Genomic DNA, 72,089 nt, shown 5'->3' with positions numbered 1-72,089 from the left:
GTTGCAAAAATCCCAACGCACAGACACTCCTGAGACACAGAAGAAGGAATCTGACATAAGAGTTGACTTTGTTTCTATTGCAACCTTGTTTTTTAATGTCCCAGAACAAGATCATTCCTGAATGACCAGGCTTTGGCAGGCTCTTTGCTGTGGATGCACCTGGCTCCTGAGGCTCATGTGGTTCAGCAGGACAGACATGTAACTTGTGCCCATCCCAAAAGGCTTTATAGACTTCTTTAAAGCTATGTTTTTTACAGAATGTGAAGTTTGTAAAATAAAAAAAAAGTTTAAATTGGGGGGAGGAAGTGAAGCAACAATAATATCACAAAGGATTCTACACCAGTTTTCTAATAAAATGGTCATAACAATTTCTTTCTGTTTTTTAAAGAACCACAGTATTTATGGCTGTGCCTCTGAGACATACTGATCTGTTAGTGGAAGTTGTGTCATGTGTCATTTATAACATAAAAGTATGCAAAGGTTTGTATTTTTATTCAACCTGGAGCTTGAAATTCTACCTTTCCAGATAGAGGACACGTATTTCTCTTTCTCTCTGATGGTAACACAAAAAGACTATTTCCAGCACAGATTGCTGGTTCTGATGCTATCTACTGATTGCTTATCTACTCTAAAGCTGGCCATATACGCACCGATAATATCGTACGAAACCTCGTTTTGTACGATATTCGGTGCATGTATGGCAACTCGGTGAGGCGACCAATATCGCAGACTTGCCAACTCGCCAATCGGATGGGTTAAAAGATTTTGATCGGGCGCCATTGAAAGCGCCTGAATAAAATCTGCCTTCAGGGCTGAATCGACAGAAGGAATTGTTTCTACCTCCATTTTTGACGATTCAGCGCTGAATATCAGTGGAGAGTTGGAACGATCTTTTGTGCGAGCGACGGTTGCACGAAAGATCGAAAATCGCCACGTGTGTGGCCAGCTTAAGGAATGAACAGGAACAGCTTGGCAGGCCATTACTGAGTAGGTTGGGATGTTCATGTTGTACCTTCTGTTTATTCTTGGGCCACACCAGGACAAGCAGACATAACAATGCACCCAGCTATAAGTAGCTTAATTTTTATGGAAGGATAATTTAAATTAGTATCTAAGACACTTCAGCTTGCACTGTCAATTTAGACAGGTATTTACTTCTATTTTTATTGGCCTTTGACAGGTATTAGAATTCCTCAAAACACTCTTTGGTTATGGGACACAGATTTGTCTATATATAATGAAGCTGTTTCAATACAAAGGACTCGGCACCAAAAAAATGGAATAATAGTTATGTCTGTGAACAAATGACTTTGCTAGCTAAATGAGATTTTTTTTTTTGGCATGACAGACACAATCGTGTAGTTAAGGTGCCCATACACGTTAAGATCCGCTCACTTGGCGAGGTCGCAAAGCAAGCGGATCTTCTCCCAATATCCCCACCTATGGGTGGGCGATATTGGGCAAATTAAGGTTAATTCGGCCCCAGGGCCAAACGATCAAATTAAAACTACGCCAATGGGCGCAGTCGGTTCTGAGACCACATCGATCAGTCCCCGATCCAACTAAATTTTTTAACCTGCCTGATCGATATCTGGCCGATTTCAGATCAGATGTCAGTCAGGCCCGTCGTTGGTGCCCCTACACGGGCCGATAAGCAGCCGAATCGGTCCAAAGGACCAATATGGGCATCTAGAATCGGCCCGTGTATGGCCAACTTTACATATCATTTTGAGGGACAATATTCACCACTCTTCAACAGAAGTTCAGCAGGTAGGGCTGGTGTTGAACATACTTTTTGCCTATTGTTTTAAGAAATATCCATGATCTCTAAACTAGAACATGAATCAGTTTCACTTCCTCCTGGTTCTGGTGAGCATTGAAGAGCTGATAAAATGAATTACCTGTCCACTGAGAAACTGTCTGATAATGAGCTTCTTAGAGTATTTAACTAAAGGAAGGGAGGGGTTTGTTTGTTCAAAGGTAGATAAAGAACTAGAAAAGTAGTGTTTATATTAGGAGAAGGGGGTGGAAGTTTGATTTAAAAAAATGAAATAGGTGGTTAATAATGGCACTAATTTTACTGTACTCCTCTTTAGCAAAGGTGGTTTCAGGAATATACTGTCCCTCTAAGGCAGTGCTGTCCAACTGGCGGCCCGCGGGCAGCATGCGGCCCTCGACCCCCCTCTTTGTGGCCCCCCACCTGTCTGGCTGCTTTGATGTTTTACCCTTGTGTAAGCTTTAAATGGTATCAGTACTGAGATTAACTGCCCCCCCCCCGAATGGTTCTCACCTCAGATTCAGGCTGTAATCCCCCTATATTGTTTAAACATGTAATCCCCTATACTGTTCACACCTTTTAATCTATGCATTGTTCACCCCTGCAGTGTTCACACCTCAGGCTTGGGCTGTAATCACTCACATTGTTCGTCTGTTCACACCTCAGACATTGTATGTACTGCCTGGCCTATGCTGCCTGTGTGTAGACAGCATAGGGTAGGCAGAGTATGGCACATAGGCAGCATAGGGCAGGGAGGGTATGGCACACGCAGGCAGCATATGGCAGACACAGGCATCATAGGGCAGGCAGAGTATGGCACACACAGGTAGCGTAGGCCAGGCAGAGTGCTGCCTGTGTGTGCCATACTCTTTCTACCCTATGCTGCCTGTGGGAGGTGAACCTGGCAGGGGTTTGTTCTGGGAGTTTGTTAGCAGTTGGAAATAGCCATTAAATGGTCCCTAAGGTGTGTAATTATATGCTGGGGGTTGCTGTGCTATCCACAGGGGAGGAGAAGTCATATGGATTTTAGGGTGTGTCTTAATATGACATAATATAATTATTTCACATATGAATGATGGTTGATATCCCTGCAGTGAGGACCAAGCATTTGGGTTTTTTCTGCACTAACACCATTGTGATAAAATGGGTGTGGTTTGAAGTGGGTGTGGTTTAAAATGGGGAAGTGGTCAAAATTGGCTTCCATTAGCGGCCCTCCACCATGTATGCGCGAGAAATTCCGGCCCTCGGCACCGCAGAAGTTGGACAGCACTGCTCTAAGGCAACATGTATAGTATAGTACCATGAGAAATACTAGGCAGATGCAAAAGGTCTCCTGGGTAACATGAGCAGCTAGCCACGCCCACTGAACAGTTGTCTTTCTGTAATAGTCATTTCCTTAGCTTTGTTGAAGGAGTCCTGGGTGCTATGGTGTGCCTACAAAATCAGCATAATGAGCAGTGTTGGTTGTAGTGCAAATGTCTGGAACCAGAGTGTGGCGTTAACATATGCTCATTTACCTTGCAGTCTGGGCTCTCTGGGGGTCAGTTCTTTGTAGGCAGCTCATGAGTCAGTTCTCCTTGTATAACACACTCTGCGTGTGTGTGTGCACACACGTGTACCCAATATTTAACATGTACAAAGTGAGTAAACGGGCATCCTGGAGTTCTTGACTGGTCGGGAAGCCAGTGCTGCTATGAAAATCCATGCAGGACTATCTGTGATGTGTGTTACACTCTCATGCACAATGTGCCTTATTCCAGGGATCCCCAAACTTTTTGTGCTTGTGAGTTACACTTGGATGTAAAAAATGTTGGTGAGCCACACAAGCATGAAAAATGTTATTTGGGGATGCCAAATAAAGAACTGTGATTGGCTATTTGGCAGCCCCATGTGGACTGCTACCCTGCAGGAGGCTCTGCTTATAAAACTTGCCTCTAATGCTGGCCATACACGGGCAGATCCGCTCGCTTGGCGATGTCGCCAAGCGAGCGGATCTTCACCCAATATCCCCACCTACGGGTGCGCAATATTGGGGAGGCATGTAGGCGTATTGGATCATTTGGCCCTGGGGCCGAATTCTGCACGCGGCAATGGGGCAGTTGGTTAGAAAATCCAGTCGGATCGGGGACCGCATCGGCTCATTGATGCGGTCCCCGATCCAACTGGATTTTCTAACCTGGCCAATCAATATCTGGCCAATTTCAGGCCAGATATCGGTCGGCCAGGCCCCGCGGTTCTGCCCCTACACGGATAAGCTGCCCAAGGGACCGATATCGGAAGCTATAATCGGCCCATGTATGGGGACCTTAAGCCGGAAATGTAAAAATGGGCACATACTTTGAGGCCACTGGGAGCAACATCATAGAGGGTGGTTGGAGGGTGTTGCTTACGAGCCATGGTTGGGGATCACTGCCTTATACTGTCAGGTCGTTTAATAGTATCTCTGTGCATTTGCCCCAGGTGCAATTTTCCTAGAAATATTGGTGTTCATGAACCTGACAACCTTATTGTCCTATACTCTGAACTTTACAAGTCCTGCAAGTTCTATGAAGCTTTTTGCCTTCTTAAACAAGTTTTTGGGGTGGCATTAGGCCAAGTTCAGGCAGAAGTTTAGTGGCTGTACTGGAATTTATACTCACATTTCTGCCAATATTACACTGTGATCAGTGGGATTTGTTTGTGTGGCACAGTGGTGCTAATCGGGCACTGCTCACATTCCATGTGTAGTTGGCCATACACAACAATTATGATCTTTCCTGCAACCACTGGTCACAGGAAAGATCGTTTGTACCCTCCACTGATGTTCAGGGCTGAATTGCAAGCTTGCAATGTATTTTTATTGTTTTCCAAGATAGGTATTTATTTTTATTCATGTAAGAACAACAATGCAGACAGAAGGGATGGCTCAGTAGTTTAAAATTTCCTGCTCAATACTCCGCTGTCAGCTCCTTGAGGCCTTGGACTAGCCGCCTATATAGGTATTCACCTTTAAACCAATATGCTCTTGCAACATTTTCTATGTAGTGGGCTGATAATGTCATACTAGGGGGCTGATTTACTAACCCACGAATCCGAATTGGAAAAATTCCAATTGGAAAACGAACATTTTGCGACTTTTTCGTATTTTTTGCGTTTTTTTCGTTGCCGTTACGACTTTTCGTAAATTGTCGCGACTTTTTTGTAACCATTACGACTTGCGCGAAAAGTCACGACTTTTTTGTAGCCGTTACGATTTGCTCGTATCTTGTCGCAACTTTTTCGTATTGAGCGCTCGTAAGCGGCGGGCGAAACTTTCAGACTTAGCATGATTTTGGAAGCCTCCCATAGGACTCAATGGCACCCTGCAGCTCCAACCCGGCCCAAGGAAAGTCTCCCATAGGGCTCAATGGCACTCTGCAGCTCCAACCTGGCCCAAGGAAAGTCTCCCATAGGGCTCAATGGCACTCTGCAGCTCCAACCCGGCCCAAGGAAAGTCTCCCATAGGGCTCAATGGCACTCTGCAGCTCCAACCTGGCCCAAGGAAAGTCTCCCATAGGGCTCAATGGCACTCTGCAGCTCCAACCTGGCCCAAGGAAAGTCTCCCATAGGACTCAATGGCACTCTGCAGCTCCAACCTGGCCCAAGGAAAGTCTCCCATAGGACTCAATGGCACTCTGCAGCTCCAACCTGGCCCAAGGAAAGTCTCCCATAGGGCTCAATGGCACTCTGCAGCTCCAACCTGGCCCAAGGAAAGTCTCCCATAGGGCTCAATGGCACTCTGCAGCTCCAACCTGGCCCAAGGAAAGTCTCCCATAGGACTCAATGGCACTCTGCAGCTCCAACCTGGCCCAAGGAAAGTCTCCCATAGGGCTCAATGGCACTCTGCAGCTCCAACCTGGCCCAAGGAAAGTCTCCCATAGGGCTCAATGGCACTCTGCAGCTCCAACCTGGCCCAAGGAAAGTCTCCCATAGGGCTCAATGGCACTCTGCAGCTCCAACCTGGCCCAAGGAAAGTCTCCCATAGGGCTCAATGGCACTCTGCAGCTCCAACCTGGCCCAAGGAAAGTCTCCCATAGGGCTCAATGGCACTCTGCAGCTCCAACCTGGCCCAAGGAAAGTCTCCCATAGGGCTCAATGGCACTCTGCAGCTCCAACCTGGCCCAAGGAAAGTCTCCATACTGAAGCTTACAAAAGAAATTCTGGGAATGAATTCCAAACTCTTAAATAAATCCCATTTACATGGGTTTATCCTATAGGCTACAGCTCACCCACTGGGTTTGAAGCTGAAGCCAGGACAATAGCTGATCAAGAGTTTGGAATTCACTCCCAGAATTCCTTTTGTTTGTTTTTGTCTGAATGAGGCAGTCTCCTCAACCTAATTTATTTGTTCATACTGAAGCTTGAATGAATCCGAAACTTTCGTACTCGGCGCGAAAGCTGCGAAAAAGTCGCGACTTTTCGTGCAAGTCGTAGCGCTACGAAAAAGTCGCAACATTTTGCAAAACATTCGTAATAGCTACGAAAAAGTTGTGACAATTTCCGAAAAAATCGCAAAATACCGATCATTATGAAAAAAACGCATTCGGACGCCTTCAGACCGTTCCTGGATTAGTAAATGTGCCCCTCGAGGCCCAGATATATATTAAAATGCTGACTTCTTACAAAAAAAAGTCTGCAGAGCCCTTGAGCAGGCTTGGGGCCATACAAATTTAGACCAGGAGAGCTGTCAATATTTGCCGTGGTCCCAAACATCTTAGCAAGCAGTCTGAATAGCAGATACTGTACCATTGATACTAACAATAGTGAATTTTCTTTCTGGCTGGCAGGTGTAGCAGACCAGGCAAGCAGAAAGCATAATTCATTTCAGATTACAAAGAAGTAGAATAAAAAGGGCAAATACTTTAAAAGACAATGGGAGACCAGTTACAAATTATTTTAGAATACACAATAATTACAGTATATGGGCCCTGGGAGCATGCAATAAAAAGGGGCAGGTTTTATTTCATAAATGGTTACATGGCATCATGTTTTATATAGTGTGACATTTATTTAGGAAAAAAACATTTTTTTAAGCCCTACAGTGACTACCAAATTAGTGTACATTGGCTAATGAGTAGAAATCTGCACAACACTGGTTGCATATCAGCCAGCTTCTCCACACCCCTGGCAAGGTGATCTCCAAATAGGTGAAGTTTACCCCCAAAATAAAAAAGCTGGGGATTGGGACAAATCGGTGTCACACTGGGGTACAACAATTAGTGGCTGGAGAGTATTGGGGTGTTGCCTAAAACCTCCTAAGATTTTGTTTTAAGCTTTGGCAGTTGTGTATGCGCAGTGCGGTTAAACAGCCAGAAGACATCTGTTCCCACATTCATTTTTCTCTGAGACAGCACCGGACTGGAAATACTGGCAAAAGTCAGACTGCCCTAGACCAGTGTTTTATATGAAGCACTTGTGTGACATGTGGGGCCTCTATGTACTTGAAATAAAAAAGCCATTTTGAATCCCCATCCAGACCTGCCAATGTGTTGCTTATGCAATCCTAAAGTGTTTCTTTAGCAATCTCCATACTGGCCATATGCCACCAACCTATAATTAAAAAGGATTTTTAAGTGGTACAGTAATAACTGGGCACCCTCCTAATGCACTGAGCCTGGTCTGGACATCCCCTGAACTCGTAAGCCAGAATGCCCCCAACTACTACCTACATGCTGTACTGTTTGCTTGCTGTATGGCCGTGATCTTGTAAGAAACATGTTGCTCACCAACCCCCTTGATATTGTTCCCAGTGGCCTCAATGCATGTGCCCATTTTTACATTTCTGGCCTGGAAGCAAGTTTTACTCTAAAAAGAGCCTCCTGCAGGCCAGCAGTGCACATGGGGCTACCAAATAGCCAATCAGAGCAATTATTTGGCATCCGCAAAGAACTCTTTTCATGCTTGTGTTGCTCACCAACACTTTTTACCTCTGAGTGTGGTTTATGAGTAAAAAAGGTTGGGGATCCCTGCTGTATGGCTTGTTCAAACTAAGGGCTCTGGCACACGGGGAGATTAGTCGCCCGCGGCAAAACTCCCTGTTCGCAGGCGACTAATCTCCCCGAGTTGCCTACCCCTGCCATCCCACCGGCCACCCAACTCGGGGAGATTAGTCGCCCGTGAACAGGGAGTTTTGCCGCGGGCGACTAATCTCCCCGTGTGCCAGAGCCCTAATACAGGTATGAGATCCCTTATCCGAAAACCCATTATCCAGAAAGTTCCAAATTACGGAAAGGCCATCTCCCATAGACTCCATTATAAGCAAATAATTCTAAGTTTTAAAAATGATTTCCTTTATCTCTGTAATAATAAAACAGTACCTTGTACTTCATCCCAACTAAGATATAATTAATCCTTATTGGAGGCAAAACAAGCCTGTTGGGTTTAATTAATGTTTAAATGTTTTTTTAGCAGACTTAAGTTATGGAGATCCAAATTACAGAACGATCCCTTATCCAGAAAACCCAAGCATTTGGGATAACAGGTCCCATCCCTGTACTGGGTTCTAGGACAGTAGCACACTTTTTATTTTTGTATCTACTTCTTTTTCTTCTCAGTAGAAATTTGATACAGATAAATGTGAGCATTCTGGATAACAGGTCCCATGCCTGTATAGAGGCAGCTAGTTTAGCCAGCTCACTTGCCCATGAGGCAATAGATAGGCCATCATTTGGCTGAAACAATTGCTCTTCCTTAGCTGCGTTGTTATCCAAGATAATGAATAAGAATTTACCCTCAAACCTCAGATTAAACTGCTCCCAGAATACACATTGCTTTTATATGAAAGGGCATTGTGTGGCATTCTCATGTATATTGAGACATACACATGATTAGCACTTCCTGCTCAATCTAGACATAACACATACATAGGTCTTTCAATTAAAGGGTGGGCATTCTGAGGAAACCTGCTCCCCAATTACCTCCTGATGTTTCCCTGAATGAGCCACATGATCACAAATGCAGCCAGTGTGGCTCAGACCTATAGGTAATATTTCATTTTACTATCATGGCAGCTCCCACACAAATAAAGATTTTGAATAATGTGGCTTTTTAAGAGAAACATATACTCATGCATTTTACTACATGGACAGGAAAATGGTGTCCTACATGGTGGGTTTAAAAGCCAGGAGGTGGAATCTGTTTCAATTGTTTCAGGAAAGGCGGCTCCCTCCCATCATCACATTAGCAGGGGAACACCTGCAGCAGAGTTTTTATATGGAGCGCTCACCTGAAGGGGCCCATGTGATAGCCTATAGCTACAGTGCTGCAATGAGAAACTGCTGTCAGGAACACAGGCTCTCTGCTGGGCATCTGGAACCAGAGACTTCCTCGAGCTGTGCGTCAGGTAACACTCACCTGGGTAGGGAGAGAAGAGGCCAGTTTGTAAAGCATTGTTCTCTCTCTAATAGCTCGCTTATGGGCATATATGCCAAGAACCTGCTTGCGCTCAAAGGATTCTCTATGCCTGTGCTAAATCACTGCTGCTAGAGTCCAATTATTGTTTGTACAGACAAAAGTATAAAGTCCCCATTATTATCATTTATCCAGATAAAGTAGGAGGGCCACATTATTGTTTCTATTTCCTGGCAGTATTTTTGAACCCAAACTCTCTCTTCACAATGAGTCACAATATTAGGGTGAGAAACTTTAAGGCTTCCTAAGATCAATTCCACGGATTTCAGAAGGAAGGCCACACAAATCAGGTGATAATACTTCAGTTGTTGTTGTAGAACTACAGCTTCCACCATTGATACCTCCAAAAGCCATTTTTTTCAACAGCTGTAGGGCTAATTTATATACTAACTATACCCTGTGGAGTTGGGGGCCCAGGGCAGATGCCCTCTCTGCCCCACCCTGTGAACTAGACCTGTAGGTTCTGTGTAGGTGGGGTCTCCCATACACCCAGCCGAGAAGGTAAATAATATATGGTGATTAGCAGATGGGCAGTTTTATCTCAGGCAGCAAATGGCTAGGCCCATCATTCACTGAGGGTGAATGATGGGAAATTCCACAGCAGCTGGAGAGCTGAAGGGTGACCAAACCCTGTAGTACAAGGATGTTATTTACTTAACCATGGTAGGACCAATAAGGCCAAATAACCAAGGCTTACCATTAACTTATGCAAGCTTTCACTTGCATAAATCGTTTTATGTTGTTGGAGCATTACAGCATATATTATAAATAGGCTGCTGCCCAATGAGGCTTACAATCTTATGTGGCCAATCACAGTTGCCCATATTGGATGGGACAATCCTATTGCTTTAGAGGCACCTTATTGGCATCATCACATAACCATGAATATGCCTGCTGTTGATGATAAATGCTTCAACTGAGGCAAGCTGTGTGGCACCCTCAGTGTGTATATGCAGAGGTTCTACACAGATTTTCTATTGTATTGATGGGGAAATTAAACCTTGCATATGTTATGATTATGCTATGGAATGGTAGGTGGGCTATTGTGGAGCCATATATCTTTAGTGATCTTTAAATTTATTTCCCAGGATGAAATGCCATTACAGACAAGGCCAACAGTAAAAAAGATGCCCTTCAGAAATGTGCTCCCGCGTGTGAAAGCCATTAATAAAGCTAAACAGGCCTCTGCCCTGGCAAATCACACAGCTACTTAGTCTGATGTTTTGTCATATTACAATGTGGCTTTTCCCTGGCCCTCAGGAAACTGATTTCTTGGCAGCTTTATTCCACCCTAATCAATAGTCATTGTGTCCCACAAGGATGTTGAGAGAGGTGTTAAAGTAGTTGAGCTGTGCCTTAGCTTTTCTCCCAAGCTTCATGGCTCCCCCAGCTCCCATCACCTGCTTGTGGATTGATGGCTGCTAAATATCAGACAGAAGCTTCATTAACACATAAAACTCACATCAGACGTAGGCTAATCCTCTAAATCCTAAGTGCCACTGCTGTAAAGTGTTAACCCTTTACTCCATTAAATGCACACTAGGCTCATTTAATATTAGACAAGGATGGCGGGCAAGCTGGGACTGGCAACCTGTAAAGGTGGACATACACTATAATATCCGCTTGTTTGGCAAGGTTGCCAAATGAGCAGATGTTTCTATCAATATGCCCACCTAAGGTAGGTGATATCAGAGTAATCAGATTGTTTGGCCCCTGGGGTCAAATTAAAATGACAGGAATAGAATCCATTGGAGCAAGGACCACATCAAAAAGCCAAAGCGGCCCCCGTTCCAACAGAAAAATAAAAAATGCCCGATGGACACATGGACGATTTTTGCCCAACTGTCCGTCAGGCAGGTCTGTTGGGGGTCCCCGTACACTGCCAGATAAACTGCCAATTTGGTCTGAAGGACCCACATCGGCAGCTTACATTTGCCTATGTAGCCACCTTAACATGCCATAGACAGTCACTGTTTATTGGGCCTGTGGGGGGCTGTTTAGGTATTGAAAATGCCAGGACCTCTTTTGAATCTAGAATATACATAGTCATTGTTAGGTGATGGATGTAGCCCGGGACATAGCCTCAACGCTGCATGCTAGGACATGCCCTCTATACACAGATTTTACATAGTGCTCACTTTAGCTGGTCCTGATATGTTAGGAATATTATTGGTCATGTGAAATCTGTACCTTAGAATAGCCCTTTCCCATATCTATGTTAGATGCTAAGTGCAGCATCTTGGTGATGATATAGCAACGATTATATCTCACCTTAACTCCAGCCGCAGTTAGCCTCTATTGTGTTCCAAACAGTTGTGTATTAGAATAAGGGTAGTTTGGAATCTAACGCCACAAGCAACTAAATTGTGACCTTGCCTACGTGTGTTCACCCAAAAGATTTGCTGTCCTAATATTCATATTGTGAGTGATTTTAAACAGGCATCAGGGACTGCTCTTTTTTCTACACATCTATATTGGCCATTTAGTAAGTGTGCAACCGATGAGGGTTTAGGAAGGCTCCTATTTTGGATATCCGGGAGCGAAAGTCTAAATGTGTGCACATGGCCTGTGCTAACTTGATACAAGCTACAAGAGTGTGTGTGTGTGTGTGTTTGTGTGTGAAAAGAGGCCAATGATTTCTGTGCTTGCTATTGGTCTGCATGATACAGAAATCCCATAAATAGCTTTTTATATCTGTTATACAAGTTCTATACTCACTAATTTTAATTTAATCAGATGTCATATCCTGATAGGGTTTATACAGCAGGCAATAATAGTAGTAAGAAATAATAGAAGTAAGAAATTTACATTCACTTTACCCCAGCCCACTTTTGTAGATTATCTAATTTCAGAATGCTGTTTGATGCCTCTTATATGTCAGAAGGAATAAGAAATGAAAAAGCCTCCATTTTACTCTGCTTTTACCCCTTTTGTTTTCTTTTTATGGCACATCAGAATCTGCGTCTTTTTAAAAACCATTGGGAATTGCATTCAATATAAATATCTCCCCCGTGAGAGGCCTTACAAAAACGAGCATGCACTGAGCGGTATTCCAGTACTTTGTGCCATCGTAAAGCTGTCCCCTGCAATATTCTCATCAATTAATGTTGGACTGAGCCTTTCCACTGCTTCCATTACCAAGTGTTAAAAGCAAAGTGCCAATTGTCTTAAAGTCTTAATAATGTACCCAAGGGGAAAAGTACAATTAACTGCAAAACCTATAGTGTTGGCTGTACATTCAATCTTATTGCAGGCTTGCCATGGCTTTGCATAAAAAGATACATGTATGTGTGCACACATCATGTGTATTATATTGTAGGTTTATTTTAATTAAAAAAAATGTGTATGTTTTAGTTTGGATATAGTTGAATTTGTGTAACAAAATGAATATACATACATAATTACTAAGATGAGATGAAATACCATATAAGTACAGTCATTTATTGGGTTTTTTTTTTGTTCTCAAAACCACAATGAAGTAAAATTATAGGGCAGGTAACCACGAACAACTGGCAAAATATTGTATCCTTTTAAAAGCCAACTAGCTAAACACACAAAACATCATGTAGTGTCTGTGGCCACAGGGCAGATGCAACCTCAATGGCTGTATGTGTATTTAGCTACAGTATCTAGTTCTATTGTCTTGTTCTGTCTGTCCTGCTATGGCCAAATGTGCTGCTCTTGTGGATTTAGACACCGAGCTACTAGTGTATGTGAGCTTGACAATAGTGGTCTGACTGGGTTGGGACACAGCACCAATTAGGGGCATTAGGAGTTGAAAGGAGCAGAGAGATTGAAGTTCCCGGATCACTTTGCATTTGACTCTGGCCATGTTCATAGCCTGGGGGGGTTCAATAAGACTCCTTGCTGTGTGTGTGAATGCTAAGTAAGACTCAAGGATGCTTCAGTTCCTGCTTCAGTGAGGGACAGAGGAACTTAGTCAATTAACAAAACTACACCTTGTGTCTAGACCCTGCAATACACAAATAACATTCCCATAACCAGCCCTATAACAATATTCTGTTTGAGCCTCCCCTTATCAAGTAATATTATGAAACTGAAGCTCCAGTATTGGGTCCAGTCACAGTGTTCCTAGTTTCCACTACACATAAACAGCATTTTTTTTTATAAAATGAATCCTATGTGGAAAAAGTGAGCCATTCAATATAATTCTGGAATTTGTGGCTTTCCTGTCTTTTCTAGACTTGGTTCATGTTTAGGCGATGGGCACATGGAGCATTTCCTCCACTTTTTTTTTTTCTGCAGGCTGAGAAGCAGATCTGCTACCTTATACAACTTAGCTACCTTATACAACTTAGCTACCTTATGCAGCTGAGCCAACCTCCACTCTGTGTGCCTGTACTCAAGCTGAAGCTGTACTTTTCAGTGCAGGTACATGGAGCTGCATAAGGGAGGAGATCTTTAGGATGCAGAAGAAACAAAGGCTGGGAGAAGCAGAGAAAACGCTCCATGTGCTCAAGGTCTTAGGGTTATAAATTGGTTACCAACTGTATTTCTATAAGCAGTTCTGTGGGGACTGGATTTGCTTTCAAATTGCAACTGAAATTACAGATGACCACATAAGAAATGACCCAATCTCAGTCCAATTAAGGTATATTTAGTTCTCCTACTGTGTATGTCAGAGGAGTAGATTCTTTAGGCTTAGTTTTCCTTTAAATGTGTGGTAAAAAAAAGACTAATCTGGATGCAAATATACATTTTGGATATATGTTTCAGCCCCAGTTTAGTTTCTGGTACATTCCTGTAGTTCATGGTTATGCTTAGGGGTCTTTCAGATATTTCTGGCCTAGGATGGGCAATCTGGCCTGGATGGGCAATCTGAAAACTATAATACCTGAGGGGCTGCTGTAGAGTGATGCTTTATATTGGGTCTGTGGGGGCACTGGGGGGAGATTATTCGTATAATGCATGCTATTTTAAATTTCAGTCCAGACATGGCCATAATACAACACTTGCAGTACCAATGACTTTTGCTGCAGTTCTGCACACAGATTTGCGCTACGGTGCAGGTGGTCTCCAGTGGATTTCTTTAAAGTTAATGGGATGGATGTGTCTGCCTTGTCCCAAAGGTTTGCAGATTGCTTCCTCTAATGATGGAAAGATGATGTATTTGTAAGAAACCACCACTGCAATAGTTAATCCAACCCCAGTAAAACATTTGCTTAAAAAAAAGAACCATGCTAAACTGAGTAGCAGATTTCGAAAGGACAGATTCTTGCATTTTGTTTTCCTCTAAAAAATCAAAATGCCAAGTTTGTGAACCATACAGTATATTCTTGCCCATATTATCATGTGTCAGAACCTTTCATTAGGTTTCTCCCGGTACCATTCACTGAATGCCATTTCCCCTTTACTTCCACTTACTCTGATCTGCAGGGGAAAGTACTAATGAAGGAGAACCAGAGTCTTGCTCTGCTGCCTGGTGTTGTGAATTAGCAGGTCAATTCAATGGGCAGTAAGATGTCTCTCAATAAAGAACTTAATATATAATCTATACTATATAGAATTAAAAAGTTGTGATGGTATAAACATCCTCTGCCCTACACTATTCTCCTTCACTGTTCTACACAGTTAAGCTGGAGTCAGTCTGGCATAAAATCTTTAGTTCATATGCCCCTGCCTAGCACTACCTGACTGATGGAGCTACAATCCCTGGTGGCAGTGTGTTGATGGATTGGAGTCTACATCTAACATGACCATTGGCCTTAGGGACACTGCTACTGTACATGTGGGCACAATGGGATAACAGCTTTCCAAAGCCAACCCTGGCCTTAGTGCCAGGTGACATTGGGCAGCCATGGGACAGGGTGCCATAGTTTGTTTTGCAGTGAGTTATCACTAAATCAAGGACATTTCCCCTGCAGGGTTTCCTGTGTATCAGGCCCATGCTAATCACTAGCCAGCCTGCCCCTGCCATTAAACAGGATCCTTCCTCTTTGTGTCAATAGACATCAAAGGCCTGAGTGGGACATCAGCGTGAGTAGGAGGGGGCGTGGCCCACACTCCTCCCCTCCGCCTTAAATAGCGCTGGCCGAGGGCAGTGCGAGTAGAAGTGAGGTGGATTAGCTGTGAGGAACATGCACTCTCTGCCGGGTAAGGAGTTCGCTGTTTGTAGGGGAAACGGGGGTTGAAGGACTGGCAGCTCAGTGCACATTACATGGTGCCAGGGCATGGTTAAGCAGGCTTGTAGCTGCGGCACGGTATTGCCTGTTAATTGGAATTGTATATAATTTAGTGTGGAGGTACAGAGAAAAATCTGTGCTCTGAAATAGCAGCATATCCAGGGGGGCAATGGGGAACCCCCCCCCCCCCCATCCTTCGATAGCAGCTGGAATACTAGGGATACTTTTGTAACATGTAAGGGGCTGCAGAGCCAAAACCCTTTACTGTTTTTTTTTTTTTTTTGTGATTTAACCAAATTCTCCTATGGTAAATACAATACACATACTGGCCAGGTAAAGATTTTCAAGGACCCAGTGTTCCCCAAGGCAACTCCATGCCTAATGTTGGTCTGCAGGGGCTCAATAATAACTGTCCTCTCTCCTCCCTCCCCGCTAGATGTAAAGTCTTCCCCAGATATGGACAGCGTCTCCAGCCAAGACTCGCTCTACTTGCCCAACTCTGTTGGTGCCTCCCTGGAAGACCAAGATCTCTGGGCACAGTTCCACCAGGAGGGGACCGAGATGATCATCACCAAATCTGGAAGGTAAGTGACTTTAGGGAGGATGATTTTCAGCAGCCATACTATGTGGCAGAGTTTGTATACAGACTGACTGGATAATGGCCCTTGTTTTATACACACACTTGCATAATTATTACTTATAAAGAAGAATTAGGAGTAATTTATTCATTTGAACACTACATCACAAGGACCTTTAGTTTGCCATATTTATAGTTTAGAAATATCTAGGTAGGGTTATTAGAAATCAGTTCATGTAAGTTGTATTTTGGCACTTATTTTGAGCTGGAGTGCCCCATTACATTGCTGCTCGTCTAAATAACCCTCTCTCTCCTTCCACAGGAGGATGTTTCCTCAGTGTAAGATTCGGCTTTTTGGTCTTCATCCTTATGCCAAGTACATGCTGCTGGTGGACTTTGTTCCGCTGGACAACTTCAGGTATAAGGTAAGCTTCTCATATGTGCAGGGTCTAATTACCAAAATATTTATCCAATTACATCTGACCATACTAAAGAGTCTTAGTGCTTCAAATGAGATTAACACTTAATTGTTTAATTTGGATAGGCTTCTGTGCTAAAGGTTACCGGGTTTTGCTTCTCAAAACATAGAAAGTAAAAATGTGTGAGGTGTATTACTTGATGGATATTTTAATTTGTATTTCGGAGAACCATGATGACTGCTCAAATGAAGTTGCATAATAGTGTGGTATCAGCTATCCCAGTCTTCACTAGGCACTGACCGTTTCCCCCCTTTTTTTCTCTAGTGGAATAAGAACCAGTGGGAAGCGGCAGGCAAAGCAGAACCTCACCCACCCTGCAGGACTTATGTCCACCCTGACTCACCTGCCCCTGGTGCTCACTGGATGAAGGATGCAATCTGTTTCCAGAAGCTCAAACTCACCAACAACACACTGGATCAACAAGGCCATGTAAGTGTGTGAAGAAGGCCTATGGATGCGTGCCAAAATGTTTTGTGTTTTTTTTTCATAATTGTACAGCATTTGGAACTCTCTTTTAAAATATCTTTTTCCTTCCTCCTCCTTACTAGATTATCTTGCATTCAATGCATCGCTACAAGCCCAGGTTTCATGTAGTTCAGTCTGATGACATGTACAATTCTCCGTGGGGATTGGTGCAAGTGTTCAGCTTCCCAGAGACAGAGTTCACTGCAGTGACGGCATACCAGAATGAAAAGGTACAGTGGGTCAATCTGCTCAATCTGCCATACTAGATTTAGGGGCTGATTTACTAATCCACAAATCCGAATCCGAATGAGAAAAATTCGGATTGGAAAACGAACATTTTGCGACTTTTTCGTACTTTTTGCGATTTTTTTCGTCGGCGTTACGACTTTTCCGTAAATTGTCACAACTTTTTCGTAACCGTTACGACTTGCACGAATTGTCGCGACTTTTTTATAGCCATTACAAATTTTGTGAATTGTCGCGACTTTTTCATTGCCATTATGACTTTCGTGAATTGTCGCAACTTTTTCATTGCCATTATGACTTTCGTGTATTGTCGCGACTTTTTCATAGCCATTACGACTTTCGCGAATTGTTGCAACTTTCGTATTGAGAGCTCGAAAAAGTTGCGACAATTCGCGAAAAAGTCGCAAAGTACCAATCATTACGAAAAAACGCATTCGGACGCTTTTCGGACGTTCGTGGATTAGTAAATGTGCCCCTTAGTGTTAGGATAATACTCATGACAAGTCCCAGAGCGCTTCCTAATAAATACCTTTAGAATATCTAAGAACAGTCACTCACTCTATTTTTTCTTTCGTTAATGCAGATTACTAAACTGAAAATTAATCACAATCCATTTGCTAAAGGATTCCGGGAGCAGGAAAGGAGTCACAAGAGGTAGGTTCAGTGCTTGAGATTTTTGCTGCTTGGTCATTAATGGTTAGACACTATTGTTCCTTGGCATGGACACATGGTATAAAGTTAAGGTAATGGTGTTGTCTGTGGTGCACTAACAACACTAGGTGCCCATAAAACAGATGTATAATCTAATGCTTCCAGCTTTTGCCTTAATTTTTTTTGCTGTTCAGACCGCAAAATGTTTTTGAGGGGTTGGTTATGACAGTTGTAGTTCCATCGCTAGGGTTTGCAGGTTGGACATTGTTTTTGTTTTTTAAAGCAGTGTTGTATTTCTCCTTCCAGGGATGATGTTTTAAAGACTCTACAACAAAGTCCAAGTAAAAGGCAGAAGAGAAAGAAGTGGGAGGACAGTCCTGAGGCTGAAATTTCAGGTATGTCTGCCATCTAAACAGTAGAGCCACCATTGGGCATCCTTTACCCAAGCCCTTGTCTCCTCTATTTTATCCTGTTAATGTAAGCTTGCAAATGTTCTGTATTTTAGATTTCCCCAAGGCTACACGTGTGAAGGAGGAATCCATTATGGACCCAGCTGGGGTTTACCAGAACTGGGTTTCAGATCATGAGGCTAACCAAGGTTTGACACCTCACTCCCCTGAGTCTGATGGTGCAAATCAGGAGCAGCAGGTCCCCTCGTCTTCCTCGAACTTCTATAACAGGTGAGTTCTTTGAGGGAAGGAGTAGGATTAATATTGGTAAGAACTGATCTTCCAAGGGCTGTATTACTAGGGTACCCTTGAATAACCTGTGTGGGAAGTGCAAAACTTGAGAAGGGAAAACCTGTTCTTTCCAGCTACTGCAGGACTGCTATTCCTATCATTAATTTGTCAGTTGAATGCTGCTGTTCTGTGTGTGTTACCTATTCATGCACCATGGCTGCTGTTAATGCTACATATATAGGAGGCAAGCTTGAGTTTTACTGAATGTATAAAGGGCAGTAGCAGCAAATGTTCAACCCTTAAAATACAAGTTATTTGCCAGTGCATTTACAAATTTCCTATCTGATGCTAATGTGTGGTCTTATATTGTATGTGTTTTTTAGGAACCCTTATCGAAGGAGTTCCCAACATCTTTCCTCCCCATATGATTTGGGAGAGCCCTCTAGCAGACGTCTTACCCCTGATGTTGCTACAGTACCGGATTCAGATCCAGATTCTTTAGCGGTGCTTCATGTCATTCCAACACAGAATTCCACTCAGGACCGCACATGTGGCGTGAACTTTTCTATGGAAGCCCAAATGAAACAGCCCCTCCGGGGTGCCATGTACAGCCCTTATGGAGCAGAGCAGTGGATGGTTCCAGCTCAAGGTCAATATCGGCCCATGGGCTATACTGCATACCCAACAGACTTAAGCACACAAGGAGCAGTAGCTCACCCACATAGTGGAATGTCAGACTGGAGCCAATACTCTCTCTTTCCATACAGCTGTTGGTAAATGGGTTAAGAGAAAGGTGTATTCACAGTCCTTACCTGTCCATGCTGATACCTCAGTCCTGATTTCATGATGTGGGGGTGGGGGAACGGGGCTGAGTGGTTCTGCATCTCTGAGGCTTCAGGACCTCTTTAAAAACCCTGTGTTGTGATGGTTGCATGATGCAGTTTGGTTACATTGTTTGTTGGACTAAAGTGTCACTTTATTAGCACAAACAGTAGGGTGCCCCCCTGTGCTTGTGATCAGGGGAATCTCTACCTGTACTTGAACAAAATGTATTTATTTTAAAGATTAGCAAGGAAATGTGAAAAGCAGGGAAAGTGTGTGCTAACGCAGATCTCCAGAAGAGAACCCAGAAAAGAAGTTATGGATTTATAGAACAAAATAAGACTGTATTCAGAAGCAGTTTGGGGTATAGTTCTGTGCCTCCATTCTTTTAATGACCCCAATTATTGCCTTTCACTGAATTATACATTGATCTGTTTTGGTTTGTATTTTTTTTTTTTTTCTTAAACTCTAATTTTGATTGCAGTTTTGCACCTTACATTTTCCAGGGTGGTGGTTTGCAGCACTGTGACTGTGTACAGCTGGTGTTTGTGCTTTTCTGCACTGCTCGGGAAATGTGTGTGTATTTGGGATGTGTACTTGGGATGTGTTTGTGTTCACCAAGGATTGTACTGCTTACTAGGAAACTAACGCTGTGCCATATACACAGAGATAGGTGAGATTTGGTGTTCCATCTACAGCAAAGCTACAGCTTCCCGGATTGCCCCAGCTGAGAGCGGTACTTCTGCAATAGCTAGAGCGCCAAAGGCTGCCTAACTCTGCATATTCACATTAGCATAACCACTGGCATTAATTGGGTTAATTAACACTTAAACTGGAGAAGATTTGTGACATATTTTATTCCTTGCAGTCTATGGTTGAGTAAATAACATGGGATGGTTCCCTCTTTGTTCTACAGAGTCAATAGCAATTCAGCAGTTAAAGGGTTTGTGTGGCTGCTTGTAAAGTCTGGTTTTGTGGGTGGGGGTACAGGCAGAACAGTATGTATTCTGTATAGAACACATCTGTAAATAGATTTTATTTAAGAAATGTTTTGGTTTTTTTTTTACAATGAAATGTGTTTTAACGTGACTTTTATTTAATGGAATGAACTGAGGAAGGATAATGAAAGTTCCATTTTTGTCTCCATCTGGTTGTACACCTTCAATAAATGTCCTCCTTATTCCAAATCTGTGTTGTGTGTTCAGTATTCCAAATGCAATTATAGCACTGGGGCCCTTGGTGGCCTCAGCCCATTTATTATAAAGGATAAATGGAAGTTGCTCTAATATCTAAGGTGTACCTTCCCTTGATAATAAGAAAAAAAAAAAAACAATCGAGTTTGCCCCTGAGAGTCTCTATTACAATAAAACTATAAATGCTAAAGATCTAAAACAACTCAGCTTGAGGCTTTAGCCTTTTGTAACCAGTCAATCTTGTTTAATACCCTTAATATATTAGATACAAAGGAGTGGATTTATCAAAATGTGAGATTAGAGCTCACCACAGAAAAAAATCACTCACTTTCTATTAATTTTAGAAGTGTTATTTATCGAATAGTGAGTTATTAACTTTCACCCATTGATCAATACACTTCTAAAACTCCCATAGGGATGAATAGAAAGTGATTGATTTTTGTTTTGTGGTAAGCTCTAGTTTCACATTTTGATAAATCTACTCTTAAGTGTACTCTTACTGGGTAAGAAGGCCGTACCCCTTTATCTGTGGAACTCTCATCTATCCTTGATGGTTTGGTAGAGTGGGTGGAAAACAACCAACACTGTCATATCGTGTAATTTCAGCCAGAAGGTGTTACCTTTTCCCAAGTCACTGGACACAAGCCTGCATTTATAACTATAAAATTATAGGAGCCATTTATCAACACTGGGCAAATTTGCCCATGGGCAGTAATCTATGTCAACCAATGAAATTTTTGTATTCATTGGCTTTTTTTCTGCCAGCTGCATGTAGAACAATCACTAGTTGCTATTGGTTATTGCCCATGGGCTAATTGGCCCAGTCTTACAAATCATTACCCCGGGAGCCTTGCTAGGTGCTGCATTCTAGTGGCAAGCCAAATCTAAATTCCCAAAAAAAAATTGTAAAAAATAAACATTTTGATTTTAAGGGTTTGATGGGGTTTTGACATGGGGTCAGATCCTTAGGTGTAGCAAAGCCCTGATTTAAGCCTTAACTGGAGGTGTAGGGAGCGAAGGATACTTTACTTTGTGCCCCTGCTACTAAAAAAGACATAGAACCCCTATAATAGTGTACATTTCCAAATCCTGAAAACCGTTTCAAAATTAAAATTGGAGCAGCATATTCTGAATTGCCTAAATCAGTGCTCTCCAACTAGAGAGGTTATTTTGGCCCCCCAAGCTGCCCAGGAACTCTGCTCACAGATGCCCCCCCCCCCCCCCCCCCCAACATTCCTATTGTACAGAGCTGCGGAATATGTTGGCATTTTATAAATAAATGTTAATAATAATGTGGTTTGCTATGATAAATCTACCCAAACTAACCAGAAATAGGGAACATTCCAACAAACACACAAACTTAGGAGGATAATTAACAGTATTACTGCTTTTGTCATTAATCGAGTATTACATTTTATACGAAAAAGTATTGTGTATTTAATTGTGTGGTTTTTTTTTTTGGATGGGTTCTGTGAAGCAGAATGCTTGGAAATGTGTTTTTTCTGGATAAGTGGTCTTTGTAATGTGGAGCACCATGCTCTAAGAACACTTAGGGGCAGAGTCATCCAATATTACACTGGCAAATCCAGACAGATTTCCAGCAAATTAATACAGTATTTCTTTTCCATGTAGCTGATACATTGATCAATCAGATGCCCGTGGCTGAACAAAAAGCTTAATAATTAAACATAAATATTTTTACAAAAAGGCCAATTGCAAATTGTATCAAAATGTCACTGCAACAAAAGTAAATGGAAAGCTGAACTACAATTTTAGGCTGGAAAAGTGACAAACTATAAAATACATTTGTCCCTTTAGGGGGGGCAAATATTTAAACTACCACTGTATACTAGCTGCTCCTTCTCAGTATGCAGCCCCTCACTTAACTGTGAGTACTTCCTGTGGGGATGTCATGGGTTATACCCAGAGTGCTACTCGGGGGGGGGGGGGAATCATATCCCAAAGCAACCGGCCCACTACATGTAATAAGTTGGACAGCACTGGTCTGTAGCAACATTTCTATTGCCCCTAAGTATGGCCTAAGGCCAGACTACATCCAGTGGCGAAACTGCTGGGGGGCAACTGCACCAAGGCACGTCCCCTCCACAGAACATGCCAAAAAGACACTGGGAATGCAGCAGCGTTGCTACTGCTCACTGTACTCTGTGTCATTGGAAAGGAGAATAGGGCTGATGCATAGAGGAAATTGTAGGGCTTATGTTACATTACTACCATATATCTCTAAATATGGTGTGAGAAAAACTTTAAAGGCAAAGTGAAACCACAACATTCCCTCTAACTTAGTAACTTAGGTGTGCAGAAAAGCTCTTTTACACACACTTTGAAAAAAAAAAAAAAAAAACCTGTGCAAACGGAAGTGGGTGGGTCTGAATACGTTAAAAAAAAAAAAAAATGACATAACAAGCGAACAAAATTTATGCCCATATGAGCACCTGCCTGAGAGCGGAAAATGTTTTTAGGGAAACATTGCTGTAGGGATTTTGCCCCAAACAAAAATGATTGTGTCACATCCATCTATAATTGTGCACATTTTTATGATAATGAATCGGAGACAGACTTACTCACTTAGTCTGCGCAGTGGGTGGGGTTGCACAGGGGCCCTCACACAGCCCATTCATTTCCTTATTACAAAAAATAAAAACAGTGACCAGTTTAAAACCTGGGAACAAAAATATCCAGAAATCTAAGTTGGGATCAAGTACAAGGTTCTGTTTTATTATTACAGGGAAAAAGGAAACCTTTTTCAAAAATTAGAATTATTTGCTTAAAATGGAGTCTATTTGAAACAGCCTTTCCGTAATTTGGAATTTTCAGGATAACGGGTTTCCGGATAAAGGATCCCATACCTGTATATATGTATAAAATTATTTGATTTTAATATATATTTAAATGTAATATTCTGTAATGCCTAAGGAGGCTTATATAAAAGAAAAGCAGAGCCTATTCATTGTACAGAGCTGCGGAATATATTGCTGCTTTATAAATACATGTTAATAACAATAATGATGATAATGGTGGATGTGTGGGTTAGTACTGGAGCAAGCGGGAGACTTCCTCTTTCCCACAGATCAGACTGAAGCCGCTCATCTCTGTCTGCCTCTCCCCGCTTGCCTCCAAGCCCCTTGTCTGGGATGTGGATTGGACCCCCCGCCCCACACATCTCTACTTTGATGTGCAAAGGTACTTTAGTGGGAATTTACCTTTCTGTCTCTGCCTTTTCCCCTTCCTCTCACTCCTTTTATTTCATTTTCCAATTACACAAACCTTGTTTTCTTTTTCATTCACTTTCTCTGGTGCCCAGACAGTCTGAGGAACCCAGAGCACATTAAAGGGAACATTCACCTGACAATTCCCTCCTGGGATTATGTTGATGTAGACAACTCTATTCAAAGACAATTTGCAAGTAGGCTACATTTGATATGGTTTATCTTTTATATTGTTTGTTCGGCTGCTCTCCAGCCCAGGATGAAATGTGCCAGCCATTTGCTGGGCTCACTGCCTGTAGCAGTCACATAGGGTCTGGGTGTCACTCACAAAGAAGGACAAATGTAATAAAATAAAATATAGCCAAGAAGGCAGACTGTATTGGGCTATGATGAACTACAAATCTCAGAATCCATAGCTTGTTAATAGATGAGCTTCATATACTTAACCAGAGGTACAGGAAGATTGCACATACATCTACTGTGGTTATGTATGTGTAAATGTCATCTGTATATATATATATATATATATATATATATATATATAGAAACAACAACAAGAGATCCTCTGCACTCACCCATTATCAATATATAGAACATTAAGACATTCGGTGCATTTAAGCTACTAAGAAATGCCCTTCCCTTTAAGCAAAACAGGGATTGTTTGTCCATATATTGCAATATACTTCAAGCTGGCCAACTGCGTCAAAGTCATCCCTTTTGACCAGTTCCTACACTGACTTATGCGATTCATTAAGAATTCTACTGCTTCAATATACATTTAGCCAAGGGACTAAGTTTTACCTGCAACTTACTTGCTTTCAAGGTTAAAACCCCCATATGGTTGCTTAAATGCACCGAATGTCTTAATGTTCTATATATTGATAATGGGTGAGTGCAGAGGATCTCTTGTTGTTGTTTCTATGTATTTCGTGGTCACAACCTCATTGCACCCCCGCCTAATGGTTTAAAATTTAGTGGTTGAGCACAACTTTCCCTTTTTTTGCTATAGCTTATATATATATATATATATATTTTTTTTTTTTAATTTTTTTTTTTTCCAAACAAACAGCACAAGTCGCACTATGATAACAAAGCCATAGAGAAATGATGTATGAATGTGAAACAATGCCAGAACTGTGTGCCATGTACAGTATGGAGAGGGGGTATCACCAGTGACTTGTAGCAGTCAGTATGTACAACTCATTCTATATACTATTAGGGCTCTGGCACATGAGGAGATTTGTCACCGGCGATTTTAAAAAGAGCGATTTGCCGACGAGCGACAAGACGCCAATGCTAAACCAATGGAAATCATCAGCGTCAAAACATACGAGGCTACTTCAAGTCGCCTGCTGTTTCAAATCGCACACAGACCCTTTTCTGAGCGACTTGAGTAAACATGAGGGGGGGTTAACTGTTGAGTGTACCATGGGTAGCAGATCGCCTGGAGCTCAACTCGCATGAAATCTCTTTGGCGACAAGTCGCCACGACTATACACACAAAGTGCCAGGGGGAAAAAACGCAGGCGACAAAATTCTCCTTGTGTGCCAGAGCCCTTAGAGAATAATGTAACCTACCTACTGAACTACAGCTCCCAGAAGCCTCAGCTAGCCAAAGCCAAGCTGTTACTTAAATTCATATGACAGTACTCTTTATCAGTATTATAAAGAAATATTAAGAGGCTCTGTGCAGGGTAATATAAACAACACTAATAGTTAACTTGGCTTTATGAATAATAAATCGTGCTTAACATCTGATTTTACTCTATAAGAAGGTAAGTAGCATACTCAAGGGCAAGGATACGGCTTTTCATGAGATAAATTTAGATTTAGTTAAAGCATTTCAACCTGTTCACAGACTGGAGCATAAAATGAGGGCACTAGGGAGTGGGATTTATAGGTTCAAAATTGGTTGTGTGGCACCAATTAAACTGGGCCAGACTTGTAAGTGGGGTACCACATGAGCCTGTTATGTGCCCAATACTACTCATTAGGGAGGTGGAAAGCAGATTATGAAGAGAAGCAGTTCATTAAGAGAACAGTCAGGAATGCAAAGTAAAAAGGAAGCAGATGACAAAGAATACAGAAGGAACAGGAAGTAAAAGGAGGCAGACAATAAAGAATACAGAAGGAACAGAAGGAGAAAGAGAGGCAGACAATATAGGGTACAGATACACGTAGGTATGAACAGGAAGAGGAAGGGAGGCAGACAATAAAGAAGGGAGCAGACAGGAAGAGGAAAAGCGCTAAAGGGAAGTGGCTGAGAGTAAGAAGGTGAGCAAGTATAACCAGATTGGGGTTGTAGCTTTGTATGAAGGGAAAGTATGAGAGAAAGGAAAATGGGGAGTACATTAAAGAGCAGGGAAGGGTGAGAACCACCCAATAGAATTTTTAGAAAACAGATTTCCTTCCTGTATTGCCCTGAGGCGCATCTATTCTATAGGATACAATACAGCAGTACTACTGGTACCGGTGGGTGCTGCAAAGCAAATTTACCTTTAAAATGCAATAACTTGCTGAAACCTCTTTTCTGATTGTAAGTAAAGAAATTTGTTACTTCTGATCCTCTCAATCTGCAGTATCACAGCGTTACTAAAACGTGCCCCAAGGTCACACGATGTGGTTTCAAATTATTATCATTATTTATCATGGGGTGAAGTGCTTAAAGGGGAAGGAAAGGCTAAGTCACTTGGGGGTGCTAAAATGTTAATCGCTTACTTTAATCACTTACCTCGTACCCCGGGCTGGTGCCCCTATTAGGAGAAAACAGCACCAGCCCGGGGCACCTGGGGCGATTCGCTTCCTTCTTCCGCTTCCTTTCCCCTAGACTCCCGAGTCCGGCGCATGCTCAGTAGAGTGAAAAAGCCGACTTCTCTGTTAAAGTTTGGCTTTTCACTCTACTGCGCATGCGCGCGCAGCGAGAGAGGAAGAAGGAAGCGATCGCTGCTACCCCGGGCTGGTGCTGTTTTCTCCATACAGGGGCACCAGCCTGGGGTAGAAGGTAAGCGATCTAAGTCACTTGGGGGTGCCTAACATTTTGGCACCCCCAAGTGACTTAGCCTTTCCTTCTTCTTTAAAGAGGTGAATATTTGTTCTGTCTGAGTTAACTTTTAGTATGATGTAGAGAGTAGTATTATTCATTGTTTTTCAGTTATTTTACTTTTTGTTCAGCAGCAGTTCTCCAGTCTGGAGTTTCAGCAGCTATCTGGTTACTAGGGTCCATATTACCTTAAGGTCCCCATACACGGAACGATTCTAGCTGCCGATATTGGTCCCTTAGACCGATTCAGCAACTTATCAGCCCGTGTAGGGGCACAAACGGCGAGCCTGTCTGGCTGACATCTGTCCTGAAATCGCCCAGATATCGGTCGGGCAGGTTTAAAAATTTAGTCGGATCAGGGACTGCATCAACAAGCCGATGCTGTCCCCAAAACGACTGCACCTTTTACTGGCGTTCTAATTCGATCGTTTGGCCCCAGGGGCCTATGTATCAAGCTTGAGCTATGGCCAGAATATCACTCAAATTACTTTGCCAGCTCAGACTTGGCAAAATCCCATTGTTTCCTATGGGTAGGCGGAGAGCTTCTTTTCCAGACTGACTTAGTACATGTGTAATGAGCCAAGCCATAAGAAGTGAGTGTTCCAACTCAGTCTGTCTCTCCTGTGTCCATGAAGTTTGTGTGTTCCTACAGAGGTGGATGATGTTGTGATGTACCCCTATTTGTAAAAATATAAGATCAGAATAGAACCCAATATCAGGGAGCACAGTGGACATCCAAGGAGAAGTAGAAAACCTCAATAATGCTGTTGCCACCATGTGGTCAAGAATGCTACACAGCTGCAGTTCCACATCATATTTTCCTGTTGCAGTAAAAGTCCAGGAGTGGATGTAGTGCCACCTTATTGCCAGTGGGTGGTCTTCTAAGTCAAATCAGCTGCCAGAAAGTTTCATTATGTTCAATATAATGCCAGAGATGTGGTGGGCTTGGCTGGTAAATAAAATGGGCAACTGTTTTTTTTTTTTTCATGTTTCGAAGTAAATGAGCGAATGTCCAAATGTAACCTGTATTTTGGTCACAATTTGTTTTATTTCTGGCTTCAAATCCTTTGCACTGTAACAAGATTCTCCTGTTCAGCTGCTGACTTCAATCCCCACAATCCCTTGCCCCAGAAGGATGTAGAACTTGCTGCGTCATGGCAGCAACTATATGGTCCTAAGGGACAGGGAGCCTATTAAGGAGCCTGTTCCATGGAAGTGTATTAGGAACAGCCCTCTGGGGGGGGGGGACGGGACATGTGGGGAAATGACAATGACATGAGCTAAGTCAGGGTGGTATTTATGAAAAAAATCTTTTTTTGTACTGCGAGATACCTGTGAAAGCTCAACTTCATGATCAACTAAGGTAAGATTTAGGGTTAAAACATCTATTCTGTCCTAGATATTCTTTGAAGTATGGCTGAATCCTGGCAAAACATCCATACCACTTATGCATCACCTGCCATAAAGAAGGCTTGAGCTATGTATAGTGAGATCTGAGAGGCCAGGATAACATAATATTGGCCACCAAATAGCTGTTGGTGCACACTGGGTTAACACATAAATGCCCACTATCAGCAAGACAACAGACCATTTGATCCATGTTTATCTTCCTAGAACTAAATTATATACTACAGAGCTTACCTGTTATTTGCTGTGCAAACATGAGCCTTTTTGCCCTATTAAGCCTGAATATATACCCTACACAGCAGCTTATTTATATAAACGTTGTTAAGGCCAATACTATACAATCCGCGTGTCTACCGTTTTTATACACAGGCAGAGGATAGCCAATCTGAGCCAATGTGCATCTGCAGTGACAGGAATAGCATCAGCCTCTATGCAGACACATGGAGTGGATCATGTAGACAGAATACCAATGTGTGCATTTTTGTGCCGAGATTCACTCCCTGTCTGCACACATACCGATGCCATTCCTGCTTATACACAAAGGAGTAGATCAGATTCTCTCCACTCGTGTACAATATGTGAATACTCAGCATTGTTGCATGTTAACTTTCACAAGTGGCAATTCTAGTGGATCTGGATGGCAGGGTATCGTCAGGTGACTTGTTTTCTTTTTATGACATTGCCCTTGTAGTTATTAAATGATTACCCTCCATGTGTCTGTACCAAAGTCGATACAGGGGCTCTGGGTGCAGACACAACTGAGCAGATGACCACGGATCAGCCGATTCCCAGCCTGTGATTATACACAATCCGGGTAACGGGTTTCCCATTCCCAAGGTAAATAATAAAGGGAAACTCCAACCATACACAACTAAACATAATTTTAAGCAACTTTGCAATATATATCAATTAAAAAAAAGTATGCAGTCGTTTCATGATTTTTAATGTAATAATATGGTTTGGAACAGTTACCCAAGCCTGGCCCCCTGTTCTCCTGCTGATCTGGCTGACTACTTTGAGACTCAAAAATGTAACTTGACAGTCCTGCATCCACCAAATCCTACAATTCCCTGCACATGTTATGTGAATAAGGAACAATGGTGCAATGCACTGTGGGTTATGTAGTTCCTGCATGCTGTCTGTAAGCTGCGGAGAAGCGGTTACCATTTGTAACATCAATATTTTATTCCCTTCTCCCCTGTCAGGATTTCAAATGATGCAGAAAGAGAACCGTTTTGCAAATGGATTTTTATCATATAAAAATAGATTTTATTCATACATTTTGAAGGAACAGATTACGGTGGTAGGTATATTTGGGATTTCTGTGTTGTTTGGGGCTCTTTAATATATTTTGATTCGGAAGCCAGAGTTCCTCTTTAAAGAATAACAAAAGCCATTTCTATAATTCCCTGCACAGTCCCTGGACCAACAGTAGCTGGCAAGACAAGCCCCAATACAGTTATTAGCAATATCTGTTTCACAAATTGATGATTATGACTTCCTGCAACAACTACCCTGAAAACACACAAAATCCCTTAACTAATCTCTTGCAACCCTGGGTTGGTTCACAGGCACAGGACAGTTTACTAGAGATTGCAACACAACTCCCATGATCTCTTGGCAACTCCTGCAATTGCCTGAAAAATGCTTTTAATCTTCCCTTTTGTATGGTGGGTGAACTAAGTTGTGGACAATAATGCAGCCCGTACATCAAATATTTAACACACAGGAGCTTAGTAAAAAGGCCATAAAAAAAGAAGAAATATTCTTTATCTTCTACCCCAGGGATTCTCCAATAAGGGCTATAGAACAAGGTGCACATTCAAGCCGGTGTCATTCCAAGTTTTGTGGGCAAGGGCAAAATGGTTTGTGTATGAAGAGGTTAAATTCGCTCCATGCACCATTGTCCAAAAGGTGTGGGGAGTTCATGCATCCTCCTTTTAAAATAATGAAATGCTGGCTCCCAAATGCTACAATGCATTCAGCTTGCCAGGAGCACCAGAAATATAGAGGAAGCAGACCCTGCAGTCAAAGGAGGGAGGGTCCATGGGGTCTGCTCCGTCTATTGCTCTAAGAACCCCCCCCCCCCAAATGCGTAAGTGGCTGAGGAGCAAGGAAAAAAAAGCAGGCCAGTGTGTGGTAGGGGTGGGTAGGTGTGTGCCAGGCCCCTCTGAAGAGGGAGAGAGAGTGAGTGTGTCTGTGTGTGAGGGGAGTGGCCAGCACAGCATCTTTACCCCACTGGGAGTAATCAAAGCTAGGTTTCTAAGCTAGAGGCTCCCCCTGCCATCTCCAAGGTGGTGTGGGTTATACTGTATGTGCAGCAAATTTTAGTGTAGTGTCAAATGCCCAAACATGAACCAAATGAGAAAACCATTTCAGTGGGGCTCATTTATAAACACTAGGCAAATTTGCAGCTGGGCAGTAACCCATAGCAACCAGTGAAGCGCTTTTTTTTCAGCCATTTGTAGATTGAACACAAAACAATCTGATTGGTCTCCATGGGTTACTGGCCAGGTGCAAAGTTGCCCAATGTTTACAAATGACGCCCTGTGTTTAGTGATGAGCAGAGAAGGTGCCAAATGGGAACAATCCTGAGAAATAAAGACAAACTGAGCTCTAAGAATATAAGTCATTTAATACTGTTAATTTTACAGCACAAAAAATAAAACTCAAAGCTATGATTTCCCCCCCCCCAGAAAAACAAAACAAAAAAAAAAAAGTTAAAAGGTTACACCTAAGATATTGTATGTGCTCTTATGGTGAAATCCATGCCCACTCTGCCAGCAAATGCCGCCACTCTGGTCACTAAAAACATCAAGCAGGAACATGTAAAAAAAAAGAGGTGCCCTGCAGGCTGAGCATCAATGGATTGCAGATTTACAGTTAAATGTTAATTACACTGGATCAGAAAGGAAATACAATATAAAATTACAATTTACAAGCAAACAAAATGGCACAAAATGTATTTGTCATCCCTTTACAAAAATAAAATGAGACAGCCTGCCATAGGAAGGTGCCTCAAAATGACAGATTTACTTTCAGAATCTGCCCATCTCCAACAAGTACAATAATGGCAGCAGAACCATGGCCAGAGACTGCCCCAGATCCTGCCTTGAACTGTATGAGAGCAGAGCCCCTTTATGCGAGTGGGACAGTAAATGTATTGAGATTAATGCTACCATGGCAGAGCGTGTGTGTTGGTGTGCAGGGGGTGTTCCGGGGCACAGCATGGATGCACCACTGGATGTAATCAGAGCTAGGTTTCTAAGCTGGAGGCTCCCCTGCTAGCGGTAGTATTCAGCTCAATACATTTACTGCCCAAATTGCAGAAAGGGGCTCTGCTCTCATACAGTCCAAGGCAAGATCTGGAACAGACTTGTAGGACCTGGGAAACAGATACGGCTAAAGGAATGAGGTGAGCAAGGCATGGCTGATATCAAGTGGCACCATACACTATCCATTGCAATAAATATAGGGCTGTTCTTCCTTACCTACCCCCCCCCCCCCCCACCCTGGCTGTTAAAGAACTACTGCATTGGAAGTTCTAGAAACACCATCAGAATTTGGTCTTTGACTACAAGCCTTGGATCAAAGTGCTTGATTGGTAACCTAGGGCCCCCCTTCTAGTTCCACTCACTAAATGAACAGACAATGTGACAAGAAACCCCAGCAAAGGCTTATTAAGCAAAACGATCCCCCCACTTAGCGCTCTGTTCTGGCCGCAGAAAGTTAGTGCTTGTATTGGCCTGCAAGCAAAAGGACTAACAAGAAGGCTTCAATGGAAACGCTGAGCACAGTGTATAAATGGTTGGGCCTACAGGTGCCAAATGATTATGAATGCCAGTGCCAAACACTTAAACGATGCTTTCATGCTTGGCAGCGTTCCCCTGTGGAATACCTGATGCAGGTTTGCCCATCTCAATACACTTTCATTGTTCACTAAAAAGACAGTATTTTCTTCAATTACTTTAGATTTGGCTTCAGTGGGTTTGTGTTGGCACTGAACAAAGGGGTGCATGGGCACTGCATGCCATAAATCCACTCTGAACAGGAACTGCAGGCAGGTTAGCACTTAGTACATTACGTAGCGCCAATGGTTTCACTTTATAAAGGCTTCAGCTTAACAGCTTTTCTTTTTGCAACGTACTTAGGCGACAACAGCTAAATAAGCCATTTCCAGCCACGCCCCATAGAAAACAAAAAAATATTGTTTTTTAGAGCGGTCTGAAGCAACAAGTCTTGCTTTCGCTTGTGTATTGTGTGTGGCAATAGGGGGGCCCAGACATCAGAAATTATTGTTCCACCATGATGTGAATTTGTTCGAAGAAATCAATCCATGAGTGTTTGTTGTTATCTAAGCCATATTGTTCTCCCAAAAACAGCTGGATGTGCAGCAGCCGCTTGCTGTCTCAAACTTGTTCTGTGCCTTCAGCACATGAAAAGCAGCTTTGCATTAGGGACAAACACGCTATGTTACATGCGTCAGTAGGTGAACTCTGCAGTGTGTTATTCTCTGAAGTGTCAGATAACAAGGCTGATGAAATATGGAGGTGAGACAAATGCCACGGAAATTTCAGGGCATCCAGAAAGAGTAGAGGAGAGCGAAGGAGAAGCAGGAAGAGAGAGACATATCGCTGGTCACTCATTTTCATCTGGGTTCTGCGGGTCAATTATTTTGACGTGCGTGAAGGGAAATAACCCTTTCCGGCCGTTCACCTCTCCTTCCCACTGGCCGTTAATATTCATCCGGGTCACTTTCACCAGGTCACCTACCTGCAATAGAAACGTACAAAAGTCAACATATAACAAACACTTTCTGTTCAGTAAAAATACAAGCTACCCCCTCCCTTACAATGTGGGCTGCCCACCTCCACAGGAAAACACAAAACTAAATGCCAAGGAGGTACCTAAACAGCTTGGATGAGTCGGTTCTGACTCACTGAAGCACTTACAGGTCAAGGCGGGCTGCTTGGCAGTAAGCAGACTACACAATGGCTGTGAAACTCTTCAGGTCTTATGTAGTAAGAAAGTATTTAAAAAAAAACAGAGGCTGGGGTATTTATTATGAAAATTCATTTCATTCAATACATATCCCAGTCAAACAAATTCTCTTAAAATGCAGCCCCTTTGCAGGGTGCAGAAAAGTCTGCTTGCACTTTTCTCTTTCAGCCTTTATACAGTGACTGGGGGTTGTGCACACTCATTGTACTGAGGGTCTGTGACACTGTTAGAAAGCTGCTCACTCAGCACAGAGGATTAAACAAATCTCAGCACTGTGTGCAGTTACCAGTCCAGCCTGTGGCTATTGTTGCTTATGCTATTGCAGGAACACTGACCAGGATAAAATGATGCTATCTGTACATGAGAGCATGTTAAACGCAACAAGTCATGTGACTAGCTACTTGTTACCTAATGAAAAAACCCTGTCAAGATTCTATTAAAAAAAAGGTAGAATGGAAATAAGCATGCGAGCAGATCATCCATATCATAGCCTAACCTTTAACCATCTTTTCAGAAATATACATTTTATAGCATCAATCAAGAATGCATAAAAACGGAACCGATTGCTTCCCTTGCAAAGACCAATAACAAAATATCAGTAAAAAGATGCAAGTTGAGAGCAGGCAAAATATTTTGGTTACAGGGGAAAATGCAAGTACATACTGAGGGAAAGAACGCATGAAGCATACTAGAGTCCATTGTTAGAGGTCTACATCTCTAGCAGTAGCAGTAGTAGTAGTAGTAGAGAGAACTTGGCTCAGGCAATTTGTCAATGGCTGATACAGGACATAGTAGGTCAAACAATTGAGTAACATAAACAAGACCAAGCTCAGATAAAATACACCCACAAAGAATTAAGAGACTGTAGAAGGGCTCAGCCTGAAAGGTTGCTTAGGGTACATTTTAGGAGAATGCCCATTTGCTTTTGTAGATAGCCTGGGGTAAAAACGATTTGCTGTGCTAGATATTCTTAGAACTATAGCTAAACAAGGCAAACATCTGTATGAATTAAGGGAGACATCTTTAACCAAAAGTCTAACTTACAAAGGGGAATGGGGCTTGATCTGAAAATGTCCAATGGTCACTGCCTTAATGAGACTATATACACAAATTACAATTTTTAATGTGCAAAAGTGAAAAAAAGGGGGATAGGTGATGATTCTTGGCCCCCAATTTGCCACAGGCTGCAAATCAGCATTAGCCTAAAAGAAAATTCTGGTCAGGCAACTGGTATTCTAAGCCATTAATAGTTATTAACTTTAATCAGATTCTTGTTAACTAAAGGTGACTGAATAGAAAGAAGCAAGGACACCCCTGGGCTACTATGTGTAGACGCCCCAGCAAGTCACACATTCACTCAAAGCAAGGCTTGTCCTACTCTATGTGCATCCTTTAGAGGCCCAGCCACATGTATCCCCAGGCCGTTACCAGCAGCTTCTCATTACCTACCAGTTTGGGCTGGAATCTACAGCTTAAGGGCGAGGAAAGTGACTCAGAAAATTCCACACATTCTGTATTCTGTCCCACCTGAATGCGTACTGTTCCTCTAACTCGGTAGATACAAGGGCTGTGTGTGTGTGCGCGCGTGTGTCATTTCCTCCACTTGGGCACTCGCTGATAAATCCAAGGGTGCTACTAACCCTCTGACTCACTGTCAGGCTGCTAGGGCTGATAACCGCTGCGGACACATTAGCACTTTCCTTGAAACGGACATGATACAGCACGCAACAACCAACACTTACAGTTTAGTAGCAGAAAGGGAGCCTTTCTAAGAACCCCCCCTCCCTCCACCCACCAGTTAGTACCAGTCCAGTGTCCCCTGAGCTTGGCCAATATATGCATGGATTAGTACAAGATTGAAAGGGTTACAACAAGGGTTCCAATCAAAACCCCTGAGGCACTGTTCCTGCAACACCATTCATCTGTGACAAGCAGCCCAATAGGATGTTTTTATTAGAACTGAATTACTACTCTTAGCCTTCAGCAGGCCTGTAACCATTCGGTAAATTTGTACTCATTTAACAAGCAAAAGCCCAATAAGAATCCTTTATCAAGCAACGACAGGAAAACTCGCCCCAGTTCAAATTGCCTAAGCACACTTGGTGCCCCAAACATGTCTTCAAGTACAGTCCTGGCCATTTAGTAATTGTACACAGCCCCCTCTTGGATCATAGGCTGAATATAAAGGTGCCTACCATTCACTCACCAAGCAAGCACATGGGCTCTTCAGATTTCTGTGCCTAAACCAAGAGGAGCAGCAATGTTTAGGTAGCAATGCTCACAATTTCCTCCCCATTGGAAAATTGGCTCATGACTAACACTGACAGGGAGCCTAATTTTGCCCTACTTCTATGATGGGAACAACCAGCTATGGTCTGTTAATCTCAGCAGTGCTACTGGTGTGTGCGCGTTACACATTAGTATGGCTACAGCTATAATCGATGGCAGAGAACCAGACACGGCAAGATTCCAAGAGCTGCACTGTGCAGCCCCTTACATGAACACAAGCAGCATATCTGCTAGTAAGGAATGCACTAGGGACATGAACTGCACCTCACCAGGGAAAATTATCCCACTGTTGTACAAGCTGCTGGCAAACACAGGTTACTGTACACAAAGAGGCAGATTTATCAAGGGGCAAGAACACATTTCCCCCACACACACAGCTGAAGAGAAAACTAAATCTACTCTGTCCCAGAGTTTATTACACACTAAATCTGCCATCACAACTTGTTAGGAAGCTCTCTGGCGATTATAAGAGCTAACCTCTGATCCAAGCTGGCAAAAGCCTCTTAGCTGAAAGTCACACCAGCCCAGGGAACTATTCTAGTGTGCAGCTATATTGTCCCAGGAATCTCCAGCGGCTGCTCCACAAAATACACATACACAGTGCAGCTAAATATGGGTTGGATCCAAACTTACCCTAGCGTGTACACAACAGTGCCAGAGGCAAGAGAAAGTAGTGCTGTAGCGCTTAAAGGAGACATATCCTATAAAAATTAACAATGTACCAGGGAATTGTACTTCTCTAGATATAGAAGGATTGTGATAAAAAAAGTTGTGTTTCGGACTGATTTATTGAGAAATTCGCCCAAAACCCCACTAGCCCCGCCCATCTGTTCCACTTCCTGCTGGCTGAATTCTCTGGATGAGCTGGCGGCCCTCCATACATTGCACTGTAGGATAGGAACCAATCAACAGCTATGCTGACCTGATAGGGAACTGAAGCCTGTCTGTGCTTGTGAGATTGCAGGGCTGTGATTGGCTCACCCCCTCCTACTGTGCTTCTGCCAGGGATCGTTAGGACACGCCCACTCTTCATTTCACACACTGACAGAGAAGCGAGAGGATCTATAGGGTGCTCCAATAAAGGGGCCATTGTTACAGATAGGATTAATGTTTAGCCCAAAGTGAAACCAGCACCATATATTATTCATAATTGCCTACAAAATTAGGGTTTTCCCCATTTATCTAATATGTCTCCTTTAATAGAATGACTTTCTGTAAAGATAAGCATTGGCTCAGGGTCTGAAGTAACCCAATTTTGCCCTTTAATACTATAATTAAACCTGAATTTGTCTTTTAATAAAGTTCTGTCAGCTAGGTTAATGACCTTCAAAATTTGGTACATTCCTTGATACATGCGCTCAACACCATGAGAGAAGTTTCAGCAATGAATGTATATGCACAGACTGTAAACACGAGTTTAACAGCAGATTAGATGTCAAGTCTGAACAGGGGACTTGCCTTTAAAAAGTTTAGGCTTAATAAAAGAAAATCTAATTCAAAGCAACAATCCAATATACATTTAATTTTTAATGATTTGTTTTTGTAAATGCAGTATTTGAACCAAGAGTGACTTCTTCTGCAGTTCTGTTAATCAGCTGGCTTCTGCTACATTGTTTCAGGCAGAAAACCAAAAGTGACGGAAATATAAACAGCCAGGGAGATATGGTGTCAACGGCAAAGAATAATAGAAAGTTGCTTGGATACACAGTAAATTACTTTCATTATGGAATTTTCGGGTGGAGTTCCCCTTTTACTGAATTTGCATCCACAGTATTATCTTTGTTCAGGAGAGGATTCTGAACCCCACTTTCATCCTGCATTCTACTCTGGGTCTTGTGTCTGGCACTTGCCATCTTGGGTTTCGTTAAGCCATTTCTAACACACACAGTGTGCTTCCACTCATGTATAAATTCAAGCAGTCCAGTACAAAAGTTCTCTCCAAAGGCTCTTGAATTTCAACATGCAACTATAAAAACAGGCTTTCCCTTTAAATGACCCAACACTGGGATTGTAAGAATAATCTAACCTACTTAAGCAAAACCATTTTGCACAAGGGTTCAATGAAGAAATCTATAACCTAATTAGAAAATGCACAGGGGAAAGCAGTGATTATATTCTGCTAATTGCCAGGATTGTGTTAAATGGGAAAAGGTACATTGTTGGGGTTAATAACTCTATATACAGCAACCTATTCTAATCTTTATATCTATTCTGCTTAGAAAAGGCTTTCTTTACCTGACTGCCTTGAATTCCAATGGGGAAAAAAAATGAATATATGTTGCTAAATATCAAGTACTCTGGCTGACAAAGCTGGCCAACTCATTCATTTGCACCTAAATCTACAGCCCCTAGCCAACCATTTAAAACGCTGGATGTCAAACTTTGTGCCATCAATCGGATGCACTTGGCCTTAACCTAAAATATAATTAGGATACGGGTTGAATGCATTTTCATTTTGTTACCTTGAGAAAACACTGACAGCAAAAGGAAAGATTTGCTTTAATACAACACTAAGGGGAAGGTCACAGGAATGGTAAAGGTTTGCTTATCATTTTTAAACACTATGTATGGAAACTTACCTCCAATGCTAGCGCTGTCTTGTCATAAGCACATGGCACTCGTTTTTGAATTGCTTTAGCATAAACAGGTCCATTCTGTGTTGACTGTAAAGGGTTTATGACTGCAGGAGGGGTAGATGAGGCAGGCAGGGGACTCGGGGTCTGAGGCTGAGCATAAGCATGGGCAGGCTCAGGAATTCCATAGCTGTTTGAATTTCTGTTGCCCATTTTCCCATGAAGAGACAGACGGGATAGCTTCTCCACATAAGGAACTGGGATCATGCCAATGCGACCATCTTTGTTTCGGGCACTCCACCATTGTTCCTCTGGCTTCTCTACAATAACTAAAATCTCGCCTTTCTTAAAAGGCAAGTCCTCAGCATCATTCCCAGGGAAGTCATAGAGAGTCCGAACATATTCCAGGTTTTCCTCTGGCACAGGTACACTGGGTGCTGTGCCAGTTCCTACAGGTGGGCTTGGATACCTATGAGAAAGCAAAATAAGTCAGGTTTTCACACAGGTATTAAAAAAAAAAAAAAAAAAAAAGTTATGAAACTATGCCATATAACCAGTGCACAACTTTCTTTTGAGGGCCTATTAGATATACTAAAAACTATATGGCCCTCTGGAAAAGTAGCTGAGCAAGGGCTGTATGCACTGTGATCAAATGGCCCCACAGCACCAAACAAGTGATTGTACCCACACAACAAAATCCCTGAAGGAGCGCACCCTGCAGCTAATTGCATGGCCAACTAATTAGATTATCACCAATGGGAATAAGCAAATATCCACCCACTATATCCACCCCAGTGCTAAGGATATAACACAATACCACAATCAAGAAGTAGAGGTACAGATAGAGAACACCAACATTGAACTATGAATTTATTGCACCTAAGAAAAAATAAAAAAAAATAACCCTTCAATAAAACTCATTAGATAAACTGTCAGAGCCTACATACAAGCTGCTGAATACTAAATGTTTCCCTCTGCCCTTTTCATTTCTAAATACTCTGTACATACAGCACTGGTTTTCCCTTAACTCTCTCCTAATGTGATGCAATGCAGTAGCCGCACAGTCCCACATCTACACAGCTCAGCAACAAACTGCAGCCTTTACTATATACAGTGAGGAAACAGCATCTAGCCATGTTGGATTTGGCTTCTGTATGACTAGGCCTACTCTGGCACAAAAATATTTTTTTGCATCTTTTCAAGGGTCTGTGTGTGTCTAATCTGAGTCAAGGGTAGAATGGGATCTGTTAACTCCGCCATTCCTGTGCAGTGGAACACAAAGCACCACATCAGTCTTTATGAAGAAACAGCCATATGACCACATGTTATTGTACAGCGCTGCGGAATATGTTGGCGCTTTATAAATAATAATAACGTTAAACTTGCATTTTCTATAACGTCCCCATGTGGGCATTGCGTACGTGCTCTTTCCATGAATAGTATAAAAGACTGAAAGGGTATGAAAGGAGGCAGCATTCTATGACTTTACAACCTAGCTTTGTCAGCTTGCGATTCCATCCTGACCCATGAACCACTAGGCCAGATACATACGTGCCACTACTTGCCCTATGCCTGTGTTAGCTTATATTATAAGGCTGTCAAAAATCAACTGAGCCCAAGATGAACCTCAGTAGTCACAACTTGCATTGCCTTCTTGACAAAAACAGTATCCGGCGTACTGGCAGGCATAAGCACAGGGCCCAAAAGAACAAGTGCTGGCTGAATGAGAATGGCCAGACCTCCCAGCACTTGGCAGCAGCCCTGCTGCCCAACCACGCTGACCTACTTTGGAAATGCAATTACCAATGAAGCATAGGATACCACAGTAAAGAAATCAATGTTACCAATGCACTTTGCAGATGGTAAATAGCACTGGATGGCATCAAATCAATGATATGAAATACTGAAGCAGCCTGTTCCAGTTGTATTGGCAGTACATTACATGAAGCATGCCTTTCTATGCACCCATAAGCAATCAAAGCTAAAACTGCCGGACAGGGACGATCAGCAGCACAGAGGCCATGTTTCTGTAGCAAGCATTAAAGCAAGACAGGAAGAAGCTGCCAGAGACATAAAGTCTGTAGTGCTCCATCTATTACACTATACTCCCCCTTGGAGTTTTTATTCACTCATATCTGGAACAAATAAGGGGCTAGTTCACTTTAAAAGTACATTTTTAGTATGCTATAAAACTTTTCAACTGGTTTCCATTTTTATAGTTTTTTTTAATCAAATTACTTCCTCTTCTGTTTTTTTTTTTACAGCTTTCAACTGGGGTTATATTTCACAGTAGGCAAGAAATTACTGGTCTGTAAAGCTACGTTATTGCTAGTTTTTATGACATCCATACAAGCCTTTTCTATTCATCTTTCAGTCTCTCATTCAAAAAATAAAGACCAAGTGCATCAAATAAAAAGTACATTTAAAGGTTAATCGTCCCTGTAATCTGGTAGAGTCCTAGGCTAAGTTGTAGCCCAATGTACACTAATTTAATGCTCTCTACTAAATATATATATATATATATATATATATATATATATATATATATATATATATATATATATATATAAAATGGGTCATTGCATATAGCTGCTGTGCCATATGAAAATTAGATTTTTTTTTCCTTCCTTGCAAATCTAATGGATTCAAGTGTTTGAAAGCACTCATGCAGGAATGTGTAAAAAAAATGCAAAGAACTCATAATTATCCAAGGAGTACGCAGCAGGAACACAGAACCTCTTGTGAAACAGGAAGAGTGGATGACATACAATATTATATATATATTTATACCCACAGTGTCAGCAATGTGCTCACCATGACAGCACTTACAAGGTATTATACATTACATGCCTTGCCAACCACTCTGATACAGTGGCTATATTGTAGATTGTAAGCTCTTTTGGGCAGGGCCCTCTTCACCTCTTGTATCGGTTATTGGTTGCTTTCTATGTTACTCTGTATGTCCAATGTATGAAACCCGCTTATTATATTGGCACTTAATAAATAAATGTTAATAATAATATAACAAGACCTTGTTCCACAACTGGGAGGCACATGTTGGACAGGTCTGGGAGGACATCATTCCTGACATTTCCAGGGATCACTGGTACAATTCATGTAATAACTGGACACATTTTTTGCTATAGCGACCAACAATTGGGGTTCTCATCGCCACAGTAACAAAACACAAGGCTACCCTATATGAGGGGTGTGTAGCTGTGACCCCAGCTGCAGAGAGCACTATGGGAGTTGTAGTGTAAGAGTAGCGGGCTAGCCCCGTACAGCAAGGAATAAGAGTGCCCTTATGACAGCATGGCTCACCTGGGTGCGGGCTCGATCAAGGTTGTTGTGTCGAGGTAGTGGATCTTGTAGAAGTCTAGCAGAGCCGGTAAATTATCGAACTCCTGGTCCCCGATTTTGTACCTCCGGCCAGGAAGCGAGTTGATGATGTAGTGGGAGACCCGCGAGTTCTCAGACACGGACAACACGTGATCGCCGGGGCAAGTGGACGAGTCCCGCACCAGGAATACTCCGTGGCGCTGCCCCTGCAGCCGTGATTGAGCTTCTTGTCGCGACACCGGTCCGAAGTACCAACCAGAGCGGTCCGAAGAGTCGAATCTAGCGGACGACATCTTGTAGGTGATGTATAAAGTCGAACTGGATGCAGTCTGGTCACAGCAGGGCTAGAAAAGGAAACCGGCTGCCACTTCAGCTACAGACACAACCTCTGCCCGCTCTGGCTCTCATGTCCACTCAGGAACCTGCAGATCCCATTATGCCCGCGCTGTCTGCACATGAATCGAGCACCAAATCCCCTCCCTACCCTGCTAGGCTGAGGAAATAATAAAGATGGCGGCGGGACAGCAGGCTTTCACATACAGCCAACGGAAGCACGTCACTATCAGACGCTGCCCAATAAGCACTTGGAGGACGAAGTAAATGCACCGCCTAAAATCCTCTCTCGGATTGGACCCTTGCTGTATTGCTTAAGACCAATGGTACATAGGCACGCCACGTTTCCTGAGCGACAATTGGATAATACGCCTGCCAGTCTATGTCTAGAAGGGGAACTAGCGCGTTTAACATGTTCGTATAATCGGCACGATAAGCGTTCGAACAACTAGCCAATGAAATGAGCGCATTGCCAAAACCTGCAAACCAATCGCTGTCCCGTACAGGCTCTGTCTGCCCATTGGCTTCAAATACAAACTGACAGGTGACGTCCTACAGCTGCATTACATCACTTTTTCTAATTATGTTACAGTGACTCAGACGTACGATTTATTGCTTAGCAAATGTCAGCCTAGTACAGTGAGTGAGGAAACTTTCCCCCCGCAGCCAAATCTCACGTTCCAGTCCTAGAGATCGCAAAGATTTATGTGACTGACTCCGCTACCTCGTCTTGATTATTTTCTATTGGGCACCCGGGGCGGCAAAGTGGTACAGTGGTTTTAGTGAGGTAACTGTGTTCTTCTAGAATACACGTAGCTGTTACAGGGCGCTGAATTTTGTCTGACTGTCACACTAAATGCCAGCTGTCAGGAAATCACTCTTGGGCCCTATCCAAGCTGGCCCAGGATATGGAACTGGTTTTACACTGCAACGTTCATATACCTTTAAAGATTCAATTTCATTCTGTTTCTTGAAAATCAAATAACATCACCAGTTGCAGTGAATTGTAATGAAACTATTACAGCCTGGGCTACAGCAATGCTAAAATATAATCTACCCAATCTGGCACACAGGTGGCTTATCCAATCATTGTGCTGCAGGCTAGTGGGTAAATGACATATATTTAGAAATTATTTTATTTCTGTAAGATGAAGGGTTACACAGCTCTGCTTTTTAAGATTACAGTGACCCTTTAGCCAGGTACCCTTTCATGTCTTTATTGTGTTAAATGATTAAGGGGCAGATTTACCAAAATGTGATATTAGAGCCCACCTCAGAAAAATGCCCCTAATTTCTGTTTATTCCTTTGGGATTTTTAGAAGCATATTTATTAATGGGTGAAAGTTAGAACTGGCCATTTGATAAATATGCTTATAAAAATTCCAAAGGAATAAATAGAAAGTGGGGGCATTTGTTCTGCGGTGGGCTGATTTTTACACTTGGGCAAGAGATAGGCAAACTTCAGATTTACATTTTAAAGTGCAGAAGCATTTTATCTAACCTTATCACCAATGTCACTGTTTCCAGTACAGCCTGGCGATAATATTGATGGTCTCGGTGCTTTGTATACGGTTGGATGGACTACTGACTGGCTTTCAAGACAAAACAAGATCAAAATACATTTAAATTAAAATATCATAATCAGTCCCAATTTTACTTATGTCAGCGTGAAGGTGACTTCTCATTCCAACTTTCTCAATTTTAATGCCCAGCAAACCCACTAACCCACTCCCACACTAGGGCATGAACCAGAGTTGAACCTCCTAGGCAAGATATTTTTGTACAGGGTCTGAAAGCCCTAAGATCCAACTTTAGTTCAGAGCCTTGAACTTGTAACAAGATTACAAGTATATCAAAACATTGTTCCCATCATAAAAGTTAAGGTGCGCGAGGTCGCCAAACGAGCGGATCTTCTCCCGATACCCCCACCTACGGGTTGGGGAATTTGGGAAAATGTAGGCCAAATGATCGAATTCTAACGGCGGCAATGGCACAGTCGGTTAGGGACCGTATCAACAAGACGATGCAGTCCCTGATCTGACTGAATCTTTTAACCTGCCTGATCGATATCTGGCCAATTTCAGGCCAGATATCGGTCGGCTATGGCCATCGATTCTGCCCCTACATGGGCAGATAAGCTGCCGAATCAGTCCAGCTACAATCGGCCCGTGTATGGCCACCTTTACACTCTCCAGTTAAAAATCTCCATGTGTCAGGGCTTTGCCTGAAGAGAATCTTGAGTAATGTACAGATTTCATTTGGTGCAAAGAAGATAACAGAGATAGTGCAGATAGAAGAATGTATCCATGCAAGTAAGGTAGAACTCAAACACATTATGAAAACAACATGATTTTAATATATTTTTTACAGTGGATTTGTCTTAAGACCAAGTTTGCACACTTAAAGCCAAACTACCTGTGAGCCATGATGGGTAATCAAGAGGGATATCCTGGGCAATTCTCACCAATGCCCACTGAAACAAGTTTTTGCTGCTGCCATTATGTTTAAATCTTAAAGGAACAGTCACATCAAAACATGATAGCATATCAAAGTAATTCAAATACATGCACTGGTAAAACTAGTGTGTTTGCTTCAGAAATCCTACTATAGTTTAAAGCTAGCAGCAGCTATTCTAATTGAAATAGGGCTAAATGGCACAGGTTACATAGCAGATAATAGATAAGCTCGGTAAAACACAATTGTATTCTACAGAGCTATGTAACCCCTGTGTCTTTTCTTCTTTTTTTCCAGCTTAAATGGCTGCCCCCTTGGTTACACAACAGCTTTGTTAATATAAACTATAGCAGTCTTTCTGAAGAAAACAACCTTTACCAGCGCAGGGCAATTGTACATTATATTTTGATTATTTTAACCCATTTTTTTTGCCGATACTGTTCCTTTAATTTCCAAGGACATGACATGATCCACTCTTTTTGTTTGCCTTTTTTTAACATAAACATGAGATGATTTGTTGCTAAAATATAAGGAAGAGAATCAAATTTGATTTAAGAATGAATATACATTAAAACATTTTGGCAATTCATCAAAAGATCTTTTTTTTTGTAACCAATTAATATTCACTGCACCTCGTGCAAGACTGGGCAGCAATACCCCCTGCAGTTTCATGTAAGCTGTGTTTATTTTCCTGTTCACTCCACAATATTTTGTCAACACTGGTGCACAAACAAGCAGCTTAGAAGTAACATTATTAGGCAGATAGTGCATTTGCTGAGGTACAACTACCAGCAAGAGGGATGGAAGCAGTAATTTAGCAACAGGTAGGAAGTATGTCGGATGTCCTTTATTTCTGTAGTGTGTTATGAATCTAGGGCCCCAGCTTTCCTGCATTCCATCCCCACCCCTGTGCACTTTCCATATGCAAAAGACAACTGTGCTGACATACAATTATATATAGACATATACAAGAGAAATAAAATTAAATTTTTGTACATTTGGCAAGTTTTTCAAATATTATTTAACAAGTCTTATCCCTAAAGCAGATTAAGAAGATCTTTTCTCACTGCATGGTGTCACTATTTTAGTATGATCCAAACAGCAACAGCCAGCCCAGCCCACTAGAGAAAGCGCTAGAAAAAGGGATTTCTGCATGAAGATGTCTTGAAGGCACCGGGATTTGGTGCAATCAAATCAAAAGCTAATGCACTGCAAAAAACAGAGCAAGGCATTTTGTGCACAAAAACCTGAATCCCTGCACTTTATTAAACCCTCTCATGAAAGAACATGCACATTGCAAAAGTGCCAGATGCTCTTGAAAGGAGGAATAATCAGTCCATGTACAACACCACTTACACATGACTGAAGAAAGATTTCAGTCTTCACCAGAATTATCCAGGTCTTCCCAGTCTGAAACACTCATCACTTCAGAAGCGTTGTCAGCCAAATTTTGCACAGGGTCCATGTACTGCATGTACATCTCCTGAGTCCACACATCAGTATCCATAAGCACAGACCTGGGCAAGGTGAGGACACAAGCAGCCATTCCTGAAATGTCATCTTCCAGCCTTGGACCATCCTCCCAGTAGTCCCTTTCTGCTTCGTACACATGCACATAGTCTGTTCGATCCCCCTGATTGTGTGACCTTCCACCCAAAACAAAGATTTTCTTGGCTAGTACAGCAATACCAGGTTCACCATGCCCTGCAGGAAGAGGGCTGACAAGAGTCCACTGATCTGTTTTCGGACTGTAACAAGCAACCTTGGACAGGAAAATAAAAAAATAAAAAAAAACACAAATTATACGAGGCAAGCAAGCTACAATGCATAATCAAGCAAGCTGGTCCGTCAAGTCTCACTCATTAGGTTTTTAATTGGCACTACCATATAGGGTGTCCAGCTTTTAAAGGACAAGGAAAGTTGTAGTTACATGGAGGTGCTAAATGTTAAGCCTCAAATGAGTCACTATGCGTTTAAGTAAACCGGTCATAAAAAATTCACAAGGGGGAAGTCATAACTAGAGTAATGTGCTTAAATAATAAAGTGCTTAAAGTGTATAGTGCTTAATTTAATAAGAAAACAAATTTAAGGAAACTGATAATATGCACATAAAAACAGTTCACTTTCAGTGCTTTTGCAATGACAGCCTCAGATCGAATGGGCAAGGTTTGTGATTCAAAAACATATTTTTTTAAATCACCTAATACAAAATTTCCAACTTTTCATCTAACCCCTATCATTCTGTTTTACCTCTAAAACATCTTGTCGGAACCCTTCATCATCGTTACTCCCACCAATGAGATAGATTTTTTCCTGGAGTGCTGCCATGCCATGCCAGGCTCTTCTTACTGGGCTTAAGGCCACACTTGCCCACTGATCCCTCTCCGGGTCATAACAGAAAGTGTCCTTTAGATAGGTATTTCCTCTTCTGCCACAGGCAACATACATCCTTCCATCCAAAGCAGCCGCTGCATGTGCATGTACCTACAAAAGCAGTTATTGAGATAAACTCTGTGTTAAACTTACATGAATATAAAGAAAGAGCAATTAATTCACATAATACAGTCCATGTGGAGATACACATAGCAAACACTGTAACAACAGGAGCCACTTGGTTACATATCTATACAGATGAAAACAAATGTTACTGAGGGCCTATACCTAACCTGTCAGAGTTGAGGGCAGCACCATCAAGAGGGCCGTCCAGATATGCAAAAATGTAACCCTGCATACTTCATGCAAAATTTCACTGCAGAAAATGAATTGGTACTTTTATCAGATCACACCCCAACATTTACCTTCCAAAAGTCATTTTTGTAACAAAATTATACTAAGTATTATAAACACAATTTAAGTCTTAAAAGGGGATCTAAACCCAACCAAAGAACTGGTTGATGTAAACTTGCTCAGGGTGCTTCTCTAAAACCTTTTTTTTAAATTTACAATCATTTTTATATTGGGGAGTTGGAGATATTTAGGAATGTTTAGGAAATGCATAGAAAGTGCATAGACAGTAAGAACTGCTATCTCTGGGCCTTCAAAAACCTATTGAGCTAAAAGTCTGTATAAAAACTGGGTAAACTGCTAATGTCTTAGAAACCGGTAAAATTAAAAAATAAATGTAAATTGCAAAAGTGCTAAGAGGACCACTCTGTATACGTTTAAATCAAAAAAGGTCAAATTAACAAGGCATAACCATCAGCCAAATCTGTGTACATTCCAAGCTTTGATTTTGCCAGCCAGGTGACCAGTTTGAAAAGGTTTAGAGCAGTACATTCTAAAGTAAAAACCCAGACCTTAACTACTAGCAAAGAAGACAACTCTCGGAGTCATTCAATAAGGATTGCCAGCTGGCTAGTATTTTACTGACTGAATGAAAGCCAAGTGTCCTGCACAGATGCAAAGGGACACACTTACTACAGGAGCCATAAAATAGGTAAACAAATATGCATGCTAGAAACAGTTTCCAGTCAAAAAAGCCATAAACACAAACAGGGGGCAAATACGTATATGGCTGTATGGTAGTGTTGGCTTGACTAAGTACCTTGAATGCTAGCTTTTACTTCTAAGTGACTTTTTGCTGTATTCAAAATTTCCTATATCATTTTCTGCAGCAAATTTGTGTTGGTAGTTTGTACCAACACCAGCCCAAAACAGACTTAAATCTCAGAATCCTTACAGACTACAGGTCCATACCTTATCCAGAAACCCGTTATCCAGAATGTTCCAAATTACGGAAAGGCCATCTCCCTTATACACCATTATAAGCAAATAATTTGAATCTTTAAAAATGATTTCCTTTTTCTCTGTGATAATAAAACAGTACCTTGTACTTGATCCCAACTAAGATTCAATTAATCCTTATTGGAGGCAAAACAAGCCTATTGGGTTTATTCAATATTTAAATGGTTTTAAACAGGCTTAAGTTATGGAGATCCAAATTACGGAAAGATCCCTTATCCGGAAAACCCCAGGTCCTGAGCATTCTGAATAACAAGTCCCATACCTGTACATTACGTAGAAATGCATTAACAGGTTATACTGGAAAATCAGTGTTGTAGAAAAAAGAGAAAATATCCTTGCCTGTTTCTGCAGAGGTGCCACATACTCCCAGGTGTTGGTAAATGGATCATACCTCTCTACCTCCTTTAGCTCATCATGGTAATCTCTGCCTGCTACTGCATACAAGAAGTCCCCAAGCACACAAACAGACAAATCAGCACGTGGTTGCTGCATGGACTGTATCTGGAACCAACGGCTATGTCGTGGGTCGTATCTTGGACATAAAAATAATATACTTGTATTTATGCATCTTTAGGGAAAAAAAAGGTTTGCTTATTCTTATCTCTAAAATGACTCTATAGAGTCTCCAGAATAACATACCACCAACCATCTTCACATTGAGAGAGAAGGAGAGCTCAGCAAAGAAAAGGGATGGAGCTTCACACAAGACTACAGAGAGCTGAAGTTGAGCTGCTTGTAATTAAAAAAAAAAGAGACTGAGTGTAGAGAGAAAGGTATGTTATTCTGGGGGCTGTGTAGAGCCTTCTTAGTGACTTTTATGATAAAATGCTTACTTGTCATTTCCATAAAACAGACAGGTCATCATGCTTTTAAAGGGGGGTAGTTCACCTTTAAATTAACTTTTAGTATAATGTAGAGAGTGCTATTCTGAGCCAATTTGCAATTGGTCTTCATTCTAGTTTCTAGGGCCCAATTTAACCAGGCAGGGGTTTGAAAGAAAGATGGGAATATGAATAAAATAAGGCCTAATTAGAAAGATAAGTAAAGTAATAATGAAAATAAAATTGTAGCCTCACAGAGCAATAGTTTTTTGGCTGCTGGGTCAATGGTCCTCATTTGAAATAAAAAAAAATAAAGACCAATTTAAAAGTTGCAAAAGTACATGGCATGAGCCACTTTTTTTGCTGTTTTTTGTAACATGGACATGAGATGATTTGTTGCTGAAAATATAAGGAAGAGGTCCTGAAAAGAAATTCTAAATCAAATTCCTGAGACAAACACACCCAGCAGGGCTAGATACTTACAGTACATACAAAATTTCTCCTACAGGCTGGCCCATATATACCCTTGGTAACCCAGTGTGTCCCCAAATGCAACCAAGGTTACTATATACATGTCTTTTGGAACCGCCTGAGATCGAACAATTCTGGGCAGAAGTTCTATACTACAATGGTGTTGTGCTGGGGCTTGCCATTAAATGCTCCTCAGCACAACTCCTCAGTTTGCCAAAAAATGCAATCCAGATGACACAGAAAGCAACAGTGCCCCAACTTTGAGTTTACGAGAAAAAGTGATTAACAACATCCTTCCCAGACATAAGTTAACATACATTGCAAGAGGGCGAAATATTAAGGGAGCCCATCTTCTTTTCTTCTTCCCTTTCTTTCTTGCTCTCTCTCCCTTTCCTGAGCTTTTCTCCCTGCTCCTTCCTCTTCTCTACCAGACTTATTTAGTTGTTTTAACATCTTTGTTTCTGTCTCCCTTTGTTGTTATATACATCTGTTTAAAAACGCAATAAAGAAAATCTTACTAAAAAATGTTCCTTGAAATCAGCATTTTGATTTCATATCAGTGCCCATAATTGGACCTTATGAGGAAAAAAAAGAAAATACTCCTAAAAATTAACTGTTCATCTAACCAGATTTTGTGCTGAATGAACATGTGCTATTATTTGAATTACAAGATATCTATGTTTTTTGTCATATTTTGCTCTAAACAGAGCAAAATTTGAAGATAAACCTAAAACTATATTCTACTTCCTGATGCCAAGGAGTAAAGTCAAACAAAACCAGCAGCTCACTGAGAAGTCTCTGCATAATGAGCTGCTCTTTATCAAAAATGATAATAGGGTAAGGCCCCATGAGACAGATTGTTAGCCTACATATAAGCGCAGGCTGAAAATCACCTGTGCGCTTGAGAAATCCTCTAATTGTGCTTGCACCCAGAAGCACTGAATCCGCCCTGGTACAGGCACATGCAACAGATATGTGCCAACAAAGCAAAGCCTTGCGTTAGTTGGCAGATTTCGGCTGCGTGTCCCTGCACCCGGGTGCAGGCACAACAAAAAGATTTTTCAAGCTTAAAATGATACTGACACTTAAAAACTACTCTTCAAAATATGAATGTGCATTAAAAGTTCTCTATAGGTCATGTTGATCATTTTTCACTGATAGGGCTGCTTTTGTAAGTAATTGTTATTTGAAGTCCCTAAAACTGACTGTTTTGCCAACCCGACTGTCCCTTCTCAGCCTGTCAGTTATAGCTTCTAATGCTAATGGGCTCCTGCTGCACAAATATGGCCGCCCCCTCATAGGGGAACATGGGGGATCAGATAGGTAATGTAAAAGCATCAGGTAAATTATTTTATGGCATAAATATAAATAGCATGTAAAGACAGTGTTATGGTAGATGTAACAAAAGGTTTAATTTCTGGTGTATCGCTTTAAGGGGCGGATTGTCAGCCTGCACTCACACACAGGCTAACAATCCGTCTCATGGGGCCTTACCCATAAGGTGTAGCTGGGGGAAGGGAGGGGTTTATTTATAGAGAGGCCAATTAAGGGTTAGTTCTAAGCTTTCACTATCTGTATATTTAACCATCAAGGAACTGTGCACCTGTACCATAAGTATTAATATGTCCTCAACAAAAATTACAGAGAATCCATTTGTGACTCTTGCATACAGTGAAGTCGACATAGATTGGATTATAAGCACAGTACAAAGTATTATCCTCAGCCAGGAAGAGATCAGTAATGGAGATTTAAGGAGGAAATTGTTCCTTTTACAGAAAAAAACCCAGAGTGTGAAACTACATCAGGCAATGCTATCAGAATATGTTAAACTTAAACGTATTCCAAGAGGTCTGCATTCAACTATAAAACCAAACTCGCTGTTTGTTAATAAATGGTATGAAACCAGCAATAGGTTTTCCCTGGACCTAACGGTTCTGACTATTGAAGGGTTAACTGAGCAACTACAAACTAGTCTAGAGAATGAAGTCGCTGCATTGAAAGAATATAGAATATAGAATATTCAGAGGCTGACCTTTTAAAAGTTCTAGGTGAACATGCCCAACTCCAAACATGGGACTTTCCCATGCCTTAACTGCAGTGTGTAATTATTCAATTATATCAATTATAAAAGGGGATAGGGTGAGTCACCCACATACGGGAAAAGTATGCCTATTAAGGTATTTGCGACCTGTGGTATACCTGCTCAAATGCCCATGTGGATTAGGATATTTTGGGCAGACATCACAAGCAGTTAAAAGCCGCATTGGTGAACATCGTGGCTACATAAGAAACTATGATCCTGAGAAACCTAATGATTATTTAACGGCAAAACATTTTTATGAAGTTAAGCATAATATTTCTCAGTTAAAATGGCAAATGCTAGATGTAGTTCAACAACACCCTAGTGGAGGAGATCGTAAGTGTTGCTGCAAAAAGAGAACAGATGGATTAGAATGTTAGATACAATGTCTCCCAAAGGGTTTAATGATAAGTTAAACTTAAAATGTTTTTTGCAACAAACTAATAGGTGTATGTTTTACTTTAGGATTATATAAAGACAGATCTCCTGCCATTTGAATAAAGGTATCAGATAATTTTAGGGCTCTGGCACACGGGGAGATTAGTCGCCCGCGACAAAACTCCCTGTTTGCTGGCGACTAATCTCCCCGAGTTGCCATGACCCGCCATCCCACCGGCGAACATGTAAGTCTCCGGCGGGATGGCACACGCGGCGGCGCGATTTCCCGAAATCGCGAGTCTTTTAAAATACTTTAATATCTACAAAATTATATCTACAGAATCTACTCTGTGCTCTGTCCAATACCTGTAAAAAATGAAGTGCTCTTACCTCCAACAACGTGCTTCTGCTCTGTATCCCCTCACGTTGTTATCTCCCCCAATAAGATAGACAAAATTATTGAGCACTGCAATGCCCTGATTGGACATGCGTGGCGCATGAGGTGCTGTAAGTGGCCTCCATTCCCCCAGCAGTGGATTCAAGTACTTGACCTGATCACTAAGGACCGTGTAGGGAGCAGAGTACATACCCCCAAAACCCACCACACAATGGAATTCAGAGCGCAGCTGGGTATTGGGACCCTGCATTACTGGCTGCATGCTCTCATTTTTGTGGTACTCCAAAGCTTTCAACACTGTTGTTTTGAGAGGGCACAGTCCTAACTTATCATGTAGCCTTTGCAGTATTGCAAGATCCATCAGCGGGAAGCGCACAGCCTCTAGGAGCTTCGGAGATTCCAGCAAGCTCACTTGGTCCTTTTCCAACTGCTCAGGGGTGTAGTGGTAAAGCAAAGCTCCCTCGTACACCTCATTCTCAGATGCCACCTGGGGAAAAAATATATTTTACTCAAAACAGTTCTTACTTGTTACATAAACAGGCTATATACAGTACATATTGTACAGCGCTGCGGAATATGTTGACGCTTTATAAATAAATGTCAATGTAATGTAATGTAATATTCTCATACAAGTACACACAGGGCACAGATAACAACTGCTTCACGCAGTCTCCAGTTACCTCTGCAGTATAAATAAAAAATAATCACTGACCCCATTTACTAAAACAGATGCAAATTCGCACCAGAGTAGGAAGCTTTTTTTTTTGCAATCTTCTGAATAATGTCATCTGCAAATTTCTATGCAGACTTACTAACAAGAGTTTACTAAGTCTGGTCGATACACACTTCCCTAAGACATGCAGGCAGCTATTCATCACTGCTTAGCAATTCAGGCTTAGAAGTGTCATCCATAGGGCATGAGGTCCTGGGAATGATAAGGGTGATTTTTAAAGGTCTTTATATTCCTTTAAAATAAAAGTAAGCAAAGTTTTTCATGGGCTGCATGGCTGCCCTTCTTTTTTGTTTTACAGTTATTTATTTTGGTCATTTAGGGGCACATTTACTAATCCACGAATGTCCGAAAAGCGTCCAAATGCATTTTTTTCGTAATGATCGGTATTTTGCGATTTTTCGTAAATTGTCGCGACTTTTTCGAGCTCTCAATACGAAAGTTGCGACAATTCGCGAAAGTCGTAATGGCTATGAAAAAGTCGCGACAATTCACGAAAGTTATAATGGCAATGAAAAAGTCGCGACAATTCACTAAAGTTATAATGGCAATGAAAAAGTCACGACAATTCTCAAAAGTTTTAATGGCAATGAAAAAGTCGCGACAATTCAAGGAATTTGTACTTAGTATGAAAAAGTCGCGACAATTGTACCGGTTACGAAAAAGTTGCGACAATTTACGGGAAAGTCGTAACGGCGACGAAAAAATCGCAAAAAATACGAAAAAGTCACAAAATGTTAGTTTTCCAATCCGAATTTTTCTCATTCGGATTCGTGGATTAGTAAATCAGCCCCTAAGTGTCATTCTCATCTCTGCTTTGACTCTAAGTTTTGTGATTAAAATTAATGAAGGATATTATGTGGCTGTCATACCTGTATTTATGTAAGATATGTTTCTAAAGAACAAGATTGTAGTATAGGTATGGGATCTGTTATCCAGAATACTCTGGTGCTCAGGTACCTTAAATCTACTACAAAATCATTAAACATGAAATAAATCCAAGATGATTGTTTTACCTCCACTGAAGATTAATTATATCTTAGCTGGGATCAAATACAAGGTTCTGTTTTATTACTACACAGAAAAAAGAAACTCATTTTTAAAAAATTTAAATATTTGCTTGGCGTCTGTAGGAGATGGCATTCCCGTAATTTGATGCTTTCTGGATAGCGAGTTCTGGGATAACAGATCCCATACCTGTACTGCAAGAAGCCTACAGTCATCTCACCTCCAATCTGTTGCTGTTAAGCAAAGAGAACACTTTGTCCAAAGGCAGCTGTCGATACATTTGAGTTTGGGAGAAAGTGATGAAGTTCTTTAGCACAAATGTGTCCAGCTGTTCAGTGAGCCGGTTCAAGTGGAAGATGTCAGCTAGTTTATACAACTCTAAGACATTCTCCTCATCCACCCAAGATACTAGAAAGTCACAGCAAAACTGGATAACTTCAGAAATCTGCAAGGAAAACAGCAAGCATTATTCAGATATATAAGCAGGTATATACAGTACAAATATACAAGCTCTTTGAACAGATTTGTGTAAAATTAATGACATGTATATATTCAATGTATCCATTGCATAGATGGATGGTATAGAGATGCCTAAGACACAGATGTACAGGTTGTAACTCTCCAACTTTGCTGACCTGCAACTACTAGTATAAAAGACCATTACTTGGTTCATACAAAAAAGTACTGTAATTGAACCTAAAGAACAAAGTTACCAATAGTTTTATATATAACTATCTGTATAAAAAATACAGAATAGTGAGGCATCCTTTGAGCCTAGGTTGAATAGAGAAAAGTGCATCAAAGAACAAGTGAAGGCATTTAGTAGACTGTGAATGTAAATGCAAACTAGTGTGCTTTATCTCTGCAATACATGACCAATAAATGCCTTATTTATTGTTATTATTATCTGTGTCAGTCTCCATGGGGAGATTATTCACCCATGCTGGTGATTCACTTTGTTGCTGGTGAAAAGGAATTTTGGGGAGATTAGTCACCCACAGTAGCAGATATTAAACCGCAAGCGATTAATCTCCCCATCGAACATCAGCCTTATTACTCTGGCATCTTTGGTAAAAAAAAAATAGATGGTTATGTGTGTGTTTTGGGGGTTTTCTTTTTACATGAAAATATTCATTGTAAGCTCTATTGAGCCCCACACTCTTTACCTCTTGTATTGGTTATGTTATTCGGTGTTAAAGATGTTTTTAATGGGGCGCTTAGATTGCTTTTTAAAATCTTTTATTTTGAAATGGTCAGGCAGTGCAGCCCCCCTATATTTGTTCCCTAGCACGAGGTTACTTTAAGTGTGAAGCAGTACAACAGCAGCTCTAAGTCTGTGTGATGTGGGCAAAATGCCTGAGAATCAATCCATGTGCCATAGGTCTTAAAATAGTAGGCAGAACAGACATTTAATACATTCTATATTTATTGCACTCATGTTTCACAGAAATATACTTTGCTTCTTTAATACTATCAGCAGATCAAAACTTACCTAAGAAATGTACATTGCTGTGAGAAGAATAGTGGCTGCTCAGCAAAGTTAGTAAATTATTCACAAGCTTTTTGACAATTTATTCCTTCAGCTCGACCACTGAGATGGTTTCAGGTACCATGTCAGTAATGCAAATTCCAATACTGAATCACACCCTATATGTCTAGTAATAATAACTGTACTTCTCACCTGCAGCTGACAAGCAGCAGTAAGGGTCTCCTGCACATTGTTAACACTCAGTGCCAGATCGGAGGTGTATATAAAATCCATAATTCGGCACATGGCACTGTATGAGACGCCATGTATTTGCACTTCCCTTTGATCCATCTCTTTAAGTCCTCCTGCAAACATCCCTCTTGCACAAAACATAAATTAAAAAAAAACATTTAAAAAATATTATAGTCCTAATACAGTGTCTAGGGGGCAGGTTTATCAAAATGTGAGATTAGAGCCGAGCACAATAAAATTCACCTAATTTCCATTCATTCCTATGGGATTTTTAGAAGCATATTTATCAGTGGGTTCACCTTTAATAAATACTCTTCAAAAATCCCACAGGTATCAATAGAAAGTGAGTGAATATTTCTGTGGTGAGCTCTAATCTTGCACTTTGATAAATCTGCCCTTAGGTGGGTTTGCGGTTATGCCAGATGACACATTTAAACATAATTTGTCACAAAACAAAAAACATAATTTGTAAATGGGTAGAACTGTTTGATAAAACACAGAAGGCAAGTAAAAGGGTAAAACAATTGAAAGAGGAGGTGGTTTTTGCAACACGTTTTACAGCACATTTATCACCATAGGAGCTTAATGGATTGGTCAGAATAATATTCTGGTAACAAAAACCTGGGATTCAGCTAAATCTGGAACCATATCTTGGATTAAGGACATGGGCTATAATGTATTTTCTTCTTATGCTGGTTACTGAGAGCCTTTTAAATTAGACTCACATGGGTACGAGTGACCCTACCCTAAGGGCTGGTTATAGAAATTTCACTGTGGTACAAGACTTAACTATTTAACTAAAGCTAAAGCAGACTGCATTGCATATTTCTAAAACAAAGTATTACTAAAATTAAAAGTAATCAAAATTACATTTTAGATATTTGAAACACATATTCCTTGATGCTGCTTTGATAAAGAAATCAAATGCAAATCAAAAACAATATTCAAAACCCGCAAAGAATGAAGGATTTGAATAAGCTTTTCAATTACTCCACAGAGAGGAGCCGCAAGCACAGATCCTAGAAGTCACTAGTCATCTTCCTTTTTAATATTAATGCACAGTGCTAAATAAATAAAGACTCCAGGCTACAAATAAAAGATTGTTATAGAATTTTAATGTGGGATGACAAATATCACAATCTTAGTAACTATCAGCATATTTTTTACAGGATTTTAAAGCTGTCTATGCACTATGTCTCATACAGTGGCCAGCTCCATGTTATAGCTACTACCCTTCCCCAGCTACAGTCAGGTGATCCCAATAAAAGGCAACCATTTGGGAGATTTAATCTTGAAAGCAAGTTGCAGGTGGAACTCAGTCCCATTGTTAAATGTATATTGAAGCAGTAGAATTCTTATTGAATCAGATAAAAGTGACTGTAGGACTGGCCAGACCAGGGATGACTTTGACATAGTTGACCAGCTTGAAGTTTATTGCAATATATGAACAAACAATCCAAGTTTTGCTCAGAGGGGAGGGCATTTCTTTGTAGCTTAATGCACAGAATGTCTTAATGTTCTATATAAATTGGTAATGGGGGAGTGCAGAGGACCTCTTGTTGTTGTCTATATGCATGTAGTCACAACCTCATTGCACCCCCGCCTAATGGTGAAAAATTTAGTGGTGAGCACAACTTTCCCTTCTGTGCACCAGCTCAATTGGATAAGTCCAATTGGGCCCAGTATGTGGGTGGCCAGATAAGGCATATGTCTCCTTGTTTGGTAACCTCACTGACTAAGGGGACCTTTATGTGTAAGCCTGACTTACTGTTCTACTGGTCTGGCCCATCTGTGAAGCGTACAGCTTACCATCTTTTAACTGGAGGATAAAATTGAATGCAATTGCACTGAAAATGTGAAAGGTCTGTATTGTGTCATTGCTTAAGCATGCCGTTACAGGAGAAGGAAAGTTACAATTACTGGGGGATGCCAAAATGTTAGGTACCCCCCAGTGATTATAATTGCTTACCTGATCCCCGGCCAGCGCTCCTGTTAGGAGAAAACAGCACCGGCCGGGGTGTATGTGACAAAGCTATCCTCTTCCTTCTTCATGCATGCAAAGTGGAAAGAAAAGGAGAAGGAAGGAAGAGGATCGCTCACGTGTGTTAACCACTGGTCGGTGCAGTTTTCTCCTAGCAGGATCACTGGCCAGGAGTTTCAGATATGCAATCACAATCACTGGCAGGTGCCTAATATTTGGCAACCCCCCCCCAGTGATTCAGTCTTTAAAATGCCATCTGCGCGTAATTTAAATGTGAAATTTAATTCCATATTAAGACTTAAAAGTTAGAAATAATAATTTAGAAAATACCTTTCAGTTAAGAGTAACCTCCTATACAATATGAATACACCTATGAATAAAACTCAGAGGCACCCCCAGTTGTACCAGGAACTTAGCTAGTGCAAATCAATACAAACTGACATAATCATCAGCATACTTATTATGCGGAGAAGATGAATGTGTCTAGGCTGCAATTTATTTGCTTTGTTTTTCAATAAAACCAGAACATCACCAGATGCCTGTCAGAAAGCGTGGAGAAATTCAAAAGTACCCAGTCACTAACCTGAAATAATCACAGGATGCAGCCAGGAGAATGCGATGAGCCTCTATACTCTTCCCTTCCACTTTCAGGACCACATCAAACAGGATCCCACTATCCCTGAGTGCTACCAGGCCACTCAGAAGAGCTTGGGAATGTTCAGCACTGCGGTACGTCTTGCTGCTGCCCTGCGGGAGTGATGGCTGCTGGGGAGCTTGGCTTGGCTTCATTGTCTCTAAATCCTCTGCCATGGCTGGCAGGAATCCCTTGGGCACAAAACTTACAGCTGAACCAGAAGAGCATCTGTAAGAATGGAATACATTAACAGCCGCCACAATAAAGAGGTAAAGAGCTTATTCTGAGAGATACATCTTGTACTCACAAAATGCTCAAGTTAATTTAGGCACATCTGTGAAACTGACTTGCACTACCAATTGACTACAGCTTGTAACTACTATAAACAGAAAACTCTTTGCTCTACATACAAAAAGTGAAAGTAAAAATAAAACATGACCCACCCTAAGCCAACAGGACACATAAACCAAAGCAGGGTGTGATCTTTACATATGTAACTACACTACATTGTACAATGTTGGTTAAACTATGGAGCCTTGACCTGTAGCTATGTAGTTGTTGGACTACAAATACCCACATCCTGGGGTTTAGGGTTGCAGTTCTAATGTGATCTGAACAGCTGCCTGGGGATAACTATAGTTGTACAATTTGAAGCTCAGTTGTCTAAGAGCAGAGGCGACCGGATGTAAACATTAGGTCAAACTGTCTGAATAGGTGTGAGAAGGAGAGCAAGAGCACTGAGCGCCCTTAACCTGACGGGGGGCGGGGGGGGGGGATCCTGCCATTTACGCAGCACGTGACCTGAGCCATTTCGTGACGTTACCTGCAGCCACAAAAGTCTTTACCTGACTCTCTCTTTCAACACCTAGGCCATGACGTCATTTCCGCCAACACAGGAGACCGCGTAGCGAAGCGGCAATACAAGGCTATGACATCACGGAAGTTCCTTTACGGTTCTGGAATGTTGAATGTACCCCGTACTAACAATGATGAGTGCCGCAACGGTTTCTTCCTGCGCTGACTGATCATGTGATCCGTCTCCTCCCTCTCCTGCAAGCTATACACTATACGCGCTGTATTCCCTATGCACGCTATACTTCACCTACTGTGAGAAGTGCTGCTTCCCCCAGCAGTCAGAAGGCAGGCAGTGCGAGGCCTGGTGGAAACTTAGCATATTCCTTGAAATATATCAAGTTGATAAGTAAGTAAGGATGAACTGACGCTGGCTTTCTAGCTAAACATGCATGGTTACATCATGTCGTCGTAATTTTGATTTGCAGATATAAATATCCCTGCCTTATAGGGAAGACCAGTGTCCTTGGTTGTATTAAGGCCCCATAGAGAGCCAAACACCACTGGCCTGGTTTCACAAACGTCAGATGTAGACATAGCTATATATGATTTTGTCCTCTGGTATAAACAAGGAAGCACCAGGTCCGCTTGGGCTGACTACTGGGGACCCCAAAGTAAATTAATGCTAAGTCCTCCAAAAAGTTACCAGTGTATATTAAACCTGTTGGTTAATTGGGGCAGCGCCAGGACTTCTACCAACTGCAGCCAGTGGGTCTGCCCTCTTTGGAGTGCATATTATTTTCCCAAGTATTTTCAAGCAGCCCATCCAATAACTAGCAAAACACAAAATCACTTCTGGTTATCTTTATTTTTGTTGGCATTTTGATTTGAAAATGTAAACTGCCCTGCTTTACAGGATAGACCACTGGCAGTCAGGGCTTCCTGGAGTGATCCAAAAAAAGATTTAGCAAAATGTTCTAGACATCATTTTGCCCTCTGGTTAAAATAAGAAACGGTATGAGTTTAGTGGTAAGTAGCTTCAAAATTTTTCACCCCAACCCTAAAGCTGTCCATTTACTATAAGATCAACTTTTTAGGCGAGGTCGGGAAAATCAAACCTACACATACAACAATGGCCAACATTCAGCCAGATATCAGTTGTGTAGGCTTATCGGAGGGCCCCATGTACGGGCAGATAAGCTGCCAGATTGGTCCGAGGGGCCCATACATGACCACATTAACCAACTACTACCTAGCGTCATGCCTGACGAAGGGGTACGCCCCCGAAACGTTGGGCTAAGCCCTGCTTGCACTTTACTTGTTGTGCTGGCTGAAATATTTTGACAGGGCAGAAGCTGGCCTCTATATAAAAGAGAGTAATCTGCCATGGAGAGAGTCAAGCAAGAAAGGGATTATAGATAGGTAGCGATCATTACAAATTTACCAACGTTTATATTGCTGATAAATTTGTAATACCTGTAATACCAGCACTGGCCCTAGCTGGCAATTTGCTGGCTATGCTGGTCAAAAAACAGCTGGGTGGCAACCCTATCTTGGCCCCAATCTGTGGTTTTTTGGTCAACCCCACATCACTACTTGGGGGGATTTTCTGGCACTCTGGCAGGCCAGTGCGGTTCAGCTCTATAGAAGACTGAGGGTTAAAGGAGACATATGGGATAACATGATACTTAAATCCTTTTAGTCTAACTCCTTAGTTTATAGTACCCCTATCTTTGACTCCTCTGTTTTTAATATACTTATGTTTTTTTAAGTTTATTGAATGAACACAACATACAAGGTATTTTATCACTACCAAAGCTCAGCATTTTTAAAGCTGTATGAAGATGGTGTCTGCATTTGAAAACAAACCAAAGCACTACTGGGTAGGAAGCTGATGCACTACACTAATGGCCATCCAGCCTGTCACTGCAAACATGAATGAGGATACTGTTTATTTTTGGTACTGGTTTCACTATGGCCTAAAACCAATCAATATTATTTAAAATGGCCCCTTTATTGGAGCTGCTTTGGTCCATGTTCATGGTCCAAACAGTTACAGATGCAGTTTGTAACACATTAAATGGCTTCCAAAGGAACCATATTTTGTCAGTATATATGAAAAACTGTTAACTGATTTGGACTATATAAGAGGCCTTCTCCACTTCTGGCATGATCTACAATAGGTGGGTTTTTTTCCTCTTTAGAGTGCACTTGATTTCCCCAAGTATTTTCATGCAGTCTGCCCATTAACTTAAAAACAATCTTCTACTGTTCTGTGGGTGGTACTGCTCCCTAGGCCCTCAAATAGCACAGCCTAAACTCTCTCAACCCTTCTGCAGGCCCAGCTCTGTAGGAACAGGGATTTTAAAATAAAGGAAAAATAATTCCTTTAACTAAGGAATCTTGCTCACAGTGGAGCATTCGGGGGTTCAACCGAACCTGAAAACCTGGAGTCGGTGCATCACTAATATAAATGTATGTTGTTTTACACAGTCATACCCCATTCCTCAGACTGAAGAAACCATGATAGCCTGTGATCATAGAGACCAGTTTCACTAACCCCTTTAGTTTCACAGTGTAATGCAACCCCACCCTCACCATGCCCAATTGTGATGTAATGGATTCTAGGACTCTTTCCAGAGAATCTGTGTTCCACCAACTGTGGAACAAGGCTAAGGAGGTGTTTAAAGTGGGGTGGGGAAATGGTTCATATAAATATCATGATTTCATATCAATCTGTGAAATCAGGTAGGTATGTGATCACACTCCCAGAGCTTCCTGTCTACCTGTATCTGAGATAATATTAATTCAGCCTCAAAGAGCTAGGCAATAGTATATTTTACTGCCTTGTTTTTTCTTTTCAAATAGGTTGCTGCCTTTTTGCACATAATTTGGAATATGTGGAAGAACGTGAGAGAAGGTTCCAAGGTGTTCTGGGGAATAAACAATATAACTCGCAGCCACAAATCCCACCTTGCATTGTCAGAATTTGTCCCTGCATGTCCCCCACCAAATCCTCATCAAGTTGAACAACTTCAGGACTTTGTATCTCAATCCCAGCGTCTGTTTGTTATGACTGGAGCTGGAATCTCCACTGAATCTGGAATCCCAGACTATCGCTCAGAAGGGGTCGGGTTGTATTCCAGGACCGAAAGAAGACCTATCCAGCATTCAGAGTTTGTCCAGAGTCAGGCTGCAAGACGGAGATATTGGGCTCGTAACTTTGTAGGATGGCCTAGCTTCTCTTCTCATGAGCCAAATTCAGCACATGTCAATCTATGTAAGTGGGAAAGAGCTGGGCGATTGCATTGGCTAGTGACACAGAATGTGGATGCATTACACACCAAAGCTGGGCAGTGCCGCTTGTCAGAATTACATGGATGCACTCACAGGTACAGAAATAATTTTCTTTTTTTTTGTTCTGCTGAATTTTAGGGTTTTGTTATTTCTCTGCTTCATCATAATCTACACAAGGTGACATTTACACCGTGTTCCAAATTATTATGCAAATGACATTTTTCTCATTTACCAAAATAATTGATGTAAATAACAGTCAGCATAATTCTCATGTTATCAACTATTAAGAGTACAATTAAAATTTTATTGAACAAACCTCCTAATGATAACAGTATTTTTTTTAAGAATAAAAAACTTACAATGCACTGTTCCAAATTATTATGCACAGTAAGTTTCAAAACACTTTATAGGTTGTAAAGAACTGAAAATTGTCATTTGATGTGTTTTAAACATATTTACTGAAATCAAAAGCTATTTTAATCAAAATTATAACAACATTTTAACTTTTTAAACATTTTAACAGGTCACGTTACATTTTAACATAGGACCCCTTATTTGATAGCACCTTCACATGTCTTCCATTGAACTTGTGAGTTTTTGGACAGTTTCTGCTTGAATTTGTTTGCAAGATGTCAGAATAGCCACCCAGAGCTGCTGTTTGGATGTAAACTGCCTCCCACCCTCATAGATCTTTTGCTTGAGGATGCTCCAAAGGTTCTTATTAGGATTGAGGTGAGGGGAGGATGGAGGCCACACCATGACTTTCTCTCCTTTTATCCCCATAGCAGCCATTGATGCAGAGGTATTCTTTGCAGTATGAGATGGTGCATTGTCATGGATGAAGATGATTTTATTACGGAAAGCATAGTTCTTCCTTCTGTAACAGGGTGTACCAGAAAGTGGTCAGTCAGAAACTCCACATACTTTGCAGATGCCATCTTTACACCTTCGGGGACCCTAATGGGGCCGACCAGCTCTCTTCCCATGATTTCGGCCCAAAACATGACTCCACCACCTCCTTGCTGACGTTTCAGCCTTGTTGGAAGACGGTGGCCTCCCACCAACCATCCACTACTCCATCCATCTGGACCATCCAGGGTTGCACGGCACTCATCAGTGAACAGGACTGTTTGAAATTTAGTCTCCATGTATTTCTCTGGCCAATGCAGCCGTTTCTGCTTGTGAGTATTGGTTACTGGTGGCCGAATAGAAGGTTTATGCACAGTTGCAAGATTCTGGAGGACTCTACACCTTGATGTCCGTGGGACTCCAGAGGCACCAGCAGCTTGAAATATCTGTTTGCTGCTATGTAATGGCATTTTAGCAGCTGCTCTCTTGATCCGATGCATGGATCTGGCAGAAATCTTCCTCAATGTGCCTTTATCTGCATGAACACGTCTGTGCTCTGAATCAGTCACAGATCTCTTAATAGTGCGATGATCACGCTTAAGTTTTCATGAAATATCTGTTTTCATACCTCCTCCAAGGCATTGAGACACAATGCCATTCATGATTTGAATTGAAAACCAAAAATTCTAATCTTTGTGACACTTAAATAGAATTTGCATAATAATTTGGAACAGTGCATTGGTTTTTATTCTTAAAAAAAATAGTTATCATTAGGAGGTTTGTTCAATAAAATTTGAATTGTACTCTTAATAGTTGATAACTTGAGAATTATGTTCTTATGTTATTTACATCAATTACTTTGGTAAATGAGAAAAATATAATTTGCATAATAATTTGGAACAGGGTGTAATTCCTTGCTACTTCTCTGACAAACATATCTGCTTTTAAATGCTTATCCACTGTTTACGACTATCCCAGTTGTCATTCATAACCTGTAAGTGCCTGTAAAACAATCCATGTGCTCTCAATAATTAAAAATTTCATTATAATATGCTATTGTGATTAGCTGTTGAACTCACTCTGCGCAGTAACTCATTGTCTTTTACCTAATTTTATCCATTTAACATGGTTTTCTTTTAGGGTGATATGTCTTGGCTGCCAGACAGTGACTAAAAGATCAGAGCTGCAGGAAAGGTTTCTGAATCTCAATCCATCCTGGAATGAGCAGGCACATGGGTTGGCTCCCGATGGTGATGTCTTTCTGACAGATGAGCAGGTGTCAGACTTTCAGGTCCCAGCCTGTACCAAGTGTGGGGGAATCCTAAAGCCCCAAGTCACGTTCTTTGGAGATACTGTGAACCGAGGGTTTGTGTTCTCCATATATGAGCAAATGAAACAGGCTGATGCTATGCTGATAGTTGGGTCCTCACTGCAAGTAAGTTACATTTCATCCTGCGAACATCCTGGGGTCACAGTTTTTTTCTGTGTCTTTCAACAGTATGTTATATCAGTGCTGTAGGCCATGATATTTAACTTGTTGAAAAGAATGCACCAATCATAAAATGTGTGACACACGTTTATCTTGTCTTCTTGTTTTAGGTTTATTCTGGTTATCGGTTTGCACTTAATGCGAAAGAACTACACCTTCCAATTGCAATTCTCAACATTGGACCCACTCGTGCAGATCACTTAGCAAAAGTTAAAGTCAGTGCCCGCTGTGGAGATGTATTGCCACACATATTGCTACAGGACCAATGGCACAAAGAAATTCAAAGCTAATTATATTCACTTGGGGAATATACAAAATAGGGAAACCAGATGACGTGGTTTTCTAATTGACTTCAGATAATTTAGGCCCAAGATCTGAAGGCAGAAGAAGAGACTTAAAACAACTATAAAAAAAGGCATACATTGGAAGATCATTCAAGACTATGACCCATTTGTATTCAGGTAGACAGCAATGTTGTGGTTTTGGCATAATTCCATGTTAAAGAGCGATGGTGAACAAAATTACTTTTCTTTTTATTTCAAGGTCGTGTGTTTTTTTAAACAGTGGCTTGAATTAGGTGCATGGGCATTACAGCTTGCAAGAAGCACTATATTATGCATGCACCCAGGTTAAGCCACTGCAAGGGACACCTACCTGTGAGCACAGGAAAGTTGGCTACACCCTTCAACAAGGTGCTTAGGGCTGGTTCCTTTTTTAGTAGAGTAGAGGCACACCAGCCCAGAGTAAATGGTTCATGACTTTGGTCTGCAAAGAGGCCTAACAAATTGCTATTCCCCAGTATTTTCAAGTTTCTTGGCTTTTATGGATTATTAATTCCATTTTACATCTATAGCTAATATAATAATGCACAAAACAAGATAACTTTTATCAAAAGGAGAATGAATACTTGTTTCCACTTGCTGCTGCAAATCTTAATATTGCTTTATCTATTTATTTTGCGTAGTGTGTATGGATGTTACTACAGGTAAGAAATCTGTTGTCCATGTTATCCTGAAACCCATTATCCAAAAAGCGCTTTTTCCGTAATAATAAACCTTTACCTTGTACTTGATCCCAGCTCAGATATAATTAATCCTTATTGGAGGCAAAACAATCCTATTGAGTTTGTTTAATGTTTAAATCATTTTTAGTAGATTTAAGGTATGGTGATCCAAATTACACAGTGATTCCTTATCCAGAAGCCCCCAGGTCCTAGGCATTCTGGATAACAGGTCCCATACATGTATATCACACTAAGTGAGGCCCTCAAACTATAGCACTGCCACTTTCAAGACTACCTCAAGTTTCATGTTGTCTTCATCCAGACAATGACATTTTTTTAATTGATTAATAATTATCTTAAAGGAGTCATCTATCAAAAGAAACAGGATTTATTGTCTCCTTTTTTGTAAACATGTTCTTAGGGTATCTGACTTCCTATCCTTCATTCAGGGGGCCAGGGTCTTCACAGTTCTCTCCTCGCTCCCCCCTCCCATAAGAATTCATATATCTTACTCCCCCCACCATTAGGAATGTGTAATCTGAGCTATAATTGCCAAGCTGCAAGCAGGAGGCTTTGAAGACCAAGCTGAAATGGCAGCTGCAATCTTGAACAAACAGAGAAACCTTCTAGGGCTGTTTACTCAGCTATGAAAAAGCATTCTGCAGAATAAATATAGCATTCTCCTTTAAAGCGGACCTGTCACCTTAAGAAATAATTCCAAATTGTTTTCTGTTGTGGTTGTCAAGCAAAATAAACTTTACTTACACTATATAAATTATTTGAATCTTATTTTCTTCAGCCTTGGAATTCACAATTGCAGCAAGCAGGCAGGGGCCATTTTGTGGACACTGTTATCAAAGCAGGCATTGCATTCTGCCAATATCTTGTTTCTGTGCCAGTATGGGGGGACCTGATGCCCATGTCCATGCACTGGTTACAAAATTGCATGGTGAGGAGGGAGGGGGAATGTGAGCAGTGCAGCAACATCTAAAAAGTTCTGAATTGAAAGTGAAAGTAACTGTCTGCCACACCTCTATGCCTAAGGCATAGAGGCGGGGCAGGCAATATATGATTGACAGCTGGGATTTTCAAATGCTTTTATAATGGGTATGGATGTGGTAATAAAAAAAATGATTTTGGGTTTCATGTTTAATTTGAAAAGGGCTTTTATTATACAGCTTTTTATGTCTGGGTGACAGGTCCACTTTAAAGGGAATGTAACGTAAAAAATCGTAATCCGTGTGTTTTATTTAGACCAAATGAAATACATTTGCAAAACAAGCCTATAAAAAAATTTTCTACCGTTTTTTAATTAGAAGCCTTTGTATATTGCATCTTATGTTATTCCCCTGAAGTGAGCTCTGATCACAGCTCCTGAAAAACCTTTAGGGCCAGTGGCTGTCCTTATGTAAAAAAAAGCAGGGGACTGCTCTATACCAGACTTAAAAATAAAATATCAAAAGCAGGAACTATCCTATATCTGTGTAGTGCTTGACAACGGAAAGGCTATAATGTAAACCAAAAAAATGAACTAATGAAAATAGTTTCAGAGTGGTCCTCGGCACATTTCTGCAATTTACACAAATCTTTCGTTTTTAGTAATTTATCTTTAAACCCATTAAAAACAGAAAATGAACATTTACAACAATTACCTTGTGGGTGGATTTCTTTACTTTGCTGCAATATAGTATTGTAAAGCTTGGCCAGTGCCTTTTGAACGTAAGTTTATATTTATTGTGCCTTAGACTCAAAATGATGGAAAAGGACATTAGATAGAAAAGATTGTGTTCGAGCAGGTCTGTCCAGCTGGAGGCCTCTGGGTCCAAATGTTTTGTCCAAAATATTTTTCAGCTGTCTGCTTCTATAGACTGTTATATTGATATATATTGATATAATCCAACTGACTGGTCTATTACATGGGAAGAGTGCTGTTTAACAGGGGTTTAACAGACAAACACTGAGCATGACATAAACATTACAGTTATGGGGGAAAGAGCGATTTTTTTTTTTTTAAAGAAAATAAAAACCCATAACTTTAAAGGGGGTGGAATATTAACAGTTGCAAAAAAAATAAGAGATTAAATGGCCACATTAAAAGCTCAAAGAATTTCCTCGAAGATATGGTGATATGGTCACCCAAGATAGTTTCCTGAGTGTAACCTTAGCTCTGTGAACTGGATTAATTCTCATGGCTTGAAGGAATCTCTTAATGTAATAATACAAAATAAGTGGGTATAAAGTCCACTGTTATCCCTAAAACTAGAGATTGCAGATATCTGCTCCTTTAAAGAAGTTCAACACTAATTCCTAATGGGATTTGCCTTGTAGTCCCATTAAGGGTACATTTATCCACATTAAATCTCATCTGCCACTTAGCCACCCAGATTGCTAGTTTGTCAGGATCCTGCTGCAAGGATGTAGCATCCTGGATGGAATTAATTTGGCTGCATAATTTTGTATCATCTACATACACTGAAACATTAGTTATAGTACCCTCCCCTTAGTCATTAGTTAACAAGTTAAATAAAAGTGGATCCAATACAGCAGTTAGATTAGTTACTAAAGTACTATACAAGCCACACCTACATACAAGATTTCTGAAATAAACTTTTATTTGTGGATTTTTCTCCCTTATCCAACATTTTTTTTGAATACTTACATGTATTCCTACAGGATAAAACATAATTTGATGAATTATTGTTGCTATATTAAATTGTATTTGAGCTTTATTTATGATATTTATGATATTGATGATGCCTTTTTAATCTAGGATGGTACTGAGCAATCTTTTTATGATTTTGCTAGCAATCTGAAGTCCATCCCTAGCACCATCAAATTCTTGTGATTCAAATGTAGTTAAATTTCTTTATGTGAAAATATTGTATGAGAATAACACGTCAGAGTCATACATTGTATCTTAAAGCAAGTGTTTGCAATACTTTGTTGCAATGCTCTAGCCATCATCCTCCAAGACTGATCAGTTTGTTACCTTAGGGTCAACTGTGCTGGGTTGTTTATAAGAATAGAGAAAAACAGCCATCGAAATGGGAACAATCCATTTTTTCTTTTCAAGAGCTGTAAAATACATTCATCAAACTGTACCCTCCTCATGGAACTTCATTGCTAGTGACAGTTAATGCATGGTAGGATCAAATTGTACTTTTTGCAAGTATATGTCCCCGGCTTAAAGTTTTGTGCATCCACAAAGGTGAACAAATATGCAAAAACCATAGAATAACCCGTATGACTACATTTGTTATATGGTGATTTTCCTGTGTGGCTTATCATATATAGGTAAAAATGGATTTGATGTTGAGAACTCTTATTGATGGCCATATAATAATACAGCATACCAAGATGGCAAATGTGTAAACATTTCTTACAATTGGGGTGTTGATTGTCCCAATTTAAATTTATGGGTATCAACTGTATTCCACCTTCTCTGAGGGCTTGAGAAATGAAAATGATCTTTATGCTTGTTTTTTTAAATGAATGTTAAGCTGAAGGGGGATATAATGTATGATTTATGTATATTGATTGAAAGTATTTTTTTTACATAGTAATAAGGGTTGCAAAAGGGGGAAGGTTATAATGTAGTGCTGTGATCTATCCTTGTTGTAACTATATATTTGTTGACTTTGTAAAGTTTTTTTTTTTTTGTCTTGATAAAGGTCCAAGAACCAGACTACCATACTGAAGCATTTGCAATGTACATAGTAATTTAATAAAGCAATTTTATATAAAAAGTCCTTGTAGTACCCCAATTTTTCCAATGTTATATACAGTGCCCTCCATGATGTTTACACATTTTTCTGCTTCTCAGTGTAAAATTTTAAATCAAACAATTCAGACATGCACATTCCAGACTTTAATTTAATTTAAAGTTATTTGCATACATTTTGGTTTGACCATGTAGAAATTACAACACTTTTTATGCATAGTCCCCCTCATTTCTGGGCACCATGGGACAATTGACAGGTGTGTGTTATTACTCAGGTGTTGCATTGCTTTATTAGTATAGGGATAAGGCTTGCTTCTACTATTTGAAGTCTAGAGTTGCCCTTCTTCAACATGAGGAAAAAAGCTGTGGTAATGAAAGTCGTGGAAGCTATTATGAGGCTAAAAAACCATTAGAGTAAAACCATTAGAGATATTGGTCAAACCTTAGAGTTACTAATTTCAACTGTCTGTAATATCATTAAGAAGAAGAAAAAATGCACCAGTGAGCTCTGTAATAGCAAATGGACTGGTAGGCCAAGGAAGACCTCCACTGCTGATGACAGAAGAATCCTCTCTATGGGAAAGAAAAATCCTCAAACACCTGTCCAACAGATAAGAAGGCAGGTGCGTCTTTGTCAGGTTCTACTATCTGCAGAAGGCTTCATAAACAGAAACACAGAGGCTACACTGCAAGATGCAAAAAACTAGTTAGCCGCAAAAATGGCCAGATTACAGTTTGCTAAAAAGTACTTAAAAGAGCCTGCAGAATTCTGGAAAAGGATGTTACCAACAGATGATTAAGATTAATCTATGTCTCGATGGCAAGAGGAAAGTGTGGAGACGAAAAGGAACTGTCCAAGATCCAAAGCATACCAGTGCATCTGGTGGGGGTGTTATTGCTTGGGCATTTATAGCTGCCACAGGTACTGGCACACCTATTGTCATTGATGATATAACTGCTGAAGGCAGTTGCAGAATGAATTCTAAAGTGTATAGAAACATCTTATCTGCTCAAGTTCTAGTAAATGCCTCCAAGCTCATTGGACAGTCCTTCATCCTGCAGCAAGATAATGATCCCAAACATACTGCTAAGCAACAAAGGAGTTTGTCAAAGCTAAAAAATGAAAAATTGACTCACCAAGCCAGTCACCTGATTTAAATCCAACAGAGCATGCCTCACATATGCTGAAGAGGAAATTTAAAAGGACAAGCCCCCAAACAGCAAGAGTTGAAGGTGGCTGCAGTTGCGGCTTTGCAGAGCATCACCAGAGCAGATACTCAGCACCTGGGGATGTCTATGAATTGCATTGACTTCAAGCAGTTATTGTATACAAAGGATATGCAACAAAGTACTAAACATGACTGCTCTATTATACCTACCATTAATTTGTCCCAAATATTATGGTGCAACCCTAGTCGGCAACACTAGGGTTAAATGAATAGAGCAAGCACACAGTGCATAGGCAGCTAGGGTACTGACCTTCAAAGAGACTTAAGACTGAACTTCAAAGGGAGCTGAAGAGCTAAAACCCTATTAGCACTCTAAAACTGTCCAATACCGCTAATATCTTAGAAACTCCACCCTGAGTAAATTAATTCATTGAGGTTTATAGGTCCTTTAAATGAAAAAAGTATAGGCCCAATACCATGGAGGAATATACAAGCCAAGTAAATGCATCCAAACATAAATGAACCAGATTGAGGAGGCCTCTCCAATGATCAGGAGTAGATAACATATGATAGGCTAAGATATCAAACAGTGGTGTAAAAGGGGCAGGGCTTACTAGGAAAGGGGCACCTTAGCTAGCTGGCCTACTCAAGACACTCACCCTCTTAAGCATTTGCCTTCATGGTAGCTGGCCAGACAACTGGAGTTTAGCTCCAACTCCCCTTGGCACTTCTACTGAGGTAGTTCTTTACCAGGACCACTTATATAAAGCCCAGTATTTTATCTAGGGTTGGCACCTTTGCCAGGCCCGGATTTGTGGAAAGGCCACAAAGGCCCGGGCCTAGGGCGGCAGAAGTTTAGGGTGCCGCAAGAAAATTTTTAAATTTGGCTCCCATACGGAGCAGTTGGGACCTCTCCCCACTGCTCCGTATGGGAGTTTAAAGGAGGGTTTGCGCATGCACACTGGGGAGCGGGCGCGTTTGCGCATGCGCACGGGGTCGCATTCGCGCATGCGCACTGGGGGCCGCGTTCGCGCATGCGCAGAGGGGGACAGCCACAGGGGCGGCCTCGGGGCGCCTCACGGAGAAATCCGGCCCTGACCTTTGCCAGAGGCTAAACCTGAACAAAAGAAGAGGGGCAGATGGCATTGGGGTGGGGCAATGATTTTGGACATGAGCATGATGTCAGTGGGATTATGACGTGGAAGTGGGTTTGTTGCAATTGGCTGAATTTCTTTCCAGTTTTCTAGTGTTTTAAACTGGAGAGAAAGTTTTGAACTGGGCAGCCCTTTGAAAAACTGGGATGTCCAGTACAAAACCACATTGTATCTTTATCTATAATTTGCCTGATAAGTAAATCCAATCCTTTAATTAACAGTATTGGATCTATTATACAGAAATCAGTTATAGAGAAAGCTTTGAAATACAGCAATGCTAAGCTTAAAAAAATGTAATTGAAAGATTAGCTGTTTTTTGTATTAATAAGAAAGGAACTGTACTTAATGATAACTAAGCCATGTTAAGGTGAGTATTTTAATATTTGTCTTTCATTTATTGGCCAGGTTATTGTTCAGGTTACACTTGACAAGGCAGAAAACCGAACAGACAGTTGAGACCTGAACAGGCATTAAAAACACTTCCAGTCAAAACTGAACAGGTGGGGACCCTAACTTTATCTCCTGAA

The 72,089-nt window shown here is 41.2% G+C and overlaps 5 protein-coding genes across 16 annotated transcripts in view; 3 read left to right on the top strand and 2 right to left on the bottom strand.

Moving 5' to 3' along the window:
* Positions 1 to 368, top strand: part of cabin1 (calcineurin binding protein 1) — an 89,466-nt gene extending 89,098 nt beyond the window's left edge. For all 5 annotated transcript variants that reach the window (XM_031892348.1, XM_031892340.1, XM_031892341.1 and 2 more), the window contains one exon: positions 1 to 368. This exon is cut by the window's left edge and continues 365 nt beyond it. The gene's annotated coding sequence lies outside the window, so the exon portion shown is untranslated.
* An 8,687-nt stretch (positions 369 to 9,055) lies between these two features.
* On the top strand, positions 9,056 to 20,455 carry vegt (protein). Of its 2 annotated transcripts, none has more exon segments than NM_203527.1 (9): positions 9,056 to 9,137; positions 15,785 to 15,932; positions 16,248 to 16,350; positions 16,669 to 16,833; positions 16,953 to 17,099; positions 17,699 to 17,769; positions 18,073 to 18,161; positions 18,272 to 18,446; positions 18,830 to 20,455. In NM_203527.1, coding segments are annotated over 9 exon segments (1,368 nt in total). In that variant the 5' UTR covers positions 9,056 to 9,061; the 3' UTR covers positions 19,224 to 20,455.
* Positions 20,456 to 30,752: 10,297 nt separating this feature from the next.
* crkl (v-crk avian sarcoma virus CT10 oncogene homolog-like) lies at positions 30,753 to 41,826 on the bottom strand. Its single transcript, NM_203729.1, is given in 3 exon segments — positions 30,753 to 31,260; positions 38,106 to 38,467; positions 41,320 to 41,826. Coding segments are annotated over 3 exon segments (870 nt in total). The 5' UTR covers positions 41,631 to 41,826; the 3' UTR covers positions 30,753 to 31,063.
* A 2,177-nt stretch (positions 41,827 to 44,003) lies between these two features.
* klhl22 (kelch like family member 22) lies at positions 44,004 to 59,023 on the bottom strand. 7 transcript variants are annotated; one of them, XM_012966306.3, is made up of 8 exons: positions 58,934 to 59,023; positions 58,038 to 58,316; positions 55,435 to 55,600; positions 53,974 to 54,198; positions 52,009 to 52,502; positions 48,208 to 48,400; positions 46,375 to 46,608; positions 44,004 to 45,886 (listed from the first exon to the last, which is right to left on the bottom strand). In XM_012966306.3, the coding sequence occupies exons 2-8, from the start codon at positions 58,262 to 58,264 to the stop codon at positions 45,500 to 45,502; spliced, it is 1,926 nt and encodes a 641-aa protein (XP_012821760.1). In that variant the 5' UTR covers positions 58,265 to 58,316; positions 58,934 to 59,023; the 3' UTR covers positions 44,004 to 45,499.
* A 117-nt stretch (positions 59,024 to 59,140) lies between these two features.
* On the top strand, positions 59,141 to 66,293 carry sirt4 (sirtuin 4). The gene is given in 4 exon segments (NM_001045628.1): positions 59,141 to 59,289; positions 61,749 to 62,272; positions 64,167 to 64,461; positions 64,626 to 66,293. Coding segments are annotated over 3 exon segments (969 nt in total). The 5' UTR covers positions 59,141 to 59,289; positions 61,749 to 61,778; the 3' UTR covers positions 64,806 to 66,293.
* The last annotated feature ends 5,796 nt before the right edge of the window (positions 66,294 to 72,089 follow it).

Source organism: Xenopus tropicalis, chromosome 1, assembly GCF_000004195.4.
Source record: "Xenopus tropicalis strain Nigerian chromosome 1, UCB_Xtro_10.0, whole genome shotgun sequence".
NCBI classification, from domain to species: Eukaryota; Metazoa; Chordata; class Amphibia; order Anura; family Pipidae; genus Xenopus; species Xenopus tropicalis.
The sequence above is the reverse complement of the archived record's forward strand: the minus strand, read 5'-3'. Positions and strand labels throughout refer to the sequence as shown.

Excerpts from the sequence above, each read along its gene's own strand:
- klhl22 (XM_012966300.3), bottom strand. The coding sequence starts at position 58,667 with ATGTGGGTATTTGTAGTCCAACAACTACATAGCTACAG. Across the intron at positions 55,601-58,037 it reads GCATCCTGTGATTATTTCAG|AGGGATGTTTGCAGGAGGAC; the intron begins GTTAGTGACTGG and ends GTTTTGTGCAAG. Across the intron at positions 48,401-52,008 it reads GCAGAAGCACGTTGTTGGAG|ATACGACCCACGACATAGCC; the intron begins GTAAGAGCACTT and ends TTTATGTCCAAG.
- vegt (XM_012958010.2), top strand. Across the intron at positions 15,933-16,247 it reads ATCATCACCAAATCTGGAAG|GAGGATGTTTCCTCAGTGTA; the intron begins GTAAGTGACTTT and ends CTCCTTCCACAG. Across the intron at positions 17,770-18,072 it reads CAGGAAAGGAGTCACAAGAG|GGATGATGTTTTAAAGACTC; the intron begins GTAGGTTCAGTG and ends TTCTCCTTCCAG.